General features: G+C 50.1%; 2 protein-coding genes across 6 annotated transcripts in view; one reads left to right on the top strand and one right to left on the bottom strand.

The window, feature by feature from the left end:
• The window catches only part of LOC101284691 (L-threonine 3-dehydrogenase, mitochondrial), a 20,060-nt gene extending 10,963 nt beyond the window's left edge, over nt 1-9,097 (top strand). The window contains exons 4-9 of the mRNA XM_004278697.3: nt 364-434; nt 1,985-2,134; nt 2,230-2,402; nt 3,379-3,469; nt 5,879-6,148; nt 6,719-9,097. Of these exons, the coding sequence (XP_004278745.1) occupies nt 364-434; nt 1,985-2,134; nt 2,230-2,402; nt 3,379-3,469; nt 5,879-6,148; nt 6,719-6,858 (895 nt within the window). The 3' untranslated portion in view covers nt 6,859-9,097. The remainder of the gene's footprint in view (nt 1-363; nt 435-1,984; nt 2,135-2,229; nt 2,403-3,378; nt 3,470-5,878; nt 6,149-6,718) is intronic.
• A 25,843-nt stretch (nt 9,098-34,940) lies between these two features.
• FAM167A (family with sequence similarity 167 member A) lies at nt 34,941-69,985 on the bottom strand. Of its 5 annotated transcripts, XR_007478015.1 has the most exons (5): nt 69,731-69,985; nt 63,860-63,959; nt 53,398-54,177; nt 36,742-38,067; nt 34,941-36,517 (listed from the first exon to the last, which is right to left on the bottom strand). XR_007478015.1 is itself a non-coding variant. In XM_004278696.4 (4 exons), the coding sequence occupies exons 3-4, from the start codon at nt 53,764-53,766 to the stop codon at nt 37,804-37,806; spliced, it is 633 nt and encodes a 210-aa protein (XP_004278744.1). In that variant the 5' UTR covers nt 53,767-54,177; nt 63,860-63,959; nt 69,731-69,985; the 3' UTR covers nt 34,941-37,803. The 5 variants fall into 5 exon arrangements, 4 of the variants coding, with proteins under 4 accessions (XP_004278744.1, XP_049567221.1, XP_033259519.1 ...); XM_004278696.4 differs by having other exon boundaries at nt 34,941-38,067; XM_049711264.1 differs by lacking the exons at nt 63,860-63,959; nt 69,731-69,985 and adding an exon at nt 54,805-54,927 and having other exon boundaries at nt 34,941-38,067.
• Nucleotides 69,986-70,371: the final 386 nt, after the last annotated feature.

Here is a 70,371-nt window from a genome sequence, read left to right as displayed (position 1 = left end):
TGTTTGGGGGCAGAGGGAAGTATTGTATGTGTAGAAACTAAAAGGAACAGTGTGGGATTTGGAGAGTGGGATAAAAGGATAAGAGGAGAGAAGAACGGGGAGGCAAAGGGAAAAACTCAGGGGCACTGGGAAGAAATTGGTGACAGATACCGGGATGATAATGGGCTGAGGTAGAAGCAGGAGGTGCAGCCCTGAGTGTGGCTGCAACTGCAGGGCTGTGAGTTGAGGACAAGAGGGAAGAAAGGTGTGAAGAGGAGGGATTTGGAGGCTGACGGGACATGACAGTTCCTGTTGGAAAGACTGTTTTCATAGGACCTGTTATGTCCTCCGTGTACCAACTCGTGTGTTTGATTTTCCCTTTAGGAAACGATTTGGGAAGGACAACGTGATTCTGTCTGACATTCGGAAGCCCCCTGAGCACGTCTTCCTTAGTGGTAAGAGGCTCACAGAGCAGGTAGAGAGGCAGCTCCCAGAATCAGTGTCACCGCTCATAACCAGGCTTGTGAATTAAAGAAAGAGGAGTATTTGAGACACACCTGTGCCACTTAAAAATGTTTCATGGTTTTGTCCTCATTAGTTCTGTAAAAAGCCTACGGTACAGCTACTGCTTGTTCAGGGATCCAAGGACAGGAGAGTTCTTCAGATCTTGACATGAAGTTGTGGAATAGTATCTTTGGATATTATTTGGAGCAGTATCTGTGGAATAAAACTGATTCCTGTCTTTCAGAGTTTTTAGTGAACTTAGCTCAGAGAGAAAGCAGACAAAAATCAAGTTCTGAAATGAGGAAAAGGAACTTTAAATTTTGGAGAAATTAATCCTCGTATTTCAATGTGAACTTGTTCTTAAACTACTGTGCACACACACAGACCCCAGACTCCTCTAGTCAGGTTGTCTACACCTCAAAGATGTTTTTATAATTCCAGTCCTTCCTGGTTCTGTGTCAGCCTTTTGCTGTTTACCATGGGGAAGAGCAGTAATTTGCTGAAAGTGGGGGAAATTGGCACAAAAAATCGGCTCTGCCTCTAGCCTAACCAGGTGTGGTGAACTCTTAATTTATAGTTCTTTTATACCATGGTGGGTTTTTTGTTTTTGTAAACCCATTTCTCTATTCCTTTAAAATATGCAACTTTTTTTTTTTTTTTTTTTGCTGCACCACGCGGCATGCGGCTCTTCCCCAACCAGGGATTGAACCCGTGCCCCCTGCACTGGAAGCGCAGAGTCTTAACCACTGGACCACCAGGGAAGTCCTAAACTATGCAACTTTTTTTTTTTTTTAAAAGGGAACACTATTTATTTATTTTTGCTGTGTTGGGTCCTTTGTTTCTGTGCGAGGGCTTTCTCTAGTTGTGGCAAGTGGGGGCCACTCTTCATTGTGGTGCGCGGGCCTCTCACTGTCACAGCCTCTCGTTGGGGAGCACAGGCTCCAGACGCACAGGCTCAGTAGTTGTGGCTCACGGCCTTAGTGCTCCGCGGCATGTGGGACCTTCCCAGACCAGGGCTCGAATCTATCCCCTGCATTGGCAGGCAGATTCTCAACCACTGCGCCACCAGGGAAGCGCTATGCAACTTTTAAGCAGGGTGAAATCTCTGTGTGCCTATAGGTTTGGCAACTCAAGCCAGTTGCCTGGTCATTACTCCAGTTCTTAATTTTATTCTGTTTGATACTAGCAAGCTACTTAACCTCTCTATGCCCCAGTTTCCTCATCAACAAAATATCCGCCTCGAAGGCTGTGAGAGTTAAACATACAGAAAGCCCTTAGAACAGCACCCAGCAGGTGTATGTCCTGTATAAGCATTAGCTGCTGTTAGCCGTGGGGTGGCTGGGATTTGTTATTCTCCGTAAGGAAAGTGCTGGGGAGTGTCCAAGTTGTTGTTATCAAGTCGGTACCAGTGGAATTCAAAGTCAGCGGGGGAGGGGAAAAGATCTGTTGAGCTTTTCAAGCCCGGAACTCTTTTACTTCCTGGTTTCACTGCTCCTTGCAGGCCCGTTTATTTATTCCGACATCCTGGATTACAAGAATCTGCGGGAGATCGTGGTGAACAACCGTGTCACCTGGCTGTTTCATTACAGCGCTCTGCTCAGTGCAGTGGGAGAAGCAAACGTGTCCCTGGCCAGAGCTGTGAACATCACTGGTGAGTCTCTGGATCTTGCCCCAGATGACCCGTCTGCCAGATTTCCCAGTTCTTTGGGAAGAGGTTTCCCAGTTTACGACATCTGCTTGTTTCAGGACTGCACAATGTCCTGGACGTTGCCGAGGAGCACGGTCTGCGATTGTTTGTGCCAAGCACCATCGGGGCGTTTGGACCTACTTCTCCGCGGAACCCAACCCCCGATCTCTGTATCCAGAGACCCAGGACTATCTACGGGGTGTCCAAGGTCCACGCGGAGCTCATGGGCGAGGTAAGCATCACTTGGCAAGATGACGCAGTGTTTCCTTTTCTGTTTCTGCCTCAAACACCTGCTGGTTCATCCTTGGAGGGGACTCTCTCCCTCCCTTAATCTCTGCCCCCAGAAATGCTCGGGGACTGAGTGTGTTTGCCAAGTGGTCAGCACCGACAGCTCCAGAGGAATCCCCAGTCCTGTGCTAACACAACACTTCGTACACGCCCCTCGAACGGCACCCCGTCTTTGGTTTGCTGCCCATCTTATTTGTACTGCACTGTTCTTTCAGGTTCCCAATATTGGTAGTTATCAGAGGTAATTTTAAAATAACCTCAGACATCTTTTTGGTTTTTTTTTATTAATACGCTTTGTCTTTATAACTCTATAGCACATTTTAGCCGGTTTCTGATCCTTCATCTAATATATCGCAGTCACCATCTTTCCCTGTACTCTTCCCCGCACTGCACCGCAGGACAGACTTGTGGAGATTTTTTCAGGACTGTGTGCAGGGTCTCCCTTCCAAAGAAAGGCTGGAAATCCTTACTCTCGGCTGATCTGTTATTTACAGTGTTATCTAGTGATGTTATCAGCAGAATGACGATTCTTTGAAGATAAAAACTTCAGGGTTATTTGTTAAAGAAAAATGAGTGACTGTTAGCAATTCTAGAGCCTTCATTTCCTTGAGGAGGATTTATTTTTATTTATTTATTTTTTTCACTTAAAAAATATTTATTTGGCTGCGCGGGATCTTCATCGCAACATCTTTTTTTTTTTTTGGTGGCAGCACGTGGGATCTAGTTCCCTGACCAGGGATTGAACCTGTGCCCCCTGCATTGGGAGCACAGAGTCTTAACCACTGGACCCCCAGGGAAGTTCTACGAGGATTTTAATATGACTGTATGGGATGAAGTTTCAGGAGAAGGCTGTTATTTCTTTGCATTGCTCTGCCTGATTTAAAAGATTCTTTTTAAAGTAAGTTTTCTCTTTTTTGTAGTATTATTATTACCGGTATGGGTTAGATTTCCGATGCCTGAGATATCCTGGAATCATTTCTGCTGACTCCCAGCCTGGAGGAGGAACGACTGGTAAGTGTTATTTTCGATTTCTGTTTTTACATAAGATAAGCTTTCTAATGGCCGGGCAGAGTGGAGAGGGATCTGTTGTCTTTTTAGTCGTATGCTGACTGGAGTTTTTGCATCCTTTCTGGGAAGTGCATCTGAGAAGCTCATTGAACCCTACTGACTTAAACTTAAACTCATGCCGATGCTGTAAGTCCAGTGGGATTGGCCACCCACGGTGCCGGAGTCAAACTGACATTCGAGTTTGTTACCCACAATGTAGGAAGACACCAAATGAGAAATCACCTCTTGGGAATTCCCCGGCGGTCCAGTGGTTAGGGCTCGGCACTTTCGCTGCTGTGGGCCTGGGTTCAATCCCTGGTCGGGGAACTAAGATCCCACAAGCCGCGTGGTGCGGCCAGAAAAGAAAAGCCTCTTTCTTTGAATCTACCTTTGTTTCTTCGTACAGAGAGTTCTATTAAAATGGACTCTGCATCTTCAGAAAGAACATAAGCGTTGCTCCCGCCGCTCTTGTCATTGTGCCTATTGCTGTTTATCCGAATTGTCTTAGCGTTTATTTCAGAAAAGCTTGCCCCCAAATGAGAGTGGGTCACTGCTCATCTCTAGTGCCGTCGGTTACTTGTCTGTTTAGGAGCCTGTATTATTCATTGGTGACTGGAGCACCAGGCCTGCTTAACTTCATTTTTTTCTTTTTTCTTTTACTGAGGAATAGTGAATTTACGATATTGTATACGTTTCAGGTGTACAACATAGTGATTCACGGTTTTTAAAGGTTGTATTCCATTTATAGTTATAAAATATTGGCTAGATTCCCTTGTCTGTACAATGTATCCTTGTAGCTTATTTGGTTTCTGCATAGTAGTTTGTACCTCTTAATCCGCTACCCCTATCTTGCCCCTCCCCACTTCCCTCTCCCTACTGGTAACCACTAGTCTGTTCTCTATGTCTGGGAGTCTGTTTCTTTTCTGTTGTATTCACTAGTCTGTTTATTTTTTAGATCCCACATATAAGTGATGTCATTTATTTGTTTTCCTCTGACTTATTTCACTAAGCAAAATACCTTCCAAGTTCATCCATGTTGTTGCATATGGCAAATTTTCATTCTTTTTTATGAGTGAGTAGTATTTCATTGTGTGTGTGTGTGTGTGTGTGTGTGTGTGTGTGTGTATATATATATACACGTCGTGCCACATCTTCTTTATCCATTCATCTGTCGATGGACACTTAGGTTGCTTCCATGTCTTGGCTATTGTAAATAGTGCTGCAAGGGACATTGGGCTGCGTGTATCTTTTCGAATTGGTGTTTTCGTTTTCTTCGAATATGTACCCAGGTCATATGGTGGTTCTATTTTTAGTTTTTTGAGGACCCTCCCTACCGTTTCCACACTGTTGTTGTTATCATTTTGGACTTGAGCATGTGTTATATTCAGTAACTCCCACATTAGAGATCCCTCCCGTATGAGGGCTTTTGAGATACAGTGTAAAAGATACTTGACAAAATCCAAGGGGTTTTTTACTGTAGATTTGTAGTATTGTCTGAAGTCCGAGAGGGTCGTGCCTCCAGCTTCGTTCTTTTTCCTCGGGGTCGCTTTGGCAATTCTGAGTCTCTCGTGGCTCCATATAACTTTTAGGATTATTTCTTCTAGTTCTGTGAAAAGTGTCATGGGTAATTTGATAGGGATCGCAGTAAATCTGTAGAGAGCTTTGGGTAGTATGTCCATTTTAACAATACTAATTCTTCCAGTCCAAGAGCATGGGATATCTTCCCATTTCTTTGAATATCTTCAATTAAAATTTGAGGGATTTTAAAAGTGCCTTTGGTTTTGGTTACTTTAAAAAATTTTGCCTTAATGTGGTGCATCTCCAAGTGTGCACTAGGAACCCCTGGGAATCCTTGAGACCCTTTCAAGGGGTCCAGGAGGTCAAAACAATTTTCCTATCAGTACTAAGATGTTATTTGCCCTTTTCACTCTCCTTTACAAGGACACCGTGGAGTTTTTCAGAGGCTACATGATGTGTGTAGTGCAGTGGACTGAACACAGAAGCAGAGATTCCCGCTGTCGCCCGTTAAGACAGTAGAGAGGTTTTCAAAATGTAAAACTCGCTGTTCTTCTCACTAAATTTTCTCTTGTTTGGAAAATACGTTCTTTTTCACATAAAATATTATACATGTGAATGTGTGGGTTTATTATTGTCATTTTAAAATGCAGAAATTTTTTTTTAATTCTCGGTTGATTTGTGATATAGTAGCTGTTGCTACAGCTCACCTTCATAAAACCTCTTTGGGGATCCTCAGTGATTTTTAAGCACATAAAGGGGTCCTGAGACTAAGACGTCTGAGAACCACTGCCTTAATGCAAGAGGTTCACTCACCATTTTGTTATGAGAAGACCCACAGACCAGATTCTCTTTCAGACTACGCCGTCCAGATTTTCCATGACGCCGTCAAGAATGGCAGATTTGAGTGCAACCTGAAACCCAGCACGAGACTCCCGATGATGTATATTGATGACTGCCTCCGGGCCACCCTGGAGGTCATGGAGGCCCCAGCAGAGTCCCTCTCCATGAGGACTTACAATGTCAATGCCATGAGCTTCACCCCTGCGGAGCTGGCCCAGGAGATTCTCAAGCACGTTCCAGAATTCCAGATCACCTACAACGTGGATCCCGTCCGACAGGCCATAGGTTGGTACACCATTGCAGAACCCCTCAAAGCCAAAATTAAGCCTCAGTCCGCCCCACGAGTCCTTGAGAACATAAACGGAGGAAGATAAGGAGAGCTCAGCACCTTCCCAAGGGGCCCGACACCTTCTGGAGAAGGAGCTGCTGTTGCACCAGAGCCAGCAGATGCTGCGGTTTTGGGAAATGATGTCTAAAGTGGGTGAACTAGAATCGTCCAAATAAACAGCTTGTTCTCCCTTCACCATTTGCCAGTTTAAACGTAAAACCAGCAGGTGTAGTAGGAGAGCAGCCCTGGGTTCTCAAAGGCTGTGACTGTGCCCCTGTGTGAGTGCCATCTGAGCACAGCAGCCCCACCTTACAGGTCTGCATGAGACTTTCCTCCGAGGTGACAGACTTCTAATCTAAGAAGGGGACTGTGTGTGTGCCCGTAATAGCTGCTCTGCTCTGCTCAAGGGGGGATTTCAAATAGGACGTTTCTTTCGTGGATGATAATCCTTTATTTAAAATGTTCTAGACCTTTTTGCAAATCTAGAGCCTGAATAACTTAAGCTCCTCTTCCATATCTTGTCCTAGCCGATAGTTGGCCAATGAACTTTGATGATAGCAACGCCCGGAAGGACTGGGGGTGGAAGCACGATTTTGACCTCCCGGAGCTGGTGACGACGATGTTGAACTTCCACGGTTCCGAGAGCAGAGTTGCCCAGGCTAACTGAAGGGGCCGGAGGAAGAGCTCGTGAGTCCTGGGCGGCTGTCCAGGGAAAGTCAAAATAACCCCGAGATTCCAGACCCCGAGGAATCTAGATGATGTGGAGTTGAAGGACTAACTGGACTGTTTTCGCAGCTCATATGGAACTGCCAGATGGAGAATTGACTTGGCTTTAGCGTTTTCTCAATGCTGTAGGATTGGTGGCAGGACCTCTGGAGCCTTTGCTGTCTGCCTAAACTTGTCCAAACACACAAATCACAGAATGAACACTTAAGTCATAATAGTTTTCCATTTCCTTAGTTAAGATGAAGGAACCATTTCCGAGAAGGTACAAGTATGTGATGTTTGTATTAAATTAAACTTAAATATCGCTCCTAAGACTCCATTATTCTCTTGACTAAGACCGAAGATTACATTTTAAAGACTATCAAAGATAATCTCCCATTTTAAAAGAATTCTTTGCTATCCCATCAGGACATAAAAAATGCCTGATGTATTAATCCCATGTTCACAACGTTCAAGAGATTGATTGATTGTTGATTGATTGATAGATTGATTTTTGGCTGTGTTGGGTCTTCGTCGCCGCGTGCGGGCTTTCTCTAGTTGCGGCGAGCGGGGGCTACTCTTCGTTGCGGTGCACAGCCTTCTCCTTGCGGTGGCTTCTCTTGTCGCACAGCACAGGCTCTAGGTGCATGCGCTCAGTAGTTGTGGCTCGCGGGCTCTAGAGCGCAGGCTCAGTAGTTGTGGCACACGGGCTTAGTTGCTCCGCGGCATGTGGGATCTTCCGGACCAGTGCTCAAACCCGTGTCCCCTGCACTGGCAGGCAGATTCTTAACCACTGCACCACCAGGGAAGTCCCTGTTCAAGAGATTTTTAATGTGTCAAAAATGATCACTTCTAATTTATTTGTCTGTAAGAAGATATACTGGTAGGAAACTAAGAATATCAAGAGATGATCTAGGGGACTTCCCTGGCGGTCCAGTGGTTAGGACTCCACGCTCCCAATGCAGGGGGCGCGGGTTCAATCCCTGGTCAGGAAACTAAGATCCCATATGCCACACAGCGTGGCCAAAAATAAATAAATAAAATTTTTAAAAAAGAAAAGAAAGAAAAGAGATGATCTAACGAGTAAAGGGGAGCACCTCTTACTTTAATTGCCTTCCTGTTGGTGAGCTGAGGGGTGGTGACCGGGACTGTGATCCCTTACCTGCCATGTCAGCCTCCGGAGGAGCTTGTCTAAATATACAGGTTTCTGGGCTGTACCCCTTCAGGTGGATTCAATTGATAGAGATGGGAATCTCGAAGGACCACTGGTTATTCTCTTCCAGCTTCGGCCCCCTAATTTAGACTAATCCCAAACACGATTTTCTAAAGACAGCTTCCTTACTACAGCCTTTCTATACACTCTTAGGTGAGCCTTCAGAAAAGCTACGCTAACCCTCTGAAGCAGTTACTGTCTAAATATATAGACTTACTTTCTCCAGCTACCTCAGGATGTGCTGCCCCTGAAATCACTGGAAAGTGAAACTCCAGTCAGTCGATCACGGATCTCATGGACACAGCTGTCAAGGATTAAAAGGCATTTCTGCTATCTGCTTAATGACAGTGTTACGTATTTGGAACTTGTAACTGCTCGATAGAAGCGTGAATTGTTTTCTTTTGAGGCGTAATTGGATTTGAACTTCTAGATAATTATTTAATAGTTATGTTGATACAGTTTCCTTCGCTACTTAGTATAATTAAGCTTACATTTGTACGTTTGATTTGCTACAACCAAACAGCTAGTGTTAAGGTCTTTTTTTTTCTTTTTACAACTTTATTGAGATATGTTTCCCATACCATAAAATTCACTCATTTAAAGATTGCAGTTTGGTGATTTTGCAGTGTATTCAGAATCGTGCAACCGTCACTATAATCTCATCTTAGGCCATTTCAGCATCTCACAAAAAATCCTTCCCCAGCCTACACCACTGCTAATTTACTTTCTGTGTCTATGGATTTGTCTTTCTGGATATGTCACATAAGTGGAATCATACAATATGTGGTCTTTTGTGAGTGGCTTCTTTAATTTAGCATAATGTTTTCAAGGTTCATCCGTGTTGTAGCATGTGTCAATGCTTTATTTCATGGCTAAACAGTGTTCCATTGTGTGAATGTACGACATTGTTTTGTCAGTTCATCAGCTGAGAAATGTTTAGGTTATTTGCACTTTTTTTAGTTTTTAGGAATAAATGCTGTTATGAATACTTGAGTAGATAATTTGGTTTTGAAGCTCATTAGAAACAATATTTCTAATCGTTCAGTTTGAAAAACAGTTGTTCTCTTAATTTATTCTCAATTATCTTAAAGGGACAGAAATTAATTCCTTCCTTCCATGTGAAGGGAAGAAGCGCAACTGAATTGAATGACCCTTTGTCCCTTAGACCCTAGTCTTCCAGAGTTTCCACCAGGTTCCTCGCATGACCTTGTAATTGGGGCCCTCTGGAGGGATTTGTTCTAGAATGGCTTCCTTTAATCCTTCTAAATCTATAAATGCACCTCCGGAAGAACCTCAAAGAAGCATAAAAGAACAAATGAATCCTTCAAATTACATTGGTGATTCTTAGTCACTGACAGCTTTGCGCTTTAAGATTAAAATTAGAGTTGCCCTTTCTATCCAGATACTCAATATCAGGTGCATATCTTGGGATCCCAGGAGATGACTCAATACTTTACTATAAAAGCTTTCCTTTCTGTTGGGAGAAAGGGTTTTTTGTAGTTAATGTGAAAGTGATCTGAAAAGCTACTTAGAAGGGGAAAGTGTGGGTTGCATCACAAAAATAGTTTTTTGATTTTTAAATAAAGAGGAATACAAAGCTTGACCTTGCTCTGATGTTTTTCATCCTGAAGATTTCTACAGGCTACCAGTGTGGTTACTAGATCTGCTGGTGTGTTTTCTATGTGGCATTGCCGTGATGCGCCTTTGTGTCACTCCACAAACAGCACAGCCCATGGCTGCCGTCAAGGTGTACTGTTTAAAATCGAGAAGCAGGCTCTGGGCAATGAATACTATTGCACCATTTAGGATACTTACTGTAGAAGGGGATGGGTGCTAATACTATTTTTTTTTTAACTCATATAGGCCAAATTGCCAATTTGTTATTGTATTTTATGGTAAGGGCATGAGTGTTTTCAAGAGGCATTTAAAATTTTTTTAACTTAAAAATGTTTCTATTAAGAATTTAAAAATTAAAAGATACATAATGAAAAAAGTTGTCTTCTCCCCTAAACCCAATCAATAACTGATGTTAACAGTATAGTGTGTGCCTATGTTTTTCCCCGTATGCTTATACAACATGGTATTAGATAGTCAATTTTTTTTTTTTTTTACTATAAAAGTAGTGCTAAGACAACACTGCTGAAAATTTTGGAAGAGTCACTTGCAATTTTTGCTGCCTGACGTACTAGCTGTTTTTTTAATATTCCCATCCAGTCTTCTCATACGTGTTACAAGTAACTTAAATGTAGTGTTGATAATTACCATTTAAAAATAGCTGTGTAATAATTCATGGAGTGGAATATCATAATTATGCAATCATTCCACTATTTAATTGCTTTATTTAGAAACCCAGAAGTATGCCTACTAAGTCAAAATGTATAAACGCTTTCCTTGCCTCTTAATTTTACAGTCAAATTCCTGTTGAGAGCGTTGAATTAATTGGTGATGAAATTCTGCTCTACTGTCAGCAGCCCTTGGTACATATTTACCTAGTAAGATATGGTTCACATGTATTTAAAAGTTTGATTTTTTAAAAAAGTTTGGGAATATAAACTTTATTTTTTGCTGGGTAACCTTAAGATTCTAATTGAAATGGATTTGAATTAATATAAGAAAGATACTAAATCTCAGACTAGTGGTAACTGCCTCTAACTTCAGTGCATTGGTTCCGTAAGCCCCCCATGAAGATAGTAATTCTGTTTTTTAATCACATTTTATTAAGATAAATTAGGGTGCTTGCTTTTTTGAAAATAGAATGATCTCGTCAATTTTTATGGTTTTAATATCATGTGTGCTTGACTATACTGAGACTAAATTGAACAGACAATGCCTCTTCTTCCAACGTGAAGGAAGATCCTCCCAAAAGCTTTCTTTCTGCCCAACTTAAACATTTAACTTTTAGGGTTGCAGATGAGATGGTAAAGTACCTCCTTTTAACATTAGCTATGTGTTTCAAATTTGTTCATCTATAAACCAAGAAATGAGCTTTTCCCCCATTACCTTCATGTTTCATGAGTGTTGCACACACTTCAAATTCACTGTTGAACGTTGACTTTTGTAGTCACCTAACAAATCAAGAGCAAACGATCTTTTCTTCCAGTTTGTTTGAGATGCAGCATTCTTTTCATCCATTGTTTGATGCTGTTAATGGAAATTTTATCCCAGACCACAAGGACCCCTGCGCATAACACCAGAACATTCAAAATCCATCCTGTGATTGCTACACATCGCCTACGGTGTTGCTTTCCGTGCTTTTTAAATCGTGACACCCAACACTTGAAATTGTAGCTTTATGATCTCAGGGAGCGTTAGCAAATCTGTTTTGTTTTTTTTTTAATTAATTAGTTTATTTTTGGCTACATTGGGTCTCTGTCGCTACGCACGGGCTTTCTCTAGTTGTGACGAGTGGGAGCTACTCTGTTGCAGCGCATGGGCTTCTCAATACGGTGGCTTCTCTTGTTGCGGAGCACGGGCTCTAGGTGCGTGGGCTTCAGTAGTTGTGGCATGCAGGCTCAGTAGTTGTGGTTCGTGGGCTCTAGAGCTCAGGCTCGGTAGTTGTGACACACGGGCTTAGTTGCTTAGTGTTATTCTCTGTGCCAATAAGTGTGTGGATGAGAGCATTTCTTAAAAGAATTTATAAAAACAAAATCATTGGTGCTATAAACCAGCTTTACAAGGATATCAAGTTAGTCTACTTTTAACACCTGCTTCAGGAATGTGGCTAAATGTACTGGATTCACCCTAAAACTACAACTCTGGTTCCTAGGGGTTGAAAAGCTGACGCCCACCCTGCAGGTTTGATGCTGTTTTTGATGGTGCTCAGGTAGGTGATACTGACACTATTCCAATTGCCCGCCCTGGTCGATAGCGGTTGTGCAATGGAGCCTGATTTCAAAGATGTTTGAGTGTGAAGAACATGTGAGTCTGAGTGTACATATCGAGATGGGGCTGCATTTGTACGTGGCGGGGCCAGGGGGAGCCCTGCAGCTGGGCCACTGTTGGGCTCACCACCTGCCTTTTGCATCGCTGGTGGGTTAACAGATCCGGTGGGCGCTAGATGAGTTGCTGAGGGTGATAGGATGTGTACACCTGCGGAGGAGGAGAGGAGATGTGAACCGCTGGGAGAGAACTTCAGGGAAAGAGCAGGTTGTCTAATGGGGGCTGTGTGGTCATGCTGCTCTCTGTACATCACCTGCCCGACCAGTGCTGCTTCACCTACACCCTACGCACATGACTGATCTTCCTATGTCCTTGCCCCAGACCCCAGCTACTGATTGTTCTTATCTAAGGGGCTGTGAGGGGCGTGCCCCTCTGCTAGTTTCCCTGGTAACAAATGAGCCCACCTGGCCTCAATCCCCCTATAACTGGCAATCTCCCACCCCCCACCATTGCCCTGCCCCAGGAGCAAAGACTGCTGCTATGTCCTGCCCGCCCATCCGATGCACACAGTGGGGTGTCGCTCCAGGACCTTGCTTCAAACGTGTAAGTTCCCCCATCCATTAAACCACTCATGTCTCTCTTACTGACTCTGGGCTCTTCCTTTGATCTTGAAGCTGGGCAAGTGCAGGCCTTGTAGGCCTGCGGGGGGGCAGCCCAACAGGGGGTTAAGTCACATTAGGGTTATAGTCCCTGAGGTGACCCATGCCTTTTGTTCCGTAAATGAGTTCTGGCTGTTGCTTTGCCCCCCCGGTTGTGGATCTTGACCAAGTCACTTCCTGTCTTGGGTCTCTACTTCCTCACCCGTGAGAAACGATATGAACCTGGCCCTGCTGGGCTGCTGCCTCCCCGCCTTCCAAAGGTGTGATTTTAATCGAGGGACTAAACGCATGCCCATAGTTAAATGCTTTCTGAAAAAGTAACATTGGGTACGTTTGAAAGAATATCTGTAAACATGTAAATTATGAAGTATAAGAAAACCAGCTGGGGGGTAAACCGGGGGAGGGATAAATTGGGAGACTGGGATTGACATATACACACAACGATATATAAAATAGATAAGTAATAAGGACCTACTGTAGAGCACAGGGAACTCTGCTCAATACTCTGTAATGGCCTATATGGGAACAGAATCTAAAAAGGAGTGGATAGATGTATATGTATAACTGATTCACTTTGCTGTACAGCAGAAACTAAGACAACATTGTAAATCAACTAGACTCCAATAAAAATTATAGAAAAAAAAAAGAAAGAAGAAACCAACTGCCATAAACCCACAACTGTGCTCAGGAGCTGCCCGTTCCCATGGGCCCCCTTCCCACCCACCCCACATTTTCCTTCTCTTGTGCAGTTTTGCTCATTAGAGCTGGACGTGGCAGTCTGTTTCCTCACTTCACTGGTGAGACATTAAGGTTCTAATGGAAGATGAATCAATATTTCTGTTCCCTTTTCTCCTTTAAATAAACCATTATCAAAATACCTAAATTAAAAAATACTTTCCTTAAAATTATTCAGCACATTCATATTAAAGCAAAATTATTTGGTTGTCTTGCTGAAGAATATATAAAGTTGAAGTGTGGATTTCCAGTCAGTGAAATAGGTAGAATATATGTATGGCAACAGTTTGAAAATTTCTCATTTTCTCCTTAAGTCATTGAGTTTGGGGGGGGGGGGAATTTTTGCTAAATATCTCCCATATGCTCTGATACTAAGTTTGCAATGTTTACTGAACTCTGGAAATGAACTGCTGTGTGGACATATTTATTCAGTCTTGAAACAGATGGGATTCTGTTTGAAGGGGAGAAGTGATTTTTTAGAATCTTTTTGTTTTAGTAAAAGATTAAAAAACTGTCCCTGTTCATATTGAATTTTGGTCATCCGGTAGTTTGTATAATTGTATGGAAACTGTTTTCAACACTTCTGTTTAAAGACAATTTACGACTCCCTGAGAAGATTCCTTTGCACTAATAAATAATGTCCTTTATTTTATATGTTAATACTCACTGTAGTGAGTGCTGTTTTGCTATCATTTTTCACAACAAATATCAGGGAACCCAGACTGACTTCATAACTTAAAAAATAAGCTGGAGGCATCAGGCTCCCTGACTTCAGACTATACTACAAAGCTACAGTAATCAAGACAGTATGCTACTGGCACAAAAACAGAAATATAGATCAATGGAACAGGATAGAAAGCCGAGAGGTAAGCCCACACACCTATGGTCACCTAATCTATGACAAAGGAGGCAAGACTATACAGTGGAGAAAAGACAGTCTCTTCAATAAGTGGTGCTGGGAAAACTGGACAGCTACATGTAAAAGAATGAAATTAGAACACTCCCTAACACCATACACAAAAATAAACTCAAAATGGATTAAAGACCTAAATGTACGGCTGGACACTATAAAACTCTTGGAGGAAAACATAGGCAGAACACTCTGACATACATTGTGGCAAGATCTTTTTTGACCCACCTCCTAGAGTAATGGAAATAAAAACAAAAATAAACATGTGAGACCTAATTAAACTTAAAAGCTTTTGCACAGCAAAGGAAACCATAAACAAGACAAAAAGACAACCCAAAAAGAATGGGAGAAAATATTTGCAAACGAAGCAAATGACAAAAGATTAACTCCAAAATATACGAAGAGCTCATGCAGCTCAATATCAATAAAACAAACCAATCGAAAAATGGGCAGAAGACCTAAATAGGCACTTCTCCAAAGAAGATATACAGATGGCCAACAAACACATGAAAAGATGTTCAACGTCACTAATTGTAAGAGAAATGCAAGTCAAAACTACAATGAGGTATCACCTCACACCGGTCAGAATGGGCATCATCAAAAAATCTACAAATAATAAATGCTGGAGAGTGTGTGGAGAAAAGGGAACCCTCTTACACTGTTGGTGGGAATGTAAATTGATACAGCCACTATGGAGAACAGTATGGAGGTTCCTTAAAAAACTAAACATAGAACTACCATATGACCTGGCGATCTCACTCCTGGGCATATACCCAGAGAAAACCATAATTCAAAAAGAGTCATGCACCCCAATGTTCACTGCAGCACTATTTACAATAGCCAGGACATGGAAACAACCTAAATGTCCATCAATAGAGGAATGGATAAAGAAGATGTGGCACATATATACAATGGAATATTACTCAGCCATAAAAAGGAACGAAATTGTGTCATTTGCAGAGACATGGATTGACTTAGAGACTGCCATACAGAGTGAAGTAAGTCAGAAAGAGAAAAACAAATATCGTACATTAACTCATATATGTGGAATCTAGACAAATAGTATAGATGGTCTTATTGGCAAAGCAGAAACAGAGACACAGACATAGAGAACAATGTACAGATACCAAGGGGGAAGCGGGGAGGGATGTGTGTGGGATGAATTGGGAGATTGGGATTGACATATATACACTACTATGTATAAAACAGATGACTAATGAGAACATGTTGTATAGCACAGGGAACTCTACTCGGTGCTCTGTGGTGACCTAAATGGGAAGGGAATCCAAGAAAGAGGGGATAGATGTATACGTATGGCTGATTCACTCTGCTGTACAGCAGAAACTGGCACAGCAGTATAAGGCAACTATACTCCAATAAAAAAAATAAGCAAATATGAGTCTTCTGAAGTCTAGGTGATGGCTCACGGTAGCAGTTTCCAGGGGTAAGGTTTAGCTATAAAATGAGTTCACAGAATAAAAGGAATACGTCTTCCAGCACAATGTGAAGGACTTTATAAAAGCTAAACTTACAACAAACACAGTGATTCCTGAGATGAAATGGAGAAACCATTTATCCCTGTCCTGGAACCTCTGTGCTTCTGTCTACCAACACGGACACTCCTGACCACAGCACAGGTTGAGAAAGCCGTTGAACTTTCTCGCTCCATGGCTGTGTTAGCTATCTATTGCTGTGTAAAACACAGGGTGGCTTAAAACAACACACGTTAAGCATCTCATAGCTTCTGTGGATCAGGTATGATCCTAGGAGATCCTAAGCAGGATTCTGTTTAGGATGTGACTGAATCAAGGTGTGGTCCAGGGCTGGGTTCTCATCTGGATGCTTTCCTGGGGAAGAACTGCTTCTAAGCTCACTCAGGTGGCTAGCAGGATTCGTTTTCTGGTGGTTATATTACTGAGGGTCCTGGTGTTTTGTGGCTGTTGGCCGTCAGTCGCCCTCAGCTCCTAGAAGTCAGTCCTAGCTCCTAGAAGCTTCTGGAAGTTTCTTGCCACGTGGGCTTTCCCATCATGGTCACTTAATTCATCCGGCCAGCAAGGAGAGTTTCTAGAGTGAATCTGCTAGCAGGACAGAGTCTTACATAACATAACCCAACCAAGGAAGGGACATTCCATCATCTTTGCCATATTCTATTGGTTAGAGGCAAGGTCTTGCTTACATCCAAGGGGAGGGGATCCCCAGAGGAGTGACCACCAAGAGGCAGGGACTGTGAGTCTGCCACAATGACCAAGTTTGACGGTTGTCCAGCACCCTGAATTCATCATGATGTGTTATATCACGAGGGTGAAGAGAGACTTGCAGTTTACTCCCAAAGCCTCCCATGAATTACGTTCTTGGGCTCCTGCTGGATTTCTGCCTGGCCAGGTGATCAGGTTGGGACTACTGAAGATGCTCTGCTAACATCTGACTCCACCCACTTGGTATGTGGCATCCTTTACTCCATCAGCCATCTCTGAGAGACGATGCTTCCCGTCTTTTCTTTCACCGCAGGGTTTAACCTTAGCTAACACTTCTCCCTGTTCCCCTCCCTTCCTCTGGGGCCTCAGAGACAGCTTCTCTCCCCACACTCCAAGTAGCTTTCCCATCCTCCCATCTATCTATCAACCAGGCTTCAGAGGGATGGAAAGCCAAACTCTCAGCCTTCCATTAGATGCTACATTTTTCAGGGCAAAAGGTGCTGGCTTTTATCAGATTCTCAAAGGGTCCCCCTCTACCCCAAAAGAGTAAAGAACCATGGTGTGAGGGGATCCTCACGTGTACGTTTGGAGGAAAATGCAGACAGCTCCCGTTTGGGCGCACATCTGGGGGCTGGGCTGGCCGTCTTGGCCCCACCCCCCGGCCCCGCCGGCGGTACCAGGCCGGAGCCGGGCAATCCTCCAATGCCCCAGTTGTGGTCAGCCAGAGAATAGCACGGTAGGTCGTGTGCCTGTGCCTGGTGTGGTTCTCAGGCTCTGCTTTGCTTATCAGCCGCTCTGCCCTTGCCTTGAAGCTCAGACCTTGTGAGCTGATAGCATCCTCCCCTCGTGCCAGAGTCTACACTGCCGGGGCACGTGAAGCTGGCAGTGCTCCCGGAGAGCGGGTTGGATGCCACCTTGTCGCTGAGGTGCCAGGTGTGTTTGGCCTCATCTCAACAGGCGCCTTTGATGTCTCTCCTCATCTCCCCTCCTCCCGAGGCCCCGCAGTACTTATTTGGGTCAGTGGATCCAAGGGCAGCAACTCTTCCCTGTCTAGGGTCCTCTGGGGTCTGTTGTCAAGTAATATCCGCCGTTCTTCAAATCTCGGCCCCATGGACATTTCATTCTCACTGGCGGGAACCCTGGCAGGGCCTGTGCTTCCAGAAACCAGAGCCATGTGTAGGGGTACAGCATCATATCCCTGGGCAGGAAGCTCTGAACCTGCGCTTGGCCAGTGTCCCTGGCTCGTGACAGGGCAGGCTGCACAGGTGGAGCAGAGACGGTGATCAGCTGAGCGTGTGCAGGAATTCTATGCGCCGTCAAAGCTGCCGGGGCCTCCAGCTCTGTGCCAGCTCCATGTCGTACTACGGAGATCTGCAAGGATGCCACACCAGTGTTCCTGCCTTGCAGCCCCGGAAGAAAGAAGCAAGTTCTGTACATGGTCAAGACGCGAAAGGCATCTGCCGAGAAGTGTGGACTGCACATTCTGGAAAGCGCGTCAGGCTGGCTGGGCCAGTTTGCAGGAGTGACGTGTGGCAAAAATCACACCTGAGGAACCTAGAGACATGAAAGGCCCCAACTTCTCATTCTTTGTGCAACTAATTTCACAAGAGGGAAGGAAGGAGGCCACGCTGGTTGTTATTGGGAAATGAGACCAAATAACTAGGTCAGAAAGGGTAGCACCGGTCCTGACGGGATGGGGGCAGGTGCCGTGGATGCGACCCAGCTACTTGGGATCAGATCGAACAGGCCGAGTCCCAGGGAGCAGGGGTCACCGGGTACCCACCTCTGGTCAGAAAACAACCTGAACCCTGAACTAATATGCAAATGTGACTGTGAACAAAACACATGAGCAAAGCGTCAATAGAATGTGTGGGAAACGAGCGTCCTGAAGGGGAGTCTAAGAATCTCCACCCAGGGCTTCTCTCTGGGTGCTGTGGGTACAACACAATTGTGCAGAGAACCTGATGCCCTTGGCCCGTGGGGACCCTTGGACGAGGGCTTTGCCCCAGTGGCAGCACCGTCTCCTGTGCTCCAGCACGGGGCACGAGTTCTATCACCTTCTCTGGATGCCACAGGTGAAAAGGTGGGGAGACACTGGCACAGGTGACCTCAGAGATGTTGCGGCTTCTGGTCCAGACCACCACAATAGAGCGATTATCGCAGTAAAGCGAGTCACACGAATTTTTTGGTTTCCCAGTACATATAAAAGTTATGTTTATACTATATTGTAGTCTATTTAGTGTGCAATAGCATCATATCTAAAAAACAATTTACATACCTTGATTAAAAGAAACTTTATTGCTAAAAAATGCTAACCATCACCTGAGGCTTCAATGAGTCATAGTAGTAATATCATCAAAGATCACTGATCACAGGTCACCATCACAAATATAATAACCCAAGTCCTTGTGATAAGTAGGCAGAGGTCTGGGCTTTGTGTCTGATTGGGCAATATGGTGAGGGGACCTCCAGGCTGAGGACCTACTTGATAGAAATGCAGAGTCTCAGGCCCCACCCCAGACCTGCGAGTCAGAATTAACAAGAGCCCAGGTAATTTGCGTGCACATGAACGTTTTGGAGAAACTACCGGAAACTAAGTTAGCAATGTATGGAAAAGAGTGGTCTCAGGAAAGGCATGGCCAAGGGAGCCCCTTGAAACCACAGTCGTGGTTTCAAATACTGTCTCCACCGTCCCGCCCATGTGACCCACTGCAAGTTAGTCACCTCCTCTGTGCCTCACCTGCAAAACGAGGACCGTCACAGCACCAGCTTCATAGGACTGGGAGACGAATTACATAGGCTGGTGTATGAGAAGTGTCTGGCGCGTGGTAGATGCTTGGTGGATAAGGATTCTCTTTCTGGAGTTTTCTTCCTGGCAGATTCTTCAGGGGTGGGGCAGAGGAAGGGGTGTCTTTCCTCAGGTGGGTGAATTGCTCCCAGATAATTCCAGTGCAAGGGCAGGTGACACTGCTTTGGGCCGTTTACAGAACCTCACACCTGGGATTGTACCTGGGATGTGCCCTTGTGCCAGGACGAGGCTGAGGAGAGAACTCGAGGCTGAGGAGGGAACTGAAATGGTATTGGCAGTGGGGACTGGGGGGTAACTAAACTAGCCTTTATTTAGCCCCTGATATGTTTTCTATAGGTTTACTTTTTTAAAAAGCTTTTTTTCTTTTGGAAACTGTATGATAGAACATATATATACGAAAGTGCATAAAATAAAAACGTACAGTTTAATAAATAATTATAAATAATAATAATTATATAAATAGTTAATTTATAATTATTAATAAATAATTATAAAGCAAAGTCCTGTGTGGCCACCAACCAGCTCAAGAGGGAGAACCACGCCGACACCAGAAGCCGGTGTGGACCATGGCCTCCCAGCAGGAGACCGCACGTGTCCCTATGTCTTTCTTCGTGTCCCTATTTTACCCAGGAGGATACCGAGGCTCAGGGAGGTTAACTACCTTCCCCAGGGTCACACAGCTCGTAATCAGCAGAGTCAGAATTCAAACCTATGTGTGTCTGACTGCAGGATGGGGCTAAGGGGAAGGGCTCCTGCATGGGGGCGGGGGTGGGGGGCAGGACTGGAGGGGCAGGCCCAGGGCAGGTGAGCAGCGGCGGGGGGAATAGATTCGGGGACAGGGCTCCCTGAGCAGGGGAGGATAGAGGAGAGGTGAAGGGCAAAGGGGGAAACCATCCCGCGGGTGTCAGTCCTCAGGTCCCCCGACTGTGCCTGGAGTGGTCACCCCTCAGTAAAGCTAGCAGGGGGCGCCCTTGAGTCTTCCTGCGAGAGAGAGAGCTTGGCAAGCAGGTCTGGAGGGTGCAGGATCACCAACGAAAGAATATCTGTGGAGGTGACAGAAAGCCCAGCAGAAAGATGGACCTGCCCCCAGAGGGAAGGGTTCCAGTGCCCTCAGGGTCCACTGCTCTCAAGGGAGCTGGACTGTTTCCAGAGGAAAATGCTCTGCTGGTTGGTCTGAGGGTTCATGCTGGGTTTCAGGTGAGATAAGACAGATAACAAGGCGCCGATCAATGGCAGGTCAAGGTGAACCCCGCCAGAAAGGGTTATCATTCAGTGGCGGCCACATGGCCATTAGGCAACACTCGAATCTGATTTCTGCTTTCCCATAAGCAGCTGGGAATTTCTGAGACCTGTTTGTATAAAATTAGAAATTCTTAGAAAAGATACATGACAAATGTCACACCGACCCTTGCCCTCTATCTGCCCAGTTCCCACCCCACCCCTCCAAGGTAAAGTTTATTTTTAGTTTCTTATGCATCTTTCCAGAGCTTTAAAAATGCATATCCAAGCAAATAAAGTACTAGAGTCTAACCGCCCCCCCTTTCTACCATAAAAGTAACTGATTGCATACCGGTTTGCACCTCGCTTTTTTCCCCTAATTAAAAAAAAATTTTGGTAGAATACACATAACATGAAATTCGCCGTCTTAACCATTTTTAAGCGTACAGTTCATTGGCATTAGGTACGTTCACATTGTTGTGCAACTGTCACCACCATCCATTTCCAGGTTTTTTCATCTTGCAAAACTGAAACTCTCTCCACTGAACTATAATCCCCCATTCTTCCCTCCTCCCAGCCCCTGGCAACCCCCATTCTACTTTGTGTATCTATGAATTTGACTCTTCTAGGTGCCTCATAAAAGTGGAATCACACAGTATTTGTCCTTTTGTGTCTGGCTTATTTCACCTCGTATACTTTCTTCCAGGTTCATCCACGTTGTAGCCTGTGCTAACATTTCTTTCCTTTTTTAAGGCTGAATAATATTCATTGTATGGATAGACCACATTTTGTTTATCTGTTCATCCATCAATGGACACCTGGGTTACTTCTCACTGTAGCCCTTATAAATAATGCTGAGTATACAAATATCTTTTTGAGTTCCTGCTTTAAATTCTTTTAGTTATATACGCAGAAGTGCAATTGCTGGATCATATGGTAGTTCTATTTTAAAACTTTTGAGGAACCGCCATACTGTTTTCCGCAGAAGCTGCACTATGTTACGTTCTCACTAGTAATGCATGAGTCCCAATTTCTCCACATCCTCTCCAACACTTGTTATTTCTTTCTTTCTTTTTTTTTTTAATAATAGTCATCCTCATGGGTGTGAGGTGGTAGCTCACTGCAGTTTTCATTTGCATTTTTCTAATGATTAGTGATGTTGAGCATCTTTTCGTGTGCTTATTGACCATTTGTATATCTTCTTGCAGAAAAATCCATTCAAGTCCTTTGCTCATTTTTATTTATTATTTTTATTTATTTATTTATTTATTTTTTTGCTGTACGTGGGCCTCTCACTGTTGTGGCCTCTCCCGTTGCGGAGCACAGGCTCCGGACACGCAGGCCCAGCAGCCATGGCTCACAGGCCCAGCCGCTCCGCGGCATGTGGGATCCTCCCGGACCGGGGCACGAACCCATGTCCCCTGCATTGGCAGGCGGACTCTCAACCACTGTGCCACTAGGGAAGCCCCTATTTTTTATTATTTTTGATTAATTTTTATTGGAGTATAGTTGCTCATTTGCTCATTTTTAAATTGGGTTGTTGGATTTTTTGTTGTTGAGTTTTAGGAGCTCTTTAAATATTCTGGATATTAATCCCTTATCAAATATGTAATTTGCAAATATTTTCTCCCATTCTGCTTGCCTTTTTAATCTGTTGATAGTGTCCTTGGACACACAAAATTTTCCGTTTTGATGACCTCTAATTTATCTATTTTTCTTTTGTTGTCTGTGTTTTTGGTGTCATAGCCAAGAAATCATTGCCAAATGCAGTCATTTTAAAAAATCAAAATTAATGCAAAAAAAATCCATGTGAACAACTATCAAAATCTAACCAAGATGAATCTTGCATGACTTACCTTCCTCATCTCACCGTGATCTCAGCCTTGTCCAACCCTGTCTTTCCTTAAAATTTTGATATTTTGTTCATCATGGGGCTTGGTGGGGGGCATTAATTTTGATCTTTAAAAATATTGCATTGAAAATACTAGTTGTCTTGATTACTGAGTTTCCCCGATGCCCCCTAAAATTTTGTATCCGAGGTGAGTCCCTCCCCCCATCACCCTAGTGCCAGCCCTGAGACAGCAGTTAGCCAGGCTCTCTGGGGACGTACAGCTGTCTTCATGCGGGGGCCAGTTCTCCTCTTAGGCGAGGTGGGGTGAACTGGAAACCCACCTCTGCAGAGAAGCCCCCTGCTCTGCCAGCAGTTAATGGACGAGTGTCCATTGCGGATCTCACCCAGATCTCCACCAGTGGCGTGCTGGTGAATGTTCAACAGCTGGCCCTTGGTGGAGTGGGGATGGGCAGGGTGAGCAGGATTTGTAGTGTTTGCAGATTTCCATGACTCCCTCCATACGAGATTTCAAGCCACAAACAAGATGTTGCTGAAAGCAGAGCTGGGAAGAGCTGGCAACGGGCAGACCCAAGCGTTGGCAGGTGTTGAAAGGAGAACCCAAGGCCACTGGGGGAAGGGGCAGAGCCTCCCCATGGGATGTTATTACCAGGTGTTGAAACGGCAACACATCAGCCAGAGGTTAACCAGGAAAACATATCTAGATAGCAAAGGAGGTTGAATGCAGGAAATTGGTTCCCCAGGGGATGGAGAGGCTCAGGAATCAACCAGGGACAATGCAAGTCCAGGAGCGGTGAGAAGACCCTCCATCCCTGGGCTGAGAGAGAGAAGGAGGTGATGGTGAGTACCAGAGCCAGGGGCTGGGGTCCCCTGGGAGAACCTGGGCCACAGAGGGCCTGTACGGCAGTGCTGGAACTGCAGACAAGATGGAGATGCTGGCGGAGGGAGAGAGGGATGAGAGGAATACCCTGTCTTCTCTTCTCCTGCCTTTCCGTCCCCACCAGTGCCTCCCATTGGAGACCTCACTGAGAAGGGGGCTTGCAGGCTGCAGGCTGCCCCTTCAACATACAGCAGAGCAGGGAAAGGATGAGGAACAGATCTGAGGGCAACCAGGCCCAGGGCTGGCACATCCAGGTGCTGGGCACCTAGCACTGGTCCATTATCACAGTGCCCATAGCAAGGGCCATGGGTACAGATGGCCTGGCTCTGTGATTCTGAGTATTACTTGGTGATTAGACTATCTACAGAGGGAAAGGAGTTTGGGGCTTAAATAGTTGAGGACTTTAGATCTAAATGTGAAAATTACCCAATTCCTATAGAGCATGAAACTGAAATGTGAGTAGATAAATGTTTGGAAAAAAAAATTTTGGGGGGGGCTGCACCGCGTGGCATGCGGGATCTTACTTCCCCGACCAGGGATTGAACCGTGCCTCCTGCATAGGATGGGTGGAGTCTTTTTTTTTTTTTTAATATTTATTTATTTATTTGTCTGAACTGGGTCTTAGTTGCTGCTGCAGCATCTTCGTTGCAGCAGGCAGGATCTTTTCTGGTTGCGGCATAAGGAATCTATAGTTACAACATGTGGGATCTTTTAGCTCAGGCATGTGGAATCTTTAGTTGTGGCATGCGGGATCCAGTTCCCTGACAAGGGATCAAACCTGGGCCCCTTGCATTGGGAGTGTGGAGTCTTAACCACTGGACTGCCAGGGAACTCCCAGAAGAAATTTTTTAAATTAGAGACTTGGCTTAAGTAAATAATATTCTAACAGACCTCAAAACTTTGTTTTGTTTTACAAGAAAGAAATATTTCCGTTATTAAAGCTGATAGATTATTCTGATGAATGATAGTCCTTATACTTATAAATCTAAATACAGAAAATAAGAAAGAAGCAGAAGATATTGAGAATGAGGAAATAATGAAGATATATATCCTATATAAGTATATGAGAAAAAATAAAGAATTTAAAATAAAATATCAAGTACAAGAGACAAATTATTAATTTTTAAATAAAGTATCTATAGATGCATGTTTGATGAGAAAAATAAAAACCATAGCAGATTTTAAGTTCCTTCCATATGGCTGATCGATGTTCACAAAGTTTCATGGGTTGCAGGTGAACATAAGTTGATAAAATTAAACCAATTCTTTAATAGGACATTTCAATGAACATTTTTATGACTTGGTATCAGAAATATTAAATAAATAGAAATATCAAACAGGACTATAAGGGCTAAGAAATTCTTTAGTGAAATTCCTTAGTTCAGTAGAAGATTCAGCACCAAAATCTAAAGCATTGATGCTAAGAGACATTTACTTAAGACAAAAGTCACCTGCCAAATATCGACTGAATGTGGAATGTTGTTGAGAGCCAGATGTGATTCTCTAAGTCAAATTATGGTTCAGGCGGTTACAGTTTCATCTAGCAGGTGATAGCTAGCCAGCCAAAAAAAAAAAAACAAAACCATGGCAAAAACTTTAAAAGATCAATACGTGATTTGGAAACTGCTAAAATGGTTTATTGATTTATTTTCTCAATCATTTATATCCCTTGATAAGTCATGGTAGTAGCTCTGTAATTTAGTTTATTTCAATATGAAATAGACTATATTTTTGCTGATTTGATTTGCACTTGATTTACATGATCCTTCCTGCTGTTCACTATTTTCAGATCACAGCTGCATGGGGAGCTCATTTCATGGAGGAGAGGCTGCAGCTGAGTTTCAGTTGATAAGTTGGGAGGGGGTTTCAGCCCATAAACATGAGCAGGGACACGTGAAAGAACTGATACAGGGGCTCATTGGACAGTCACATGTGGACAGGGAAAGCTTACTCGTCATTCATTCAACAAATATTTATAGGACACCTGTGTGCCAGGCACTGTCTTAACTGCTAGGAATAAGGCAGGGAGCTAAAAAGATAAAGACCCTGCCTTTCACGGATCTTACATCATTGAGGACAACGTTCACGTACACAGGGATTTTTATTTTTTAAAGAATACGAGAAAGGGGCTTCCCTGGTGGCGCAGTGGTTGAGAGTCCGCCTGCCGATGCAGGGGACACGGGTTCGTGCCCTGGTCCGGGAAGATCCCACATGCCGCGGAGCGGCTGGGCCCGTGAGCCGTGGCCGCTGAGCCTGCGCGTCCGGAGCCTGTGCTCCTCAACGGGAGAGGCCACAACAGTGAGAGACCCGGGTACCGCAAAAAAAAAAAAAAAAGAGAGAGAAAGAATATATATGTGTATAACTGAGTCACTTTGCTGTACAACAGAAATTAACACAACATTGTAAATCAACTCTACTTCAATAAAAGTTTTAAAAAATTGAACAATTTTGTGTTTAAAAGTTATATAGGGACTTTCCTGGTGGTCCAGGGAAGGTTAAGACTCCGTGCTTCCCCTTCGGGGGTAGTAAGAAGTAGTTTGATCCCTGGCTGGGGAACTAAGATCCCACATCCTGCGCAGTGTGGCCAAAATAAAATAAAATAAAACTTATACAAATCCCTACCGCCACGGGACACCCCAGTCCTGACCAGGTTGACACACTGGAGAAAGTATTTTACGGGTTGATGTTTGCCGCACTTGACCGTGAGACGCAGGCTAGGGTTATTCTGTGTGCCATGAACAAGGATGCATCCCATAGGAGGCCAACAGGTGTCTGAGGAAGCCAAAAATCAGGTTTGTGTCACCCTTTCTGCTCCTTATGTGTTCCACGTTACAGAAAATGCAGTGAAAGTTATCAATTTTACATGTTGCAATATGAAAAAAGTTAGGTGTAATTCACTTTAATTTTTCAAATGAATGTGTGTAATGGGGCATCAGAGAAGGAGGCATGCCTATGTCGAAACTTTAAAAAGGATTGAGATGCACAAAACCAAGGGGTGCTTCCCAGTGGAGTTTCTCATCATGGAAAACAGGAATAACAATCTCTGCTTTCCTTCCACGGCCCTCAAAAGGCAGGACATAAATAAAGGGAATGGTGCTTCTCACAGAAGTGCCCCACCCTATACCACCTCTTTCCCAGAGAAATGTTTATAATTTGAGGTATTTGCTATAATACGTAAAAGAGCCGTTTTAAAATATGCAAGGAAAGACAAAAAAAAAAAACAAAAACCTATGTTTGCTTGACTTACCATATTTGACAGTTATGTTAAAAAGCATCTGAAAACTCTAATGTAACTTTACCAGCTCTCAAGTAGCTTGGGGCTATTGGGCCGGAGGCTTACAGCCCTATTCAGAGCAGTGCTGTGTTATAGACTCCGCAAGCTAGGTCTGATTTAAATTGCTCTTTCCTACTGTGGGCCCCAGTGCCCTTGTCAGATCCCTCCATTTGACTTTGGAAAATGCCGTTAATACTTCTTGGAAAACAGACAATCTGGACATGGTGCCCCATCTGGCACCCATTCTGTGAGTCACTGTGGGAGCTGATGGGATTTCGGTAGGAGGTAACTATTGGTGTTAGGACCACACATGGGAGAAAACAGTCCTGAGCTGAACAGGGTGTAACACTGGCTTTTAAGTTCTGGGAAGGCCAGGACTGTGCCTTAATCCTTTCTGAATGCCCTGCTCCTAACAATGCCTTCCCCACAGAGTATTTGTTGAATTGAGATACTAATAAGCAAAGCACTATTAAACACAACCATCAGCCGTTATAGTCATTCCTTCTTTTGAGAAACACATGTGGACTGGTCTGAGCCGGAAAATGAATGTTACATCCTAGTTCTACTTCTTAGCTCTGGTACTGTTGTTATTGATACGTTATTGCTCATGGTGATTTCAATTAATTACATAATAACTGAGTGACTTTTCCTGGGGGACAGGAGGATAGGGAGGTGAGAGAGTTTGGAAAATTGGAGTTCCTTGGCACTTGGACTTGAATCGCAGGTCTATCATTTTCCGTGTGATCTTAAAAAAAATCACTGGTTTTTCTGAGCCTCAGTCTCCTTTTCTGTAGTAATGGAGACCACAGTAGTATCTAAGTCAAGCGTGGCTGTGAGGGTTGTGAAGAGGTCTGGCCACAGACCATAAAATCCAGTGCGGATACGAAAGGCTCTCTGTAATGATGATTATAACTGTGTGTAGGCACGGCCGGCAATTGATTCAGAGAAATAACCAACTGAACTTACAGGGGACAGCGCACAGGATCCTGTCCACTGTACCATGGGTGTAACTGAGGCCAGGAGAGGGAAAGGTGTTTCACAGAATCTCACTTGCTTTACCTCTTGTGTCTTCTGGTCCCCATCTCTAGCACTCCATAAAGTCGTGATTTTCCTTTTCATCTGTTATGTTAGTGTTTTCTAAGCCTTATTTTTTCCCAGATTGCTTAGGTGTTTTTTTTGTTTGTTTGTTTGTTTTTCGGTATGCGAGCCTCTTGCTGTTGTGGCCTCTCCCGTTGCGGAGCACAGGCTCCGGACGCGCAGGCTCAGCGGCCATGGCTCACGGGCCCAGCCGCTCTGCGGCATGTGGGATCTTCCCGGACCGGGGCACGAACCTGTGTCCCCTGCATCGGCAGGTGGACTCTCAACCACTGCGCCACCAGGGAAGCCCTAGGTGTTTCTTTTAATCAACTTTATTGAGGTGTAATTTACTCAGGTATAATTTATTATGCATCCAAAACCCATTCTGATGAGCTTTGACAGATTTACATATTCATACAACCACATTCAAGACACAGAATATTCCTTATTACCCCCAAAAGTTCCCTAGGCCTCACCCCCAGTCAATCCCCGCTCCTGCCCCAGGTAACAACTGATCTGCATTCTGTCACCGTGAATTAAATAAGACTTTTTTCTAGCTTTATGTAAATGGAATTGTACACTTATTCTTTTGTATTTCACTTATTTCGCTCAGTATTTTCAAGACCCATCTATGTTATTGTACGTATCAGTAGTTCATTCCTTTTTTTTATGCTGAGTAGGAAGATTTATGCTGAGTAGGAAGATTTATGCTATTGTATAAATATACCACAATTTTTTTATCCATTCACCTACTAAAGGACATTTTAGGTTTTCCCCCAGGTTTTGACTATTATGAATAAAGCTGCTGTAAACATCCGTATACGGGTCTGTGTGTGTACATCTATTTCCATTTCTCTTGGATAAATACCTTAGAAATGCTAGGTCCTATGGTAAGTATATGTTCAACCATATAAGAAATTCCCAAAATGTTTTCCAAAGTGACTGTACCATTTACAATTCCATCAGCAATATATGAGTTTGCTCCACATCATCAATACTTGGTGTCACTAGTTGTTTTCATTTTAGTCATTCTCATGGGTGTGAAGTGGTGTTCCACTGTGGTTTTAGTTTTCACTTCCCTGATTACTGATGACGTTAAGCATCTTTTCATGTGCTTCTTGGCCATTTGTATTTTTTTTTTCTGTGAAGGGTGTGTTCAAATTTTTTGCCCATTAAAAAAAGTAGGTTGGGGGCTTCCCTGGTGGCGCAGTGGTTGAGAGTCCGCCTGCCGATGCAGGGGACGCGGGTTCGTGCCCCGGTCTGGGAAGATCCCACATGCCGCGGAGCGGCTGGGCCCGTGAGCCATGGCCGCTAAGCCTGCGCGTCCGGAGCCTGTGCTCCGCAACTGGAGAGGCCACAACAGTGAGAGGCCCGCGTACCGCAAAAAAAACCCCAAAAAAATGAGAATGAAAACACCACATTAAACAATAGATTTTAAAACATATCACACTATTTTCAAGTTAATGGCCATTTTATTTTCTTTATAAAGGATTGCATGCCACGACTGACATAAAACATGAATTTCAGTTGAGATGGCATGAATGAAACCAAAGTGCTGTATAAACCTTCAGCTTCTAGTCACCTTGCTTTTCTAGAATTGGCATAGTGCTTGGCACATAGTAAATATTAAAAAGTATTTGTAGAATTTAATTAAATTGTGACAGGGTACTCCCGCTAGAGATCTCAGTTTTTGAGTGGTGGAAATAGCATTTGAACTTTGAATTTTCCAGCAAACATGGAAAGTGATGACAATCACAAATGCCAAGAAAACAAGCAAATATTAAGGTGTAAGTTATTGGCGCTGCTACAGCATCTGGAAGACAATCCACATGTGAGTAGATTCCTCTGTTTGTCCAGCAGGGGGCACTTTAGGCTTTCCTTCACTCAATAGGCCCGCGTTATAAAGTCTGAAAAAAACCTTTTGTTTACAGGGGGAAGAACTTCTCAGATTTGTTTTCTCAGACCTCCTTCTCTGTGGAGTTGGAAGGGAGAACTCGGAGGTGGGAGGGCTCCAGGGAAGAGAGGGCGTTGGGAAGAGCCAGGATAAGGAGTTAGGAGACCGCGGTGCAGTCCCAGCTCTGCACCAACCGGACGGTGACCGTGGTCAGCCACTCCAGCTCCTGGAACTGCTTCTTTGTTTGCAACAGGAAAAAAAAAAAAAAATCGTACTCTGAGTGGTAAAGCCACCCAACTCTGACAGCATACGGTGTGTCCCACCTGCAGCTTGGGGTCCATAAAAAGCCATGTTCCTTTGTTATTTTATATGATTTAATTCCAGCCCCATTTCATCAGGGTGAGTCGCTGTCCTCTCCCTTCTTCCCTGAGACTCATCACTCCCAGAGGCTGCTCTTTACCTCTGCTTTGTCCTTTAAAGTGGGTACCATCACCTCCTCCCTGTGTCCCAGCCCCTAGGATGCGCGTTCTCACCCGCACGTCTGTGATCCCCTGAAGAAGTAAGGCCTTGGGCCTCAGAGGTGCTTTTGAATCCATAAAGGAGTCAAGGTCGTTTGCTTGGGAAGGCTTCTGGCACGGATGCAGCTTGCCCATCCCTCTGGCTCCCTTCCCCCAGGGGCATGGCGGCTGACCCCCTCTCATCCACTTCCCTGAAAGGAACCACTCCTACGGTTTTTCTCAGGGAGACTCACTGTCTCCTCTGCTAGAAATAGAAGTGGCTGGAAACTTTTAACAGAAACTTGCTTTCAGAGCGTCGCTTTTTACCTCCTGGGCACCATGCTGCATCCTCATGATGGCTCATTCGGTCTTGTCTTTCCTGGAGAGGGGTACAGGGAGCCCAGCTCAGAGGCCACTGTGGGCGGGGATGCGGGATACAGGAGATGACCTTTTGTGTGTGGATTGTGTCAAACCGAGTTAAATCGTAGAACACCCAGCTGGTGTCTGCAGAGAACTGCAGGATCGTTTGGGGTGGGAAACTCACACATCTGGTGTCAGGAGTGTTCTGGGCGGGGGTGTTTGTGTGAGTAAAAACCCAGTGGTGGCGGAAGGCAGACAGGCAGACAGAAGACCTCTTGGGAATACCTGCTCAGGTGCTGCCAGAAGCCCCAAACGACGCCTGCCGAGCTTGCTGGGATCCAGCACAGCTCCGAGAATCACGTTCCCTGACTCTTCCAGTGGTTCGTAAGCCTGGATGCCCTGGGTCAGGTCCTCCCCTGCTTGGGATGCTGGAACAATTCCACTTCCCGCCCACCCCGCCTGGTGCAATGGGACAGCGCAGAGAGCCCTTGTGCTGCCCCCCAGCCCTGTGCCACCCCGAAGGGGCGTCCGATCCCGGGGAGGCTCTCGGGGCAGTGGGTGGTGCCCAGGCCGCCCCCCCCGGGAAGGGGAGTTTACTGGAAGGAGGCAGAGTCCCTTGGGACCCTGGATGTCCTCCGACAAGTGGTCCTTTCTCAGGCTCCAGTTGTCCCCACGTGGAGGAGGGGGCAGGAAGAAGAAGCGATTGGATTGAGGGATTCCCTGTTTGACAGAATGGTTTAGGAAATAAATACACTCCAGTCCTGCAGAGCTGAACCAGGCCTTACCGGAATATCTCCCAGGGAATTTCCACCCACTCCGGCACCTGTCCCTGCCAGCCAGGAAATGCCCCCCGCGGACTTATCTCCTCGCAGTGAGTGTGGGTGACTGCTGTCCAGAGCCCCCCAATGTTTGCGGTCTCTCTTCCTGAGTCGGTTTCCCTCGGAGACTGCCTAGGTGTCTCCACCGCTGTTTGCTTTGAGCCTGCGAACAGGGTATTTAAAAATAGCCTTATCTGAAAGCTTCAGTGTGCCTGAGCGGTTCCCATCAGATAGGCCCACGGTTGTACTTGGCCTGTGTGTCCTGGCAGGGCCACACTACTGTCCTCCTCCAGTCTCTTCTTCTCAACTGCAGACTCGGGGCTCTGACAGAGAGCATTAGGAAGCGGGAGATGCTCTGCTCTTGCCAAGAAGCCAAAGAGAATGCTGTCGACAGAGCGTAAAAACCCCTTTCTAAATAAGACGGGTGAGATCTGCAGGGGCCGGGGCAGTCTCAGTCTTGACTGATGTCACCAGTGCATGAGGTACACACTTACTGAGGCCACCAGGCAGCTAATGTAGCATCAGGCTGTGTCTCGGAAGGAAGAAGCTGCACCATCCCCGAAATGTCACTTCTGCTGTCCCCATACTCTGATCATCACCTTCTGTTCAGCTTTTCCCCACCAGCCCTGTCACTCAGCGAGTCCCAGATGGCACAGAGACCGCCAACCATGGACCCCACCGCTCTAGCACTGCTGTCACCCCCGCCCCCGTGTCCCCATGTCCCCTCTCCCCTCCTCACTGGGTTTGGATTCCTTGGTTCAACACTACGGTTGCTCCTTTGCAAAACACTTTAACTTCCGCTTCCTTGTCCTCCCGTGTACCTGCCTGACACATCCCCTTGCCACCGTCTGCCTGCCCTGTGTGCGCGCTGTGGCATCTAACCATTGCTGGAGGGAAAAACAAAACAAAACAAAAAAATACACGCAACCACATTCACTGGATTTGCATCACACTGAACGACCACAAGCCTCAAATGGGCAGCCAGCACTCCTGGGTGACTTGACTACCCTTCCTAATAAGTGAACATGCCCATTCGCTGAGATAATTATTTCAAAACTTCTTTCTTCCCAAACCTCCAACATTCCACCACCTCCAAGTCACTCTCCTATTTCACAGAGAAAATAGGAAGGATCCAATGGGACCCTCCTCTTCCCACCAGAGATTCCCTAACCCTCTCATCTTCCGCCTTCCCTCTCGCTACAGTGGAAGGGGTGTCTTTACTCCCCTCCCAGCCCCCTCTCTCCTCCTCAAGAACTTCACTGCTACAATTACTTTCTGCTCTCTCATGCACCCTCAGTTTCTCCCTTCGCATGTCTTAGATGCTGACACCTTTATTACACATTTGTATTATGATTCGATACATTGTTAATATACAGTGCACTCTATTATGTATTTATTTTGTTATACACTGTTTCCAGGAAGCCAAAAATTGTTTCCCTGACTTTAGGACTTTGTCCAGCTGCTATTTCTCTGCTCGCTTTACAGCAAACTGACTTGAGTCAATTTCTTCACTTTCCATTTTCTCCTCAACCCACACAACTGGACTTCTGTCCCTACCCCTGGACTGAAAGAGCTATTACCGTTGGAATAAAAGACAGATGATCTCCATCTTGCTTGAAAACACTGTTTATCTCTCTGTCCACCTCTTCCTCGATTTCTCAGCAGCATTTGATATTGACGACCGTCTCCTTGAAACATTTTCTTCTTTTAGGCTCCCCGATGCCCCCTTCATCCGGTTTTCCTTGTACTTTACCAGCTGGTCTTTCTAAGACTCCTGTGACTGTTCTTATTTCTCTCTCAGACCCCTAGGTGCTGGAGTCCCCACGATGCTGTACTTGGCCCCCTCTTCTATGTCTACGCTTTCTTCCTCGAGGAGTTTATCCAGGTATGGTGCTTTGTAATATCATCCAAACACCCAAATCCACACTCCTAAATTTATGCCTCTGACATTGGCCTTTTCCTGAAGTCCGGGTCCTTATAGCCAACCACCTACTCACTTCCTGCTTGAATGTTTGATAGACATTTAAATATAACACGGCTGAGACTGAACTGTTAATGCTACCTGTCTCCCCGACTCATGCTCCCCTCAAACTTTCTCATCTCAGTAAAGCCCCCGTCCCCCAATCCAGCTGCTGGCCAGAGGGCTATCCTTAGTCTCTATTTCCTGCACACTCCACATCCAAGCTACCAGTGGACCCTGTTGGCTTTACCTCCACAGTATGCAAAATACATCCCACACTAGGTCCCAAAGTAAATCCCAAATCGGACCGTGTGTCACCCTGTCCACAGCTGCCACGGGCGTCCAAGTCACTCGCGTCCACTGTAATTGACCTCCAGTGGATGCCACATCTGCCCCACTTCCCCCATACTTTCTACATAAATCTTGCTAACACCTAAAGCAGATCATACATCACTCCCCTGTTCAAAGACCTCAGAACACTTCTGGCCCAATCCCAGTAAAACCCAGACTCCTTACTCTGACCTACGAGGCTGACCCCACTCGAGCTGCACTGCCCACCACACTCCCTCCCGCCTCAGAATCTGGGTCCTTGTTTTTCTCTCCAGAACACTCTTTTTCCTGATCTTTGCATGGCTGCAGAGAAGCCTTCCCTGACCACGTGGTAAATCAGCCCTCGCCCACACAAGGCAGGACACTGCCGTCACCTTTTACCTTCTCTGCGGCACTTAAAAGTATTTAACTCGTTTGGAGGCCAAATTAGAGTCATTTCCCTTTGGGCTGAAAAAGTGTGCAGTCCCATCTGCAGGGGTGGAAAGGCCCAGTGGCTTCTCGAGTGCCCTTTGAACTACACGGCCGATGGTGATGGCAGATCTCCAGGTGCCCATCCGTCCCTCAGCTCATGACCTGTGCTCCACGCAGCCAATTCATACTGGGAGCTCTTTGCAGGAACTAGATCCCACTCATCCGCTTGGTGTAAGCAGGTGATATGATCTCAAGGGACGGCTAGAGTGCTTCTCTCCAGCTGTTCCTTCTACAGAATGGGATTCCTGACACCTGCTCTGACCTGCGGACATGGACTTCTCCCGGGAATGAGAGACAGGAGCCATTCAAGACACGCCTTCCCTGCCTGCTTTGTCCCTTTAAAGGTTTCTCCAAGTGTCTGTAGGCCACCTGTGTCAGTCTCCTGGAGTGTTCGTTAAAAACAGATTCCTAGGCCCCGTGCCAGAGCGGCACACCAGAACCTCTGAGTGGAGCCCAGGAATTTCCTGGGAATGTGCATTTGCAGCAGGTGCCCCAGGTGATTCTCACGCAGCCTTCATTTTGAGCACTGCCACTTAAGATGTTCAAAAAGTTTGACACGAGTTCTCCACACAGGACAGTAATGCTGAGCCCCGTACTTGGATGATAGAACTGCGATTTGAAATACATGTCCTGTGGGTCCGCTATCCAGCAGGGCTCTGAGTTGGACCCATATATTCTGAATCCAATCAGAGTCACCTTTGGAAGTGGCTAATGTAAGAGAGGCCCTGGCCTTGGTCAAATTCAGGAATAATGAATGCCTGCATCTCTCAGTTTCACATCTTGAGCTCACACAGCCCGCACCGGGAGGCTCCTGACGGCGACACCACCAAGCAGCCCTCCTTGGGGGAAGGTACCATAAAGGAAGGAGAGTGATTCCGGTGACTGTTCCTCCCTCCAGGCCTCCCTCCCTCCCTCCCTCCTCCCACTTCTTTCTCTTTCAATTTAGTGCTCGGCCCTGTGTGTGCTGTAACAGGAACAAGATAAAAGGAAGCACATTTCTCCTCTTTATAAATATATTCTTTTGAAATATTTTAATTTCACTTTTTCTAACAGCAATATAGAAACAAACAATCATAAAAAATAAAATTATAAATTGTCCATCGATTACGTAATAGCACTTGGTATTGCTACAGGGAGGAGGCCTGAGGCTGGGTCAGGTCATCTCAAGCTTGCCCGGGCTCCCCAGGCCTGTGATCACCGCTGAGCCCACGAAGGCGTCAGGCATCACCCTGCGAGGCAGTGTCATGGAGACTTCGAGTTTTACACCCAGGGGTCCTTGAGGGATGGCAGGGAGATGGGTAGATAATGAGTAAAACTGCAACAGTATCGTATACACGTGGTAAAGCTGGAAGGCTGCCCTGGGGAGCTGGGCACGCAGGTTAGGCTGCGACTGACTCAGGCGTTTCTTGACCCACAGGAGGCAGGGACTTCACAAAGCCTAAATGACTTGGTTAGTTGCCTGTGTTCGCCATGGAAATAAGGACGCTAACAGACACTGGACAGTGAGTAAGAAAACACACCTGTCTTTTCCCCGCACTTCTCTTCCTGACTTCTCCTCCCCCCTTATCCCAAAATAAAATTCCCTTGGCATGAACTAAGCACAAAAGCTGAGACATCTAACCTATTCCAAAAAGTGCGCCTATTGCAAAACCTATTCCATCAAGTGTTCTCGATCTCAAAGAATCATTAGGTCAACTGAGCAACTAAATTGCCCAGTTGACTCCAACTCAACTGGGTTGACGAAATTCAGGTAAACCACTCAGCTGTGGCCGGACCCAGCTTTTTTAGTTACTGTAATGACTGGTTCCTAGAAAGAAAACTAATCAGTTTGGCCCTCTTTTCAGTTGTGGAATGCGCTTGCCTGTGTGGGTTCAAGTGTGTGTATGTGCACGTCTCTGAAGAGTGAGCGTGTGTGCAGGCTGGCCGGCCACCTCAAGACCTCAAGGGTTCTTCTGGAGGACGGCTGGCGGGCACGCCTCTGTAGGACTTGGCAGCGCTCAGACAGAACCCCTGAGGAGAGGCATCAACTAACTAGAGAAAACCTCTCTCCTTCCTGCCTGGGGAGGAGCCGGCCTGAGGAGGCCTAGCCTTCCACCGAGGGCTTCTTCATGGACAAATGCTCTGCGCCTCAGACTTCTGCCACTGCTCAGAGCCGAAGGAAAAACAGATCTTGGCTACATGGTAATACCGTCTTTGAAGGAAGCGTAAACCCTTCGGCTCTTGGAAGCCACAAGAAAACACCAAATTCTTTTCTAACTAGGGACCGGTCATCCACAAACTCCCACTCCTGGCCCACAAGAGAAAAGCAACCGCTCCCCAGTGTGGGTCATGGTGTGTGTGTGTGAGCGCGCCTGGGCCCCACTGAAATTCTACAGGAAGACGAAGCATGAAAGACAGAGCAACAGGACGCCTCACATCGACAATGGAACCCGGACGCAGTAGGACTGGTAACTCGGCGGGGGGGGGGGGGGGGGGGGGGGGGGGCGGGGGGCGCGGTGACGGGGCTGAGTGAGTGGAGAGTGGCAGTTGGCAGTCCGTGGGTTTGGCAAAGCATTAGTACCATCTTTGGAGTTCAAGTTCATGGATACGTGATCTGTGTAGCGTAATTAACAATGATTATTATTAACACATCAATATTCTACAGCCGCTAAAGAGCCGCGGAGCCTGAGGGAGACCACTCCCCTCCCCCGGCCTCACTCCCTTATGAAGCAGAGGGCTCGGCTAGATGGGTCAAAGGTCAGCCCACCCCACCCCCACCCCCCGCACGGGGCGTTCTACTGGGGTAACTTCCTAACTTGCTGAGGTCTCAGTCCTTACCTTGCCGATCCTCCCACTTGTCTTGAGGGAGAATCTTCTAAAATCAAACCCTGAACCTCTGTACTTGACCTACCCACTGGCTTCGCCATTTGGACAAAAATCAAACAGTTATTGACAAGTTAGCCACAGGTTAGTAACAGTCTGATTCAATTAAAATTAGTTGTTTAAGTCAGGCACAGAATCTCAGTGGAGGCTCAGGGCGAGCTTCTGGGGAGGGCACGAAGGTGACGGAGGTGACACCGTCGGAATACACCAGGAGGCCTCTGCTGCCCCCCCTCCCCGGGGAAATCCACTCCTAGGTGCTCCCCAGGGTTGTAGCGTGGCAGCAAAGGGGCTCTTTGGAGGTTGGGACTGGTGTACGTGGCCAGAACGGGCAGCAGAGGGCGGGTGTGCCTGCTCCCCCCAGCTACACTGGTGGGACCACACACACTGGAAACAGTGTACCCCGCACTTGTAGGGCCGAGGTCGGAGACCTCATCCGGGGCACTGGCTGCGGCTCTGGGGCCGGCTTCCCCAAGCTCCACGTGTTATTCCTTTTGGTCTTCCTTTGCTGGTGGGTCCCTGTCGAGGCTGCTGAGTCACCCACTTAGGGTGAATTTGAGCCAGTACTTAGAGGACAGCAACAGTGACATGGGCGCGGCTGACATCTAATCACCTCCCCCTGGGGGTCGGTGCACCTGGGGAAGCCTTCTGCAAGAATCACAGCTTTGGTCCCCCTTTGGGTTCCCAGGTCATAGCACCAGTGATTCCGGAAACAGGAATGTGGGTCACTAAGGGGAGGATGAGACGTGTGCCCTGGGGACCCAGGTCTCACTGAACAGCGGATGCGGCAGCCCTTCTGCAGGACTCTTTGGGTATTAAACCAGGGCCAGGCATGGGGACACTGAGCTCCACAGCTGGGCCCTGAGAGCACGTGTCACAGGTCCTGGGGACGCCCTGCCTCCGGGGAGACCCGCTCGGGTACCTGGGCCTCAGCTTCCTTCCCACGCCCCGCCCCCCGCCGCCCCCCACCGTCCACCTCCCAAACCCTCATTCCGGCTCCACCGCCCCGTTTAGGGCTTCTCAGCACAGAGAAAACCTGCGGGAGTTGATGTTCATCTTGGTGACCCCAATGAGCTTGAGTGGCGCGGAGAGACTGAAGGAGGAGGCGAGCGGGGCGTCGCAGAAGAGGTCGGACAGCTCGTCCCGCTCCTCCAGCTCGTAGGTGGCGTCGTTGAGCATCCGCCGGTGGAGGTCGCAGGTCTGCTCGATCTTCAGCTTGTGGATGTCACTGCGCAGGCGCATGAGCTGCCGGGCCAGCTGCTGGTCCTGAAGCCGCATCTCCGTCTGCAAGGGAAGACGGGGGAGGCGTCAGCGCCGAGCTGGGCCGGGGAGACGGGTGGGGGGTCGGTGCTTCAGCTCCATAGTCCCGGACGGGCCCAGGCCCATTAACAGGAGACCTAATGAAGGGCTTGCATCACCATTTGGGGTCCACCTAGAGAGAGTAGCCCGTTCCCAGCTCAGGGAGGTGAAAAGACACAGAGAGTGAGGTGACAAATAAGGATGTGCTTGCCAAACAATCCTTTGTGCTAAGCTAGATACTGTGTCAAAATCCTTCTGGAAGACATGCGTGTCAGTCCTGGCTTAAAGGTATTTCCAGCTGTCTCTCTGTTTACAGATATATATATATGGAGTAAGGGTATAAAGAATTGCACGGGAATGATAAACACCAAATTCAGGCGTCATTTCTGTAGCGCAGTGGTTATCACGTTTGTCCAGATTCAGGAGCACGGTTGCCTTTGGGCAGGAGGCAGGGACTGAAATTGGGGAAGGTATTCAGGGGCTTCAACTCTATTGATGATGTTTTGTATCTTATGTTGGGTGGTGGGTATGCCGTCACATTGTTTTTTAAACATTTAAGAATGTCTGCATTCTTAAGAATGTCTGTCTTAAATGCATTTTAAACATTTAAGAATTCGGCCTTGGAACCAAGTGCATTTCGGGGTAGAAAGATTGGCGACTTCACCAGTAAGCATTTCATTGCTCTGTTCTCTCTCTTCCATGTTTTGATGTACTTCTACAGATCTCTTTTATACAGAGTTTATAGGTGAGAAAAACCAAGATAGAAAGTCTTGCCTGGGGATCAGCAAAGTGTTTATTGGCAAAACGGGGTTAAAATTCATAGCGTCCTGTTCATTAGTTTACTTCTCAATCCTTGGGCATCACAACCCAAATGTATTGCCAATCAGAAATTGTATTGATCTAGAATAGTGCCAAATCAACGCTGGCGGGCTCACCAGAGGGCAGCTGGTCATTCATTCACTTATTTGGAGCCTCCAGCCATGCCTAGAACTGGGCTAGGTGCTGCCTAAGCCCTTCTGAAGGAGATGGGGGTCCAATTTGTCTGAAAGCCAGTGCCGGCTCACACCACTGCTTTATTTAATATGGTCTTCTGTGAGTTTGCCTTGAACCACTTCTCTTTGGGGTATCCTGTAATTGGAAGATGGTTCTCTTTGAAAGCTAGGAACCCTACGGCTCAGATCTGAACCAAGGCATTGGCCTCAGGGATTGCATCTTCAATCTGAAAAGATCCTTTTAAGTTGGAGAATTTCAGTTTTGAGCAGGTGTCTGGAAGTACCTGTGAGATGTGGTCAGCAGGGAGGCCTGGTGGGGGGAAGGGGCCATTTTTCTATGGCCAGTAGGTCTGGTCCAAGGTCAGAGAACAATTTAGTGTTGAAAACCCATCAGAGTCAGCTGAAAGGTGGTGGGGGGGTTTGATAGTAAGGCATCTGTCTGTCCTTGGGCTGGACAAAGGCCACCTCGGTGGAGACACCTCACACGCCCACTGAGCTTGGAGGCGTTCGCCTCTGCATGAGGGGAAGGAAACGGCTTCCTGTGGGGAAGGTGATGCATGTCCCTCCACTTGTTGGAGCCCAACACCAGAAGAGGCTGATCATTCTGTTTCCTCACTAAGCTTGGTCCTGAGGGCCCACCACAGCGTGAGCAGCCCACCCTAGGACTGGCTTGCAAGACGTATTTCGTTATGACTCATGAATGTAAATCCACGTTGCACCTGATGCTCAAAGACACAGTGTTTGTTCCAGGGCTACAAGGAAAAGCAGCAGCGTTGGCCCCCTTCCCACCTACTCTGTGGGCCACACAGGAATTTTCCAAGGGGGACTCCACACTTAAACCCTAAACTGAGTCCCCGCTTAAGAGGTAACTCCACTGTAGTCAAGCCAAATCCATATAGAAATGAGTTTTCTCAGCCCCCGAAGAAACCTAAGCAAAAAGTACAGGGCTAAGAGGCTTTTTTCCCCCAGGATTTTTTCAATTGTGTTAAAGTACACAGAACATAAAATTTTACCCTCTTAACCATTTTGAAGCGTACAGTTCAGTGGCATTAAGTCCTTTTACATTGCTGTGCAGCTGTCACCACCAACCATCTGCAGAACTCTTTTCATCTTGCAAAATTGGAGCTCTGTCTCCATTAAATAATAACTCCCCATTTTCCCTCCCCCCAGCCCCTGGCAATCACTATTCTACTTTCTGTCTCTGTGAATCTGACTATCCAATTACCTTGTGTAAGTGGAATCCGTACAGTATTTACCGTTTTGTGACTACCATATTTCACTCAGCATAATGGCCTCAAGGTTCATCCACGTGGTAGCACATGTTGGAATTTCCTTTCTAGGCCTGAATTATATTCCACGGAACGTATACATCACCTTTGGCTTATCCTTTCATCCATGGATGGATGTCTGGTCTGCTTCCACCTCTTGGCTCTCGTGAATAATGCTGCTATGAGCACAGGTGCACAGTACGTGTTCAAGTCCCTGCTTTCACTTCTTTTGGAAGTATACCCAGAAGTGGAATTGCTGGATCCTATGCTAATACTATGTTGAATTTTTTGAGGACCCGCCATACTGTTCTCTGCACCATTTTACTGCAGCCAGTAAATATTTTTATTCCAGCCAGTCCAGAGGCAGGAGTCAGCCCCTCTTTTAATTCTCCAGGAAATCCCTAGTGATCCATGGGACTTGGATAAAGAGACATCACAGCAAACCACCTACACACTTAGATTCTTCTGTCCTGAGTTTCCCGACCGCCACCCTCCCTGATGCCCCCTTTCTAGCCCCTCCCCACTCTCAGAGCCTCACTGCCCCTCACGCCTCCTTATCCCTTCAAGCAAAACCCAAGAAATCTCCCTCTTCCTCTTGCAGAGCAGCTTACCACCTTTAGTTACTTCTTCCCTCCCTTGGGGTTTCATCTTCCACCTTAGAAACAACCAGCCTCTCCTAAGAGCCATTCTTATCTGACTCAGAGAATCAAACACGTTGGCTACAGCCAAGCTATTGCAACAGGGCCACGGGTCAGCTGCCACGCCCGTGGTGTGTGTACTTTCTCACCCCGTGGCAACACACCCTTTCACCAAATACTATACCACAATTAGAGGATTGCTGGAGTTACAGGCAGCGCCTCTGAGAATCCTACGAGTAACTTTACCCTGCAGAGGCAACAGGCCACCCTGGGAGGGGGGATTGAAATCAGCATATCCCACAGCTGAGCCTTTGCCAGGGAGAGCATTAAACTCGTGTCGATAGTTAAGTCACCAGGGCCAAGTTTTAGGGCCAGCGTCTAAGTCTTTTTAATAAAGGCTCAAAACTTTATTGGGCCCTGCCCAATTTCAACATTCTGCACCTAGGCCTGGAGAGAAAGGACCTACATGGTGAAATTCTTACTTTTCTTTGGCCAATATTGTTGTTTATATGGTGCATTACTTATGATCTGTTTGCTTCTTACAGCTCTTGGAATGGACAGTATCCAGGCAGACAGGAAAACAAAAATCCCAAGGTGATCAAGGGCATTTTGTTCAATCCCGATTTCTGAGGCTGGAATCTAAGCTATCCCAGCCCAACAGCCACAATGAGCCTCTGATCGATGCTGAAGAGAGACTGGGTATAAAATCCAGGCCGTTTTCTCGGAACATGCTCCCTTCTCTATGAGACTTAATCTTGAACCATGGAAAGAGTTTTCATAACCTGTCTCATGACTTAGCTCAACTAAACGTCCAGTTATTGTTTTAATCAGCATTGTGTAGAAATAGAAGCCTGGATAAAACATGATTCATTATTTGATCTTGGGTTTGGCCTCTGAGAAAGAGCCAGAGACGTGCTGTGAGGAAAGCACGTGAGGGTTGTCACTGAGGTGTGCTGCTGGATGACAACCTCAGATGCTGGGAAAAATTAATTTTTTTTTTCAAATACCTCCTAGAAACCAAACTGGGTTTGTGAATTGATTTCCAGGGGATGCTGTTGACTCAGGCAGAGGCTGGAACATGTTTTTCGGCCTCCGCTTGCTCTGCAGCCCCAGTCTTGGCGCTGGGGCAGGGACAGGCTGAATCTGGGTTCTCCTGATGCCCCTGGAGCCATTGTCTGCCGGGAGGGAAAGTCGGAGCAGAGCCCCAGAGCCAGGACAGAGAGCAGGGGGTGCTTCAGGCCCCAGCAGGGACTCTCCGTCGCCAATGGCAAGAGTCAAGCTCTACGTACTATATGATAGTCTTCGGTTTGCAAACTTGGAAGGTCCTAGGCCAAGCTGCCGCCTGCACAGGTGAGGCTGACCTTTGGGAAGGACAGGGTGGTGCCTTCTGAAGGCCCCCAGGTCTGCCCCCAGAGGCTCTGGGTTCTAGTCTGCTTTGGTCTGAATCTTTGTGTCCCCCTCAAATTCATATGTTGAAACCCTAAAGCCCAATGTGTTGGTATTAGGAGGTGGGCCTTTGGGAGGTGATGCGGTCATGCGGGTAGAGCCCTCATGATAGGATTACTATTCTTATAAAGAGACCCCAGGGGGCTTCCCTGGTGACGCAGTGGTTGAGAGTCCGCCTGCCGATGCAGGGGACACGGGTTCGTGCCCCGGTCCGGGAAGATCCCACATGCCACGGAGCGGCTGGGCCTGTGAGCCATGGCCGCTGAGCCTGCGCATCCGGAGCCTGTGCTCCGCAACGGGAGAGGCCGCAACAGTGAGAGGCCCACGTACCGCATAAAAAAAAAAAAAAAAAAGAGACCCCCCGGAGAGTCCCCTCGTCCCTTTCCATCATGTGAGGACACAGCGAGAAGTCTTTAACTCGGCAGACGACCCTCCCCTGACCATGCTGGGACCCTGACCCCAGACTTCTAGCCTCCAGAACTGTGATAATTGAATGTCAGTGGCTTATCAGCCACCCCGTTGGAGATGGTTTGCTGCAGCGGCCTGAATGGATGAAGACAGTCCCAGTCCAGCCTATAAGGAGACGAGTGGCCCGGGGCAGGAGATGCGACCCCTTTGTGGAAAGAGGATGCTCGTCACCTCCCCCCACCTCATAAGGTTGCATCCTGGACATGAGGGAGCCCTAGAAGCCGTACATCCAAGAAAGGAATTTGTGAGGGGAGAGACGGGAAAGACAGGCCCAGATGAGCACACCCACATTCACTTGTCAGCCTGCACCTCAGCATCCTTTCGCGCCTCCCTGCCCCCCTCCCACTCTCTGCACTCAGCCCTGCAGTCAAGAGGCCAGCAGCCAGGTTTCTCCCCTTCTTCAAACCTTTCAAAGGTACAACCGGCCCTCCTGGCTCCCTTGCTCTCTCCAGCCTTGAACTCCCATTCTGAGCCCCTGGCGCCTTGTGGCAGCCACGCTGGGTCTGTGTCCCCTCCCCCAGAACCACTCCTTCCCACGCCATCATCCACGTGCCCAGCTCAGCCCTTGCCCCCCAACCCTGCAGGCTGGGTGACACCCCAACCATAGGTACCTCTTACGGCAACACCTACACACAGCATTGCCTGTCTCCTCACCAGACAGTAAAACACGCAGGAGAGATCAGGCCTGGTGCTCAAAAGGCATGGCTGAGGTGGAAACACAAGTTGGAATAAAGTCATATATTTTTTAAGTTAAAAAAAAAAAAAGGCATTGATCGAATGAATGAATGAATGAATTCAATTCTCCTAGAGCCAGGTCTTGATTTTACACAGGTGGGACAATCCTAGGACACCATCCCTGACTTTCCCACTCAGGCTGCCCTCCAGGCCTGGGGAGAGGCCTCGAGTGGAATGAACAGAGCATTGGCTTGTGGGTCCAAAGTCCTTCACCACCACTCACTGGAGGTGCCCCTCTGGGCAAGTTGCTCAAGCTGCCTGAGCCTCAATTTCCTCATCTGTGAAATGGGTGCAATAATAATGCCTGCCTGTTCTGAGAATTAAATAAATAAAACATATATAAGACCCTTGGTCCAGGACACGGGGTTCCACAAATATTAGTTCCACTTTATCCATTCTTCATAGAGCTAAGCCGTCAGTTATTTTTTCTTATTTCCCATACGACATTCTTATCTCTCCTACTAGGTTTAGGAGTTCTGGAGGACAGTGTGATTCTCCTTTGTTCCCCAACTGCCTGGAGCAGAACTAGTCACCAACCCATGCTTCCCACACACTTTGGGGGTGATTGCTCACACCTGACACCTGTGTCGCCCTTCCCATTGTTATCAACACCAAGTACGGCCGGCTGGGCTGATAGGGCAGTACTGGCATCTCGTCACCAAGTGGTCTGTCCAGAGTCACAGAGCCAGTAACGCCAAAGCACCTCAGCATTTGCCATGGAGGCATCTCCCAGGCAGGGGTGTCCTCAGCTTGGACACGATGGGTTCAGGCCCGCAGGGTGGGCCGGGGACTTCCCCAACTTCCCTGCCACTGCCCTGGACAGCAAGTGGGGGCCTTGCTGGGCAACAGCTAGCCCCAGGATGGTGACCCCCTGTGCCAGGCTGCTGGAGTGGGGCCCACAGCACAGCTATTCCCCCTGAGCCCCAAGCAAGACTGCAGGGAGGGCTGGCCCCCCGCCTCTCCTGCTAGGGTGTCTCTAGGTGAGAGTATACAGAGGCGAGACCCCCCCCCGCCCCCCCGCACTTCCTGCTCTGCCATGAGCTCCTTGGGTTGCCTTCTGAACTTCCACCTGCAGGGAGCGCCCACCAGCACAGGCAGGAGTAGCGCTTCATTGAGGGATTGCGTGGAGATCAGCTCTAGCCAGGGCCATTGTCAAATGTGATGGAACAGGGCTGAGGTGCCTGGCATCCTTAGGGAGCCCCCAGAAGACCCCTGGAGCACCTGTGTGGGGACTTCTAGACTTTTCTTGGGTTCTGGGCTCCCTGGCTTGGAAACGGATGGGCTGGGAGTTTCACGTCTGACACCAAGTGAGCCCAGGAACCAGCCAGGAACCCTCACTGCCCAAGAGTCAGGAAGCGAGCCCTGTGGAACTAGGTCTCCTATGAGTGATTAAGGTGCCCCTGCACCTGCAGTTTCTATATATAGATTCCCACCTGTGCCTTCCAAAGGAAGTGAAGCAAATCTGTTCTCTGCAAGTGTGAGCAAGGCCATTAGCTCTCCCAAGTCATTTCACGCTCCGTTACCCTGGAACCTGCCTCCTTAGAGGGAATGATGGTTTGGGCTTCACCCCGGGAGGGGCCTCACAGCAGCCTCAGTGCTGGGCTGGACTCAGAGCCCATCTCAGGAGGGTGTCTGCTGTGCCCGTGGGGCGTCCGTGACCTGGCTCCCCTTCACGTGCCAGAGTTAGGGGGTGAGCCCGAGCACACCCTGGGTGCTCAGGAAAACGCGGGGACTGCTGAGCGCCATGCAGTGTGTCCAGCACCGACGTGGGGCCGCCGGCCGGAGCATGGGAGAGGCTAGAGAGGGCAGGGGGAGCCCACGAGCAGCAGCTGCTAGTGGACACTCGCAGGACCTCTCCACCCATCTCCCTCTCTGGCTGAAAAATGAAGGCTCTCCACCCCTTGGGTTCCTTCCTGCTCGAGCACCGATGGCTCCTTCCATAGTTGTAACCAGCACTGCGCGAAGCAGTTGCTCTGGCAGGGGGAGGCTCTGTCCTCCTCAGTCCCTGTGCCGGGGCAGGGGTGGGGCGCCCGGCCTGCGGGGAGCCACGTGGGAGGTAGAGAAGCCAGGGCCGCCTGCCACCCGGGCCCCTCCCTGGCTCCTGGGCACCTTGGGGCCTGGCCTGGCCCTGCCAGCGGTCGGGAGCGGTGCCCCCCGAGTGCCAGACCCTCGGTGCAGCTCTGGAAACCATCTCCCTGCTGCCGAGGGCTTAGCCACCTGGAGGGAGCCTCGGTGGCCCTTCCCTGGCTTTTGTCAGCTTGCTGGCTGAGTCTGGCTCACGCCTGAGCCTGGGGACGCGGCCAACACCTCGGGGCAGTGCCGGCTTTTCAGCCCCTGGAGGAGCCCCGGGGCAAGGGTGGGTCCAGAGCCTGTAAAATAACACACCCCTCAGAAACGGACAGTCCAGCCCAGGGGCACCTTGGCCGTGAACAGCCCCGAGACCCTGTGTGCCACCCTCTGGGTCAGGATAACGAGTGTCCTTCTCAGAGGCAGGAGAGTGCCTGAAAGAGTGCAGAATCGGGAAGCATTGGAGAACGACGGCCCAGAGTTCCAGGAGTTGAGACAGCGAGTTGACTGCTCAACTCATGAACTACGTCTGAGGTGTTGACGGCCCAAAGCCTCGTGAAGCACGATGCGCCTTCACCTCTTCTGACCTCGGGAGCCCCTGGCTGGGCAGCAGGGGTTCTGAGGCCGGCAGATCTGGGCTTCAATCCCTGCTCTGCTGGTTGACCACTTTACCTCAGTTTCCTCACCCATAAAATGGGGGTGGTGTTAGTGCCACCATAGAAGAGGCACATGGATGTGCGTGCATAGTGCCTGCCCACCTCGGGAGCCCAGCAGGTGCCCTCTGCCCTCTGTGCCCGCCTCGCTCTCCCGTCACAATCCCCTGCCAGGTAGGATGTATAATCTCCGCTTTACAATGACAAAACCGAGGGCCAGGCTAACGGGGTTTCCTAAACTCACACAGCCAGGATGAGGTAGAACTTGACTGGACGTCTAATCTAGTTACAAACTGCATGCTTTGCTGACTCCACCTGTGACCAGTTACGGGCCCTGTCACATTAGAATCACCTGCAGGCACATGTGAAGTCCCAGCCTTACGGCATCTGCATTTCCACAGAGGGCTGGGTGCCTGATCCAGCGGTTACTACACACTAGCCTGGAGGGTAGTTACCACAGCTGGGAGGGTGCCCCTCCAAGGAGCTGGGTTTTAATTATCACAGGACAATGGGAATGGGAATAAGGAGAAGGCTAATGTCAAGCCTTGGAGACGTGGATCTGGTTGCTAAGGAAGTTAGGGATGTGTACTTCCCTTTGGTTAATTTCAAAGTCCTCCGTACCTGGCACTCGGTAATTGCTCAACATGGGCCTCACACCCCAAAGCATTTGGGGACTACATTTACTGTTCCTCTAGCATAGCTCTTGTCTCACGGTGTCACTGTCTACATGTTTGTCTCATCCACAAAGGGGGGGCCCCATAAAGACAAGGGCCCTGTCCCCACCGGCACCAGCACCTAAGCCCAGGCATTTGGTCAACACAGCTCGTACTGAACGAACAAGTTGGATCGAAGGACGCCCGCCTGCCTCTTACAGCCCCAGGACCACCTCGCGCTGTTCTTCTGGTTAAGTGCAGCCATCAGGCCCCTAGCCCTGCCCTCTCCCATCCTCTTCTCTGCATTGCGAGGTGGCCAAGAGATGGAAAGCAGGCAGGATCTCCTGATTTGGAGCCACGTTCATCCCACCGGTCAACAGTTCCCACCTAGTGCCGAGTGGGGGATGTCTAGCAATGGCAGATCCCATTTTTTATCTTTTTCTAGGAGATCCGATGCCTTATTTAACCTGGAAGCTATGAGGGGAGGCATGTGTGCCAATTACACTGGCAAGAAGAGGACCTTAGTTCTTTCCCATCTTTTGTCTTTTACTTTTATAATCTTTTTTTCTCCCTAATCATATATATTTCTATTTTAGAAATTTCAGAAACTACAGAAAAGTCCAAAGGATAACATCAGCTCCCAGAAATAAAGGTCATTGATGTTTTGGAGTATTTCCTTTGTAGGCACCTTTGTTTAGCAATTCTTTAGTAACTGCTAAAGGGCGGTATCTGGCCAGATTAACGAGATAGGCTTCCCCCGGCAGGAGTAGATGGGTGGAAAGCCCCTGCTATGCAGAGGAGACCTAGCCTCAGGCAAAGTGACACCTGGGCTAGAAACTCTTATCAAACCCCAGCTCAGCCAGCAGCCCCCTGGGTAGCTCTGAGCAAGGTATTATCCTCATTATGGACCAGGCATGGCTGTCCCCATCCCTGCCATAGGGTTGTTATGAGGCGTTGCTAATAACTCTCTGTGACCCCTTACACATGTCCCATTCTAAAATCAAGGCCTGATTTTTTTTTTTTTCCAGCCGCGCCACGATCTTAGATCCCCGACCAGGGACTGAACTTGCGTCCCCTGCATTGGAGGGTAGGAGTCTTAACCACTGGACTACCAGGGAAGTCCCCCCATTCTGAAATCAGCAGAGTTTCAAATGCAGGCTTTTTGACAACTCGTGGGCCCACTGACTCGAACATCTGATGTGAGCACCTGTACCCAGTACAAAGGAAAGAGACCTGGGTCCAGAGCCAGGAGATGCAGGTCTGTGTCTTGGCTCAGCCACACCCTTACATGTGACCTTGGGCAAGTCACTTAACCTCTCTGACTCTCAGGCGCATCATCTTTCTGAGCCTCAGTTTTCTCATCTGTAAAACGGGAATAGCAAATACCTCCAAGCCGTCTCACTCAGATACTGTATGTAAACGTGCCTTGAGGACCATAAAATGCTCCCCCAGATGGGTGGGGTTAACGTGGCTATCACCTTCACGCCTCTCACCTCCATCCCCATCAGAAGATGCTCAGTGAGCTCGAGCTGTCATTTGGCCGCTATCATTCAGTAGCAGTGGATAACGCTGGCCTCAGAGGGCTGTGCCTGGACACACCAGTCACGTGCTTGTCAAGCGGGCGGCACAGGCAAGAGAGGGTTAACCCGGAGATGCCAGCTGGGTCCAGGGCTACGGGCCTCCTGCCATGGCAGGCCTTAGAATAATTAAAACTTGTCAGATTTCCTTTCCCTTTTTCTAACAACCATAAACACCTTTTTGGCGGGGGGCTCTGTCTGTGGGGATCAAACACCTGCATGAGGCTAAAAGAAAAATACCTGTTGACGTCAGGGATTCTCGCCACAAAGACAACACCTTAGGAAGCTGGAATGTTTTGTTTTGGTTTTAGTTTTGGCACCGCACAGGCCAAGTAGACGATTTCTCCCTTTTCTTTATCCTTCATGTTGGCAAGGGGAGCGTTTTAGCAGGACTAAAGAGAGAGGCAGAAGGGAGTGTCCCTCTTTCTCTTGGGCTGCAAGCTCTGGGGCCAAACGCAATCAGAGGTTTGTGACGTGTTCTGAATTTCAGGCTCAGCTAGAGGGCTGAGACCCACAGCTTCAGGGCCACATCCTTTCTAGCTCACCCCTTCCTGAAGCATTGCCCCAGCCCCACTCCAGGCCACTTGGACCTAGTGAGGCCACCCTGAAGGTGGAAAGCTGGAGGCTGTGGCCTCGGGCAGCGGGAGCAACCTGGATCAAGCAGAGTTGCAGAGGGCCACTTCGCTAGGCTCTGAGTCAGTCTCCCCAGTAAACGATGCTGGGTCTCAGCCTGGGGAGTCAGGCGGCCCGAAGCTGCCGGGCACAGAAGCGGCAGCCCTGCCTGCCGTGGCCGGATGGTGACACCTTTCCTGAATACACAGGGAGCTGAAGGTCAAGCCTTCCTGGCTGGAGGAGCAGTGCCAACAGGGCTTAAGGATTCCCACCTTCCTTGTACCCCCAACATGTTACTCTGAAGGAAAACCCTCTACGTGCAGGTCCCTGGGGGTGTCAGGAGTGACTGCACTTTCCCTGCAGTGAAAGCTGAGAGGAAGGGTGGACCCCGAGGGAGCTGCTAGGACCCTCTCTGGCCTTGGAAATAAGCCGAGATTCAGGCAGTCGCTCTCTGCCTTTGAGCTAACCTCCTAGGAGATAGGGTTGGACCGCCCATCCTTCCAGACCCGACATCGCCTGCCTCTAGGAGGGTCAGCGCTGTCAACAAGAACCTCGCTGGTTTCATCAACGGCTCCGGTATAAGCCCTTGATGGTCAGAGACCCGTTCAGGGCACAAACCCACGACTGACCCCGAACTCCCAGCCAGTTGAGTACGGCATCATGTGGGGCAAACAGCTACACAGTTGACTGAATTACAGATGTTTCACGTTTCCTTGGCCACACCAAGAGAAAAGACAAATTTGCACACGGGGCTGATAAATTGGTAGAGAGAGCCTGCCCCGGTATAGAGAAAACTTGACTCTGGGCTTAAAATAAAACAAAGGTTATTTGAAACCACTTTTGAAATCACTATTTTTAAAAAACAGGTTAATTTTTAATGACACCTTCAGTGAGTTAACAGATGATGAATTAGGGAAAACAATGACGTGAAGTTTAATGTTTCGACTGAGAGTCAAAACAGGAGCGTGGGCGTGTTGATCAAATGTTCAACTCTGTTTTCAAGTCAGTCAAAGGATTTTATAGGTCGCCTTTGTTACTGTTTAATCTCAGAAGCGGGCAGAACTGCACATTTCAGTTGGCCTGCCTGCTGGTCTGCATTTGGGCTGCTCTGACCTCAGACTTAAAGTCTTCTGAACTAATTCAGCTCTTGGACCATTCGGTGTGGGACGATGTGGCTTCATCCCCAGAGCCCACTGGCTGAGCCCAAGCCCAGAGGACAGTTACAGCAGGGACAGGGTTTAGGGCACAGGCTTGGGGACCCTTGGGGGTTCCCTCTGAGGACCCTTCTTGGTTCTCTGACTCCAGTCTTGCCTGCCTTTCAGTCCTTGATTCTCAAAGTGTGGTCCGTGGACCAGCAGTACAGCAAGCACTACCTTGGCGCTTGTTGGAAATTTGGAATCATGGACCCCATCCCAGACCTGTAAGATCAGAATCTTCATTTTAACAAGATCAGAATCTTCCCATTAGAGTTGGAGAGTCTTTGCTCTGAGAGTTTCTCTACCTGCAGCTGGAGGAGGCCTGCCCGATGGGGCCCTGTGGGAGGGACACCTCTCACCCCCTGCCTTTCTCCCCAAAGCTGTACTCTCACTGGTGAAGGCTGAGTTCACCAGTTATTAGTCATATAATTCTAGGCAGGTTGTCTGACTCTACGAGCCTCAGTTTACTCATCTGTATAATGGAGACATAACAGCAATTGCACAGGTCTGCTGTAGGAACAAAAGAGACCACAGCGTGAGGGCTGGACTCTCAATTTTGTTTCTCCCTCTGCCTCACCTATCGACTGCCAACATCTTTGTGAAGTCATGGCACAAAATCAACTGCCTTTGGAAGACACTATGTAGTACAGTGGCTAAGAAGAGCCTGGGCGAGGCAACCAGACAGGCCACGGGTCAAATTTCTACCCTCTCACTTATTGCTACATTCCCCTCTGAGCCTCAGTTTCCTCTTCTGTAAAATGGGGCAACAGGAAGGTGATGTGACACTCAGAAGAGCTAAGTCATGCATGTGAAACACCTGGCACACGGTAGTCACTCAATTGGTAACAAATCTTGATATTATTATTATTATTATGCTTATTACCCACCTTTGGCAGCACAGAGAAGTGGCATGGAAAGGGGGAAAATACGGAAACATGAAGCATTATTAATAATGCCGATGTTCACTATTTACAATAGCCTTAGGCAGCCACGTTAGTCCTGACGATTAACGCTCCTCTCCCTGCCTGTGGAGTATGACTCCATACGTCACCCCCGGGTGCCCTTGGCCTGGTCCACCTTCCTCCCCTCAGCCAGTGCACTCCGGCCGGGGCACTTCGCACTGCTTGGCTTGCAATGGGCTTGGCAAGAAAAATGAGCACAGCCTGTAAGTCTATGGCAGTGGTTCTCAACCCAGGCTGCACTTTGAGAATAGCTTGAAAAACTACTGACGCCCGGGGCCCACCCCCAGATGTTGGTCTGACTGGTCTGGGGTGTGGTCTAGGATTTGGGGGTTTCAAGGCTTCCCAGGTAAGTGTAACATACAGCCAGGGTTGAGGGGCGGCTCTCCTCCGGCGGACGTGGGGGACAACTTGAGAGAATGCCCTACTGGTTCACATCCAGGAAATTCCTTCTCTGATTTCCACCCCCAACGGGGACCCGTGCGGGATGCTAACCTACTTAGAAGTAAAAGTCTCCACTCCCAGAAGCCATCAAACCTCAAATGAACCCAATGCCAACTAATTGAATCCTTGACTGATGGGACTATTTTTTTGTTCCTCTTTATGAAAACAAATCAAAGCAGTGCAGCCTCAAGGATTTAAAGAGCAGCTTCGTGTCCATCCGTCCTCGCCTCTTACACGCCCCGAGAGCACCCAGTGGCGCTGGGGAGTCTGGAGACGCAGCGCGAATCCCCAGCGGCCGCGTCTTCTCTGCAAGCAACTAACACTCCAGTTACCAGTGGAGACGTGTTTTGAGAAACAGTCTCAACATCAAAGATTAAAACCGAAAAAGATGTCTGATTAATCAGATACTTGAGTCCTTGAGCCCTCCTGGCCCCAGTTCTTTACCTTAACTCACAAGGAATTCCAGGCCCCAAAGGGGATTTATTTTTCAGGATTCTGCCCAGCAAACCAGGCAGGCCTCTGCCTACCCTGCGGGACCAGGAGCTACTGGAGGCTCTGGAAGGCGGTTGGCCCTCGGTTGCTGGCTCACCTGTGGCCAGAGTGGCCCGGCTGGGCAGCTGTGACCTGGGCCGCAGGTGACGGGCTGGGTGGGGCAGGAGTTGAAAGCACACAATTAGCGTCACACCTGGCTCTGCTGAGACACCACCATGCCCAGGACCAGTGATTCTCCCCCGGGCGACGGGCGCACAGCTCTGCACGCCAACCCCCTTCTCATGTGCTGAGCAACGCCCCTGATGGGAGCCTGCCGTGCCCGTGGGCAGAAAAAAGGTCGAGCTGCTGGCCCCGGCTCCCAACGCACGCCCAATGCTCACACTTATTCCACCTGGATGCCCTCCCAGCTGTAACATCTGGGCAGTTTCCTACTCAGCCCCCGAGCCTCAGCCCAAAGCCCTCACCCCCGCCAGGCCTGATCAGCCACGCTGCCCCTGGGCAGCTCCCTGTACACCCGTCAGTGTGGGCAGAGTGCTGCTGGGCTGAGCCCGAGCTACTCACAGCAGCGCCTGCGCTGCCCTGTGCTTGCCTCACGCGGCCCCGCTGCCCAGAGCGGCGCCATGGGGCGGGGTTGGCTGCTGAATGAAGGGCCCCAGGAGCGGCCAGCAGCTTGGGCAGGTGGCAGGGTGACAGGGACTCAGAGAGGAAGAGGGGCAGTCACAGTCCAGGAAGGAGTGTATGGGACTCTGATGCCAGGAGTGGCTCTGGGGACACCTTCAAAACACAGGCTCAGGGGGACTGCCCTGGCAGTCCAGTGGTTAAGACTCCACACTTCCAATGCAGGGAGTGAGGCTTCCATCCCTGGTCGGGGTACTAAGATCCCACATGCTGCAAGGCGTGGCCAACAAACTAAAAATAAAAAACACGGGCTCAGGCTCTGCACAAGGACCTGTGGTTGGGGGCTGATGGGCACATGGACCACATATACCCACACAGTAATGAGGCCCAGCCTTGACTAAACAGGAAAATGTGCCGTTGGGAGGGGCAGAGATGGGGGAGAGACAGAGGGGTGGAGACAGAGACAGAGACAGAGAGAGAATGGCATCTGGACTCACCAGTTCCTTCCTGAGCCAGGCTATAGCTTCATCGATGCTCTGGAAGCCCTCCAGCCTGCCCGTGCACGGGGCCCCATCATCCTGGCTGGCCATCCCATGAGGTTGAGGATGCCGCCTGGGCGCTCCTGGGGGGCCTGAGGGCCCCTCTTCCACACAGGCCCGCTGCCCGGCCACCGGCCTCGGGAAGGGCCACGTCTGCTCCTCCAGCCTGGCCTGCCATTCCAGGTAGGAGGGCCTGCGGGTCTCCAGCCTCAGTTTCTCCGTGAGGGCCTTCAGGCTCCGGAGGTGGTCATCGGGAGGCGGGGCTGCGCCTGCCGGCCCTTCTTCCCCACTGGCTGCGTCTTCTCCTCGGATCTGGGGCACAGACATTCTAGAACCTGCCTGGGCAGCCAGACATGGGGGGTGGTGGAGGGCACCGTGGGAGTCTTGGTGGGTGGCAAGGTCGGGTCCTGCTCTGGAAGGGTCTCACCCAGCTGGGGCCGAGGGTCTCGAGGGCATCGCTAGGACGGGCGCAGCTCCCGGAGTCCAGAGGGAGGAGGGCGAAGCTGCAGTGTCCACCGGAGCAGCTGCAGACAATCTGGGTTTAAGATGCCGTGGGCGCCATGCTTTGCAAGATGCAGGAACAGACAAGCGTTAGCAGGAATCTTTGGAGGCAGCTTTGCCAAGAAGATCTGTCAGTGCCGGAGGTGAAGGCAGATTGAAGACCGGAGGGGATGCGGGACAGAGCCCTCTCCTCACAGGGAAGGGCAGGCGGTGAGAAGCTGCTGGCTGGTGTGAGGCCTGCAGGAAGGATTGGAACGATGTCAGTGCTGACCCCTCCCCTTGATGCGGCCTCAGAAGGCGACACTGAGGCTCAGAGAGGCTCAGACACGGGGCTGCTGACTGCTAGTTCAGGACTGGAAGACAGGCTACTTCAGCGCCCTAAGTCCATGCAAAAAAGTTCATCCTAAAAGCGTTGACTTTGTGCAGTGTCTCACCATGTATGAAATGTTTCCACCTCTATTATCTCATTTACTCCTCCCTGCAAGTCTGTAATTACTTCTTTTTGTCCCCGTTTTACGCAGAGGAGCCTGAGTCTCAGAGGTTAAATGACTCACCCAAGAGCTCTCGCTGATCAGCAAGGACAGAGCCGGTCTCAGGCCTCTCTGAGCGCAGGCTGTCTGGAGGGGCGGAGGGGGTCCCCATGCAGACGCAGGTGAGCCTTGGGTCCAGGCACCCCCTGACCCCGCCCCGCCCCGTCCACCACAACCCCGTCCTAGGCTCCAGCCCTCTGGGGCAAGTCCTCCTGCACACTCTCAGCTTCCTTCCCCAAGAACAGCACCTTATCTCTCAGCTCGTCAGAGGAGGAAGAAAGTAAACCTGCAGCAGCTGAGGGAGATTGTTAAATGGAGCGAGGCTGTGACTCACCTTCTAGAAAGACGGTTCTCACGTTCACCTAAAAGGCCCACACAGCAGCGCCTCCCCTGCCGGGGCTGCAGTCTTCTGATCCGCTTTGGCCTTCCCACCCCCAGGGAGGAGGTGTGAGCCAGGCCCTTGCCCCATGATTTGGAGTCACAAGGCAGAGGAGTAGCTCTGAGCCAGAATTAGGCCCCGGGCTCCCAGCCTCCATATCCCACGGTGTCTGGCAGGTGGAGATGGGCCATCAGAGTAGGAGACATTTGACTTGGGCCAAGGAGAGGAGCCCTTGGCTTTCAGGGTGAGCTTCAAAAATCTGTGCTGAGGGCGTGCCGCCGTGAAAAAGACTGAATCAGTCTGGAACAATGTCCAAGATAAAGCGTACATGAAACAAAATATATATTCACAGCCTGGAGAGGATGCCGCCCTTGGTGTGGAAAAGGCGGGGAAGGAAGAGATTTTTATTGACTTGTGTGTGCCTGAGGAGAAAAGCTGAAACTAAGAGTTGTGATTGCTTGTCTGGGGTGACGGGGACCAAGCATGGGGCGATGGTGGGCAGGCTGGGCCACCAGGGAGACTGTGGGCTCCTCTCCCACTGAGGCTTGGAGCTACTCAAGAAGAGCTGAGCTTGCTGTCTTTCCGGATGGTTCCTGCAACCCCTTCCTGCAGTGGCATCTGACCAGAGGGATGCTCTGAGCCTGGGCCCGGGAATGAGAAGAAATCTTCCACCCCAACCAACGGCAGGGAAACCTAGCTCTTGCCTCCAGCCACACACATGAGAATCCCCTGAGGAACCTCCACAAACACAAGTCCCATGGCCATCCCAGGGGTCCTGATTCAGTAAGTCCGTGGCTGGACTTAGGCATCAGCATATTTTAAAGCTCCCCAAGTGACCTGAGATGACCAGGGTTGAGAACCGCTGGTCTTGAGACAGAAACACTAGACTTGGGATCAGATGGTCTGGCCGTAGGTGCTGCCAGGCTAGCTGAGCCTCAGTTTCCTCACCTGTAAAATGGGGGTGATAATACCAACCTCCTAGGTTTGGGGGAGTGGCACAACTAAGGTTTGCATGTACCCTCTGCAGGCTTAGCATGCCCTGCAAATCTGGGGTGTTCTCATGGGGGTCTTCTGTGCAGCCTCACCGTCACACAGGCTTCTTAAGAATCTCTCCAAATCTAAAGACCTATTAGCCGCAGTCTGGGGCCCCTCCCAGGCGCCGTCTGCCTCTTTGCTGAGGTGCCAGAGTCTGTTTGGAGTGTGCCGGGGTGGTGTGAACCTACAGGGCGTGCTCCACTGACCAGGAGCGCTGGTTATTTCCAGCGAAGCTTTTTGGAGAGGATCCAGTTGCAGATGAGCCCTGAGATTTGTGAGCAGAAGAAGCTGCTGGGACGTCTGTCTCCCTCCCCCTTTCCGCCACCTGCACCCTGCCTGCAGAGGGAGGACCTGTTAGGAAGGGTCTTCCTTCGGCGCCACGGGGTAGGGGGCGGTGTGGAGGGGACAGTTACGACTGCCTTCTTGTAGCTGCCTCCTGGGCAGGGGGTGGGGGGTGGGGGAGCTTATTTTAATTAGTGGTTTCTAAATCAGTTCAGAGAAGACCGGCACAAAGGCGTCAGGATGGCTTGGAAACACTGGCGGGAACGCCAGTGCGCTGAGAATCAGCGGTGCTGACCCTTGATCAGCTGAGCTTTAGCGAGTGTGCACGTCCTCCCTCTCCAGCCTCAGAGCTGCCCTGAGAAGCAGGAGGGGTCACCCCATTTTGAGAATGGCAAAATCGAGGCTGGGAAGGTTGAGGGACTCGGGTCAGCCTCTTTCTACTCCAGAGGGCATAGGCCTTGGGGTCAGTCCCCCAGGGTCCCAGTTCTGTGATCTTGGTCATGTGGCTTCATGACCACTCTCTGCTTCAGTGTCTTCTCCTGACAAGTGGGAAGAACCAGGACCAGCTATGTAATTTGCTGGGGTTGGTGCAAAATGCAATCAGGGCGCCTCATTAAAAAGTACTAACTAAAAAGATTTTCCGGCTTCCCCGTGGCGCAGTAGTTAAGAATCCACCTGCCAGTGCAGGGGACATGGGTTCGAGCCCTGGTCCGGGAAGATCCCACATGCCGCGGAGCAACTAAGCCTGTGCGCCACAACTACTGAGCCGTGTGCCACAACTACTGAGCCCACGAGCCACAACTACTGAAGCTCGTGCGCCTAGAGCCCATGCTCCGCAACAAGAGAAGCCACTGCAATGAGAAGCCCGCACACCGCAAAGAGCAGCCCCCGCTCACCGCAACTAGAGAAAGCCCGCGCGCAGCAACAAAGACCCAATGCAGCCACAAATAAATAAATAAATTAATTAATTAAAAAAAAAAAGATTTTCAAGGGCCCTGGGGGCTGCCCAGGTCCCTGGCTCACGAAGCCACGGCCCCAGGGTAATAACATCAAACTCACAGGTCATTTTGAATATTACATAAGGTGACAAATATCGAGTCCTTAACAGTGCCTGGTCTACAGTAAGCCCTAGACAAAGTGACACTCACTGGGGACGTGGCAAAGGCAGAGAGCCCGAGGAGGGAAGCCACAGGAGGCTGCCAGACCTGGGGCCTGAGGCATCTGGAAAAACAGGGCCAGGTGGTAATCTGACCAGGCCCAGGCATGCCCCGCCAGGCAGGCCACCGGGCTGCAGGGGAACACGAAATTCCTGAAGCAGAAGACAACCCCCGGGGGCACGTCAGCCTTCCTGCAGCAGCAACGTGCCAGCGCTCGGGACCCACGCAGCACACAAGGACGGCTGTTCAAACACGCTCCTGGCTCGCTCTGGGCGCACGGTTGCTGCCACGAAGATTGCCGTGCCAGCCGTGAGCTAATTCCCCCAGCTGCTGGGGGAGCCAGGTGGGCGCAGCCCAGTCATTCGGCCAACACCCCATCTCATCATGATCTAGTCTGTCCACTTGGACAACTTCCAAACCCACTTCCTAGACGGGCTCTGCGGGCGGGGAAGGATGCGCTGACCCATTCTCTCACTCTCTCTGTCTCTCCGTCCCTCTCTCAAGGGACACTCCCTCCCTCCCTCTTGCCCTACGTTTTCCTAAGAAACTCCAAGCCACTCTCTCCCTGTGTGGATCCCCAGGCTCAGGCCTGCTCCTTCCACTACGGGGTTCTCATTTCTTCTCCATGATACACAATCCTTCCAACACCGAGTACCAGGCCCTGTCACGGCCCCCGTGACTTTGCACAAGCTGTCCCCTCGGCCTAGAATGCCCTTCCCTCCCTTCTCTGCCTCAGTTCTCAGGGATTTTCCCCTTCGAGTTTTTCTTGACTTGCCCAAGCTGTGTGTGCCCCCGGGGATACAACGAGACCACATCGGGCAAACAATTATGTCATCCCAACATTAGCTGACGCTTACTCAGAGCAGGTCATTCCAGGCATTGTTCTAAGAGCTAATGTGCACGGACACATTTAATCCTCACAATACCCCCACGAGGCAATATTATTCTTGTCTCCATTACCCAGATGAGCAGACTGAGGCACAGAGAGGTTGAGTAGCTCGCCCGGGGTCACAGAACTAAGTGAGAAGGTGGGATTCGGAACCCTGCAGTCCGGCTCCAGGCTGGCTCATAACGCCGGGCTCAGCGGCCCTCTCGGGCCACAGCATTTCTACCAGGAACTTTCTGCATGGTCTCCTCTGTCGGACTCTGAGCTTCAGAAGGGCAAGGACCAGGCTCTGCACCCTGGAACCCCCAGCCCTTAGGGCCAAGCTGCTCTCTTTAAATGTTCGTGAATGAACAAGCAAAGAGCACGGACGCCTCTCCCCCCGCATCTGGATGGGCTCAGAGAAGCAGAGGGGATCTGGGCTCCCCCACCTGTGCTCGCGAGACCTGCCCTGACCTCGGGCGCCTGGATACAGGCTGTCAGGCCCAGCATCGTGAGGTGAGGGGACTTCTGCCCAGTGTCCCCTCCCTCCCCTGGAAAGAGCATTTCTGTTTCCTGGAAGGAAGTCACAGGGTGGCCACATGACTCACACTGGCCCGTCAGAGCCCCCCTGGGTGGCTGTGTCAGAACCACCCAGAAGCCGGCCGTGGCCCCGCTGCTCACCACAGGGAGAGGGTCTGCCTAGCAAGCGAAGCCAAGCAGATGAGGTAGCTTGAGGCCCTCAAGTGGGCCCTGTGGGAAGCAGTTCCACCTGACCTTGATTATAGAGCCTTGATATATCCTCCTACTTTGAAGCGGGTTCCTGACACTTGGAACCAACATAAGCGTGTGTTGGACAAAGGACGTAAAATGACTCAGTGGATGTTGACAGTTGAGCATGAGGCTTGAGCTTGGCCAATCAGTTGCTCAGGTCCAGGATTCTGAGTCTGGGGCATGTGAGGCCAGGATGGAGGGACGTTGAACCTTGGAGGAAGATGTCAAGTGCAGGGGATGTGGCGTCATCTTAGCCAAACCATCCTTACTGAAGGACTGTGGGAGGGTAATGTTGTAATATAATAAGAAATATGTATTTGGTCTCCATCCCTGGTTCCTGACACAGAGCTCTTAAAACTCTTGTAATTTTCTACATGATGAAAGCAATAAGAGTATTTTTTGTTAGAGTATCTCAGTTTTGTTCCCACTTCTTGAAACAGCTCCAGGGCATTCACGTGCAAAGAGGGTCATCTGTTATTAATAAGAAGCCGCCTTCTACTACACCTGAGTTTATGTTAATGAGGTGACTGTTGGAAACCACTCAGGATGGGGGCTGGTTGCCAGGGGAACCAACCCGCGATGAGAGGGTTGGAACTTTCAGCCCCATCCCTGACCTCTGGGGAGGAGAGAGGGGCTGCAGGTTGACCTAACCACCAACCACCAATGATTTAATCAATCATGCCTATGCAATGAGGCCTCCATAAAACCCCAACTGAAGGGGTTCTGAGAGCTCCCAGGTTGGTGAGCACGCCGAGGTACTGGGGGGATGGCATGCCTGGAGGGGGCATGGGAGCTCTGCACCCCTCCCCCTATGGACCTCTTCACTTGGATGGTAAATACAAGTACTAAATTCTTCCCTGAGTTTTGTGAGCTATTTAAGCAGATGACTGAATCTGAGGAAGGGGTTGTGGGCAATTCCTGGTTTACAGCCAGTTGGTCAGAAGTTCAGGTGACAACCTGGGACTTGCAATTGGTGTGTGAAGTGGGGGACAGTCTTGTGGGACTGAGCCCTTAACTTGTGGGGTCTGATGCTACCCTTAGGTGGATAGTGTCAAAATTGAGTTAAATCGTAGAACACCCAGTTGGTGTCTGCAGAGAACTGGAGGGTTGTTTGGGGTGGGAAACTCATACATCTGGTGTCAGAAGTGTTCCGGGAGGGGGTGTTTGTGTGAATAAAAACCTAGTGCCCCGATGAGTGGGTCTCAGACAGATCACTATGGGCCCTCTTGCCTCTCGGTTTTCTGAGCTGCCCCGATTCTGCCTGTTTTCTCTCTTGGGTCTCTACCTCCTGCCAATTCTGTGTACACCTTACAATAACACTGCTTTCTGTTGCTTATAACCAAGAGCGCTGACTGAAATGAGGGGGAGGCAAAGCATATGACTGACAGCTAAGCAGTGTCATAAAACAACCTGAATACCAAGAGAGGCTCCCTCCCCCCATTTCCACGTGTCCCTTAGAGGGTGCCACCTCCAGCTGAGAACCAGAGAGCGGATGACCATTGTGGACTCAAAGAAGCTTTTACCAAGGGTCCATCCGCATTCATAGTTGATATGTTTCTTGTCTTTAAAAAAAAGAAAATTTATTTATTTATTTTTGGCTGAATTGGGTCTTAATTGCAGCACGCGTGATTTTCGTTGCGGCGCGTGGGCTTCTCTCTAGTTGTGGCATGGGGGTTTTCTCTCCCTAGTTGTGGCGCGTGGGGTCAGTAGTTGTGGTGCGTGGGCTTAGTTGCCCCACGGCAGGTGGGATCTTAGTTGCCGGACCAGAGATGGAACCCGCGTCCCCTGCATTGGAAGGCGGATTCTTTACCACTGGACCACCGGGGAAGCCCCTCATATGTTTCTTAATTTACGATCTACTACAGGCCGTGCTTGATGAGGATGTAATAACAGTTTTCCACAGGGATAAACTGACACGTATGCTGCTCCTTCCAGCAGAAGTGCCGCCCGTGGGTCCTCGTGCATAAGCTGACACGCTCTGGGTTTAGGCTTGGTGATACACGCAGCGCAGACTCTCTTGCACACGCGTGCAGGCCGGCCCTGGCCCCCAGCAGCAGAGCGGTGGGTAACGCACAGGGGTTGTGGGCGGAGTTGGTAAAGGCAGGAACGGACCCTTAGGACACCCCATCCCTGCCAGACCTGCCTTGCTGAGGAAATTCAGATCCTGTGAGGGCCTCAGCCACCGTGTAGCCGATTCTTCACTGCAGAAGTGTCCCCGCAGGACACAGACCCAGCAGCGGGGCCGCTCACGGGGGCGGGGTGTGAGGGCAGGGCCGCTGGCTCTGCTTGCTGCTGCCTCTGCTTATCCACCTTCTACCTCTGTGGGCCTCAGGCCCCTGACTGATGAGCCCAACCCATCAGTCCCCCAAAGACAGCCGCCCTGTGGGCGTGTTACATGTGTCACCAGGCCTAAAACGCTCATTGGACGGACTCGGGCCCAGGGCTCAGGGGCCGCCCAGCGTCTTGGGAGCAGGGGCTGCAGGAAGGGAGGGACGACACCCACTCTGGCTTTAGCCGGGCCAGGCCTGCCTGCCAGCTCTCAGCAGGGCCACACATCCCCACCTTCTACCCACAGGCCGTGACCTGAGAGCGGGTCAGGGGCTGCCAGGGCTGAGGACAAAGGGGACCCCTGCTTCCCGGGCTGCGGGTCTGTCCTCTGGGACCGGAGCCCCTCTCCAGCGGGAGCTCTGAGACTTGGGGAGTCACCTCGCCTCGCCTGTCTGGGTCTCAGCCGGCCCCTCTTTTGAAATGAGGTGTTGCAGCGTCCACCCTGTCAGCCACCGCCGGGCTGAGGACAGAGTCGGGGGAAAGGGCTCCAGCATCTGCACTGCGTTTTCTAAGCTTTCAGCGTGGCTCAGGCCATGGCTCACACCTGAACCTTTTTCTTTCCTTTCCCAAAGCAGCGAGTCCCTTTTCTTTCCAGGTGGGTGACAGGTCAGTAGGTCTGGGACAAGGAAGTGCAGCTGGGACGAGGCAGGCTTTTTTAGGTTTAATCATAAAACCCTGATGTTTATCTTAAACTGAGCGCACAGGGCTGGGCCTCAGGACTGACCTCCGGTGGCCGATGGAGGCTGTGAAATCCCGTCTGTGCTTTGTAGACTCAGGGAGCCCTAACGACCAGGGTTGAGAGGCTGGGGGACACAGTCCTGTGGCCCATGGTCACCAGGGTGCTTCCAGGAGCTGCCAGAGAACGTGTTTTCTCGCCTCCTCTGAGGTTGCCATGGTGACCGAAGCAGGAGGGGACACCCGCTGGTCTGGCCCTTCACAGATCATCTTTCCCAGCTCATCTTTATTCCAGGTCTTGGTCAGAGCTGGTGTTGGGAGTGCCAGAGATGGGGGGGAAGACAAGATGCAGAGACAGGACCCCGGGTACAAACTGTGCGTACATGGCGGAGGCAAACTGAGCTGGGACGGGGTGTGTGTGGGGGGGGTGTTGGGGGGTGCTTTATTGTTACGTGTGTGCTCTGGGATGCTAGTGAGGGAAGTGGAGTGGTACCTGGGTTCTTCCCATGCACCGGTGATGTACCCCTCAGGGGAAGGCACGCCCACAGGGGCTGCGAGCTGCCACCAGGAGAGCCCTCCGCTTTCCACTTCCTGGAAGCCACCCGTTTGCTGCCTGGGTCACTCCTCCTGCCACAAACCATTGTGAGACTCCAGCCATTTCCTCTAAGAGCCTGAGGCTGTGCTCCTGCCCTCATGCCTTGCGCCATCAACTGACTTCCGCCTGATCTCACGCACCCGTTCACACGTCACCTCCACAGAGACCAGCTCTGACCAGCCCACTGAGATGTCCCTGCTTCCTTTTTCTTCATAGGATGTTGCATGGTGAATGTAAGTGCCCTGAGGGCAGTGGCTTTCTCTTGTTCACTGCTGTGATCCTAGCACTCAGAACAGTGCCTGGCACATAGTAGGTGCTCAATAAACTTGTTGGATGAGTGAATGAGTGATTGGATGAATGAAAGAAGGAGGACTTTCTGGGCAGTCGGTTTTATCCCTTTGTCCATCACAGCCCCTTCAGGGAACTCCCTTCTCACTGGGTCTACAGCTCTGCTCTGAAGCTCAGCTGAGGGCTGGCCAAAACGCTCCAGGATACCCCACCTTCCAGGCCATTCTCTGACGGCTTCCGGCATTGGCCTCTGTCACACGCACGGCACCCTGGCCTGTATGACCTTGAACCGTGGGAGTGTCTGGCTCCCTGACCACTGTCTAGCTCCTCGATGGGAAGAGCATTCCTTTCTCTTTTGTGTCCTGAGCACAGGGCTCTGCAAACAGCAGACGTTCAATAAATGCTGAGGACGGCAGTGCTGTGAGCTAGTGAACAAATTCACACCTCCAGATGGTTTCCTGCCCAGTAGAAGACCTCCTGCAGCTTCAAGGTCAGAATGTTTCTAGCGAGTCTGAGTTGGGGGGCCGGGGTGGGTTTGGGAGACTGGTCTCAACTTGATGTTTTGGCCTTTCCGCGTAGCCTCAGGTTTGAATTTGATGAGTCTCTGAGCCTAATTCAAACACCACCTTATTCTACAGTCCTCTATACCAGGGGTGAGAGGCCCGGTGGGCTGCAATCCTCACTCCCTCACTGCCTGCTCCAGGAGTCCCAGCACCGCTGCTAGGGAAGGGGAATAGGGCCACCATTTTGGACAGGCCCAACCCGGGTGGGAAACAGGAGTCCCTGACCGGGGCGCCAGCTCCAGGGACCCCATGCCCACCCCTAGCCCGAGTGCCTGTGGCCACTCACTTCCCCTCAGGGCTCTGCTTCTCCCCTGCCAAATGCATGGTTTGGGTGGAACGGCCTTGACACTTCCTTCCTCACCAATAAGCACAGAGCCTAGACCACGGCACCCGGTGGGGTTGTCACCTCGTCATGAAATCGTACCGGCAGGGGGCACAGGGACCCACTCACCAGTGTTCTCTCAGGCGTTCCTCCCAGTGAAGTTCGGTTTGCAACGTCCTGTGCTAATGGCCATGGCTCAGCTTCTCACTCAGAGCTCCCGCGTCCACACCTGGAATCACAGGCGCAATCACAAACATTAGGAAATCACACTGCAGCCTACAAACATTCTCCCCACTTTCGATGGCCTGGGCTGAAGCGGCCTTCCTGAGAGTTAGACCCCAGAGAAATCACAAACCAGAGACGTTTCAAGACTTGCCTGGGGTCACACAGCTCTGTTCAGGGAGCTGGCTGGGCTCAGACCCGCGTCTTTGGACTCCAAGTGCAGCTTCCATTGTCTAGAAACCTTGCTCTGTCTCTCTGGGACCTCGTGAGACAAGAGTCTATAAAAATACTTGTTAAGGCCTCTGCATAAAGTGCTCGGTCCACGCTGAATAATTGATGGGCCCTGCCCCCTGCCGCAGAGAACAGCACACAGGCCTCGTGCCGCGAGGCTGGGGATAGGTGGAACTTCCCTATCGTTTCTGCCCAGTGAAAGAGGTGGCTGAGAAAACCTCCAAGGAAGAGTTGTGCGTCCCTGTGGGTCGGGAAGAGGCCCTGGCTCCCAGGAGCCACAGATCTAATTTACTGCCTCGCTGAAAGGAGCGGGGGGCCTGCCGGGTCACCCGGCGTCACCGCCGTGTCCCTTCCAAGGCCGCGAGGCCCTGGGAAAGGGCTGCTCCACCCCGACAGGCCGGGAGAAAGGTGCCTGAGAATCGGAGGGTCCCACGGGGGGAGTGGGGGGATTAGCCATGGGAAATGCAGAGTCCGAAGCGCAGATTCTCCTCCGTGAGAACCCTGACGAGGCAGAGATGCTCAGGAGGGGTGAGGCAGCCTGTCGCCGCCCAGCCAACTGCTGCATGTGACCGCAGGACTCTTCTGGCCAAAGGCCATGGCAACGGGGATTAGGGGGGAGAAAGCAGACACAGAGCGGCCTTTAAAGCAATTTGCAGAGATCAAAGTAGAAGGCAGTTCGGGCGGGTGCTCTGGCTCTAAGAACAGGGAACATTTCACAGCTGAGCGAAACTCAGGCACCATTTCACAGCTAAAGATGCTGGGGCTATACATCCTCCCCCGTGGGGTACGTCTGCCCCACCAAAGTGTCTCCTAATTGGCATTTGTCTCAGCCCCCATCCAAGGCAGAGTTAGGACTGTCCGAGTCCACAGAATAACAGGCTCCAGCTTCAAATGTGCAGAAGCAACCTTGGGCTCAAATGGGAGAGTGTTGGGACGACTGGCTTTCTGTTTTCCTCTGCATCGAAAGTCCCAGAGCCCAGTGGTTTGGCAAGGACCTCCTAAGAAGTTTCACTCGCTTATGTAGGGCACCTCACCTGCATAGTCTCTTTGGGCGTGCTGACCTCTCAGGGGGTTGGAGGGCCCTCAGAGTTGCCCTGTGTTTGGGCAGGGCCTGTCGTAAGGATGTGGGAGTGAGGGGCCGTTCCAGCTCTGTCTGCAGCTCATCCAAAGTGCAGCCCTGCGCCCCCTCCGGGGCCCAGGGAGAACAGAAAGTAGGGTGTGTGCCCCTGCTCCCTTCTCAGGTCAGTTGAGCTGAACGTAGCTGGGCTGCTGAGCTGCCTGAGTTCACACTTCACAGAGGGCAGGAATCGGGAGCCGGACAGAGAGATGCAGCAGGTTATAGGGATGGGACAGGGCTGCGTGTTGGTGGACGTGGGTTGATAGCCCAGCCCGGACACTTACTAATTCTATGACCTTGGGATCATAGTGGAATCAACTGCAAAGCCTTGGAAGGATCCGATGAGATAAGAGTGTGTGTGAATTCTTAGTTATGCCTCTAACAGGACGGTCACCTCCCGCCCACAACAGTGCTTGGCTGGACCTCTCCTGGCTGCAGAACCACTAACGTTAGCCCACACGTTTCTGTGCACTCCAGAACGCGCAGGACATCACGCTGTTGCCTGCCCAGGACTCTGGGCTGCACAAGTGGTCTTTTCTCGTCGGCAGCTCTGATCAGACACTGTACCTCCTTGAGGACAGGGCCATTGTCCTGCTTCCTTGGTGGGATGTCAATGATCGATCTTAAAACCCTTCACAGACATGAGATGTTCTGTGTGGTATCACCGGGCCAGCTGCAACCAGCCGCATTCAACGAGGGACACCTCAACCCCGGCTGGCATTGGCAGCCTGGTGTAGGGTCCCCCCTCTGCAGAGGGGGCTCTGGGAAGCGATTGGCTGTCTTTCTTACCGCTCAGCACGAGACATTTGAGAACTCGCAGGGTAAACGTTAGAAGCGCATTCTCCTAGGTGAAAACAGAGGTATTCAAGACATGCGGGCCAAGCGAATTTTGAGACACTCTTGACTCTTGAAGGAGCAGAGTGAAAGCATCTGGTGAGACCTCAGGGGGAGGTATGGTCGGGGCTCCTAGAGAGACAGATGGCTGTGACCTCACTGAGCCCACAGAGCAGGCCGTCTGAACTCTGCTGGACCCGTTGGCAAATAAACAGTGTTCAAAAAATGTCTAGGTGTGTGGCGGAATTCAGTCTGAGGCTTATTTCCATCCGGCCTGATAGGGAGGTTTGCTCTCCCCTTCCTCAAAGCTGTCGGTGTCTGCCATCAAACAAGTAAACAAACAACAACACAACAGAACCTGAGAATTTGGACCAAACTAGTAGGACAGTGTACAGTAAGGCGGTGCCCCAGGATGAGGCGCATGGAAATGCTCCCAGGACGAGGGAGGTAGTGTCACTTTGACTTGATGATGGACAGGGGCGACCAGGGCGCGAAGTGGCCTCCCGCTCAAGGATCCTGATTTAGAACCTTCCTGCATAATCATCACCCTGGACCGCCTCAGCTGGCCTTCTGGGGCTGAAGTACCTGCCTCACACTCAGGCCCTGCTGGCTTCCTGGAATGAGGAAACACAGCTCAGCCTTCAGTGGGCCCTGAGCTGCGGCCTCCGTGGAGGTCACCGTCGGGGCCCATTATGTACCTGGAAATCGGCTCTGGGCTGGGCCTTCCAGGTCCCAAGGGACGAGCCCTATGACAGAGTCTCTGGGAACCCATGACCAGCTCCCACATCTGGATCAGGTTACCTGAGGGGAATTTCTGGCCATACTGGAGAGATGGCCCTGAAGAAGCGGGAGCTCAGTCTGTGCCCCGGGAGAAGCTGAACCCCACCCCTCCCCAGGGCTCTGCAAAGGCTGCTGGGCAGGGGCCAGGAGTGAAGCGACCCCTGATGCTGGGGAGCTCACTGCCCCCCTACCTTCCTGGATGGGTGTGCCCACAGGGAGACCAGCTGCTGTGCTCTGCATTCCCTCCCTTAAGAAGTTTTTCATGGGCGAGCATAGCTGGGGGGGCCGGGGGGGACCGTCAGGTAGCATTCAGGAGGAAAGGAGCCAGGAGTGAGGCAGCGCACACTTGTAACTTCTCCTCTCCATTTCTCTGTTGTCTTGTCTCCTTCCGCTCCCACACCTCTCCAGAGACAAGCGTGGAGGGGCTGGGGGGCAGAGTGTGGAAGCACCGGGCTTTCATGCACCGGGGCAGCTGTCCTAGCCACGTAGAAACTGACATTTGCAGTCTTCCTAACTCTTGTCGGCAACTTGACCCCCTGTGGCGGCTCAAACTCTACAGGCTGATGGCAAAGCTCCTTCTAAACCCCTTGCCCACCTCCAGATCCTTCCGGGTCCGCATGCCCACTGCCCTCCATTTAGCCCATGCTCGCCGCTTCGAGGTCTTCTTCAGAATTTGCCTTTCCTTCCTTTCTCCTCGTCCCAGTCCAAATCCCAGGGTACATGCGCATATTAAGAGCCATCCTGGTTAATCCTAGAGGGTCTCCGATTTGTGAGTGAGAACTCTGTCCCGCCTAGTCTACAAACCAGGGAGCAAGCTGTTTCCATTATCATTCATCTTCCACCTTTGCAAATAGCTCTATGCCCCAGGCAGGCAAAGAGCGATTGCTGGGGAGAGCACAGCTCCCAGAGGGTGCTGGGAATTCCAGACACTCCTGTAGGGCTGAGGGAGTTATCCATGGGCAAAATTTACCTAAAGAAAGCCGCCTGCGTGTGTGAGTGAACAGCCCGACAAGCAGTTTCTTCCTCGTCGGCCTGGGGCTCCGTGGAAGTCTCTCAGCAATAGTTAGGCACTGCCTTAATTTACTTCCCGGCCAGAGTCCATATTGGAAGGAGACCAAGCAGGTAGACACGGAGGTGGGACTGTTAATTTAGTGGAAATCCATGCATGTAACTGGGAGGACAAGACAGGAGCGAGTGCATGAGAAGTTGGGGGTCTTCAAGGGGGCAAGGAGGAAAAGGGGGGTGAGGGAGGACCCTTCTCTCTCCCGGCTTCAGGGGAGCAGGTTGAAGCCAGCCAGGTCGAATGCAGAGCCTGGCTGCTTTCCTGGCTCCACAGGGCCCTTGAGGTGCCAGGGATGTTCCCAGGTCACAGGACAAGCCCCGCCCCGCAGCTCTCTTTTGGTCTGGGTCTGACTGGTTTCTTCCCCCTCTCTGGCCTCTCTGATCAGATGTCCAAAAGCAGCCTTCCTTTGAGAGCACTGTCTTAGGAGTCAGCACGTTAGCTGAACCTCTCTGCTCTTTTCACCAGCCCCACGAGCCGCACCAAGTTACTGAATCTCTCGGAGACCCATTGGCAAAATGGGGGTATAATGTTCCCTCGAAGGGTGATTGTGAGGGTCAAACGCCCAGCGGGTGTGAAGGGTTCTCAAGCAGTGCCCGGCTGGCAAGTGCACTTAGGAAAGAAGAGCCGTCATCCTTAGGCACTCAATACAGCTTGTAGCTGCTCTGCCAGGCCCCTTAAAACTCCGCTAGCAGAAGCTCCCACCCTGCAGATGCGGTCAGGCCATCTCTGCTCTCCCTGGACGTTGCCCAGCTCTCCACTCTTCATCAGCAAGACTGTCTCTGGGGCATCGGAAAGGAAGCTGCTTAGAGCCACGCCTCCCTCGGGCACTTTGGGGATTGCCCTATTGGTGGGACCTGGGCTCATTCCACCTGGGATTCACCAGGAACCGCTGGGAGCTGGTGGAAACTTAATCTGGGAGAACGTGCCTGCGGGTTTAAGACAGTGGCCGTGATCCACCGACCTGGAAGCAACTCACCTTCCAGATCTTCTCCAGAGGGGCAGGGAATGAAAAACAGCAATAAGGGATTTTTTAAAAAGCAGAACAGACAACCCGACTTGGTGCACAGAGACACCTGCCCCCTGGCCTCGGGCCACAGACCTTCCCGCCTTCTCCCAGTGACCTGGGTGCCCAGCCGCAGGGCTGACCCTCTCATTCCCAGGGGCCCTTCTGGCTGTACAGCTCCCTCTGATCGCACTGGCCTCAGCCTTTCAGAGCACCCTCGGGCCCAAGTGCCCTGGGTCACTTCTCCTGAGTTAGGGATTGCGTCCTTGGGGGCAGGAATAACCACATCGCTGAGCCTGAAGTAGGCAGAGGGGACCAGGTGGGCTTGGAGGCGACCAGCGGTCTGGGAGTAGACCCGGAGAGACTGAGTGGGGCTCCTCCCTTTCAGACCTCAAACCTCACATCTCCACCCAGATCTTATTCCTGGAAGGGGCCAGCCAGGAATATGGGAGATGGAGTCCAGCCGAGCTGTCCCGCTCCCCCTGAGGGGAGCGAGCCCCCAGGAGCGGGTGAGGCAGGACCTCATCTCCTGCGGGCTGGTGTGCGGGGGGGCGGTGCCCGCTCCAGGGCGCATTGGGGTCCGTGCTCCCCCAGCCCCGGACTGGGCTGCTCCCCGCCACTGCCAGCTCTGAGGACCTGCGGCGCCCCGACTGGCAAGTGCACTCCCCTGGCAGTGCCGCCGGCCACAGACACATCATCCCCAGTCCGGCCCCCAGACCTAGGAGCGTCCCCGCCCTGCTGCAAACCCACCTTCCGGGGCGCTCCGAGGCCCATTCCAGGGGTGTCACCGAGGTCCCCGCCTCCTCCTTTCGACGCGGGCTCCCCGCTCGTCCGCAGCCCAAGGCCCCCGCTTCGAGGCTGAGCCGGCTTCTGCCTCCCTTTCTCTCTCGCTCCTGGGAATTCTCAGCACTATTCTTTTTTTAAGGGATTTTTTTCTTTCTTTCTTTTTTTTTTTTTTTTTTTGCGTTGCGTCAGGGCGGTTGCCTGGCGACGGCAGAGCTATTCCACCGCGAGCCTTTCAGTCGCGATCCCCTCCAGCCTCTCATTCAAGTCTCTCCGCCCGCGGCTCCGGGGACGGGGAGGCGCCAGGCCAGAAGGCGCGCGCTGGGTCCTAAAGCCCTTCCAGCGGCGCGTTCCCGGCCAGGACCCGAACCGAGCAGCTGCCCTGCCGCAAGTAGAAGCAAAGCACACGCGATGGCCAAACCCGAGACGAAACCAAACCCAAATAGGCTTTAAAAAAACAAAAAACAAAACAAAGCGAAAACACAGAAAACCGAAACCAAGGCAGTTTTCCTCCAAGCGTGGCCACGTGGCTTCGCCACTGTCAGCAGTTTGCCTGCGTGGAGGGGCAGGAGAACCCCCTTCCAGCGGTATCGGCAGGCTGAGAGCCT

The sequence above is a fragment of the Orcinus orca genome, chromosome 6 (assembly GCF_937001465.1).
Source record: "Orcinus orca chromosome 6, mOrcOrc1.1, whole genome shotgun sequence".
Taxonomy (NCBI): Eukaryota; Metazoa; Chordata; class Mammalia; order Artiodactyla; family Delphinidae; genus Orcinus; species Orcinus orca.
The sequence above is the reverse complement of the archived record's forward strand: the minus strand, read 5'-3'. Positions and strand labels throughout refer to the sequence as shown.

Coding starts and splice junctions, on each gene's coding strand:
- FAM167A (XM_004278696.4), bottom strand. CDS start 53,766: ATGTCTGTGCCCCAGATCCGAGGAGAAGACGCAGCCAGTGGGGAAGAA. Junction 38,068..53,397: donor CCTGGCTCAGGAAGGAACTG/GTGAGTCCAGAT, acceptor CTTCCCTTGCAG/ACGGAGATGCGGCTTCAGGA.